Here is a 72089-nt window from a genome sequence, read left to right as displayed (position 1 = left end):
AAAAAGGAGAAGTAACCACTGACATTGCAGAAATACAGACGATCATGATAGATTACTACAAGCAACTCTATGCCAATAAAATGGACAACCTGGAAGAAATGGACAGATTCTTAGAAATGCACAACCTGCCGGGACTGAACCAGGAAGAAATCGAAAATATGAACAGACCAATCACAAGCACTGAAATTGAAACTGTGATTAAAAATCTTCCAACAAACAAAAGCCCAGGACCAGATGGCTTCACAGGCGAATTCTATCAAACATTTAGAGAAGAGCTAACACCTATCCTTCTCAAACTCTTCCAAAATATTGCAGAGGGAGGAACCCTCCCCAACTCATTCTACAAGGCCACCATCACCCTGATACCAAAACCAGACAAAGATGTCACAAAGAAAGAAAACTACAGGCCAATATCACTGATGAACATAGATGCAAAAATCCTCAACAAAATACTAGCAAACAGAATCCAACAGCACATTAAAAGGATTATACACCATGATCAAGTGGGGTTTATTCCAGGAATGCAAGAATTCTTCAATATACGCAAATCAATCAACGTGATACACCATATTAACAAATTGAAGGAGAAAAACCATATGATCATCTCAATAGATGCAGAGAAAGTTTTCGACAAAATTCAACACCCATTTATGATAAAAGCCCTGCAGAAAGTAGGCATAGAAGGAACTTTCCTCAACATAATAAAGGCCATATATGACAAACCCACAGCCAACATTGTCCTCAAAGGTGAAAAACTGGAACCATTTCCACTAAGATCAGGAATAAGACAAGGTTGCCCACCCTCACCACTATTATTCAACATAGTTTTGGAAGTGTTAGCCACAGCAATCAGAGAAGAAAAAGAAATAAAAGGAATCCAAATCAGAAAAGAAGAAGTAAAGCTGTCACTGTTTGCAGATGACATGATACTATACATAGAGAATCCTAAAGATGCTACCAGAAAACTACTAGAGCTAATCAATGAATTTGGTAAAGTAGCAGGATACAAAATTAATGCACAGAAATCTCTTGCATTCCTATATACTAATGATGAAAAATCTGAAAGTGAAATTAAGAAAACACTCCCGTTTACCATTGCAACAAAAAGAATAAAATATCTAGGAATAAACCTACCTAAGGAGACAAAAGACCTGTATGCAGAAAATTATAAGACACTGATGAAAGAAATTAAAGATGATACAAATAGATGGAGAGATATACCATGTTCTTGGATTGGAAGAATCAACATTGTGAAAATGACTCTACTACCCAAAGCAATCTACAGATTCAATGCAATCCCTATCAAACTACCACTGGCATTTTTCACAGAACTAGAACAAAAAATTTCACAATTTGTATGGAGACACAAAAGACCCCGAATAGCCAAAGCAATCTTGAGAATGAAAAATGGAGCTGGAGGAATCAGGCTCCCTGACTTCAGACTATATTACAAAGCTACAGTAATCAAGACAGTTTGGTACTGGCACAAAAACAGAAATATAGATCAATGGAATAGGATAGAAAGCCCAGAGATAAGCCCACGCACATATGTTCACCTTATCTTTGATAAAGGAGGCAAGCATATACAGTGGAGAAAAGACAGCCTCTTCAATAAGTGGTGCTGGGAAAATTGGACAGGTACATGTAAAAGTATGAAATTAGAACACTCCCTGACACCATACACAAAAATAAACTCAAAATGGATTAAAGACCTAAGTGTAAGGCCAGACACTATCAAACTCTTAGAGGAAAACATAGGCAGAACACTCTATGACATAAATCACAGCAAGATCCTTTTTGACCCAGCCCCTAGAGAAATGGAAATAAAAACACAAATAAACAAATGGGACCTAATGAAACTTAAAAGCTTTTGCACAGCAAAGGAAACCATAAACAAGACCAAAAGACAACCCTCAGAATGGGAGAAAATATTTGCAAATGAAGCAACTGACAAAGGATTAATCTCCAAGATTTATAAGCAGCTCATGCAGCTCAATAACAAAAAAACAAACAACCCAATCCAAAAATGGGCAGAAGACCTAAATAGACATTTCTCCAAAGAAGATATACAGATAGCCAACAGACACATGAAAGAATGCTCAACATCATTAATCATTAGAGAAATGCAAATCAAAACTACAATGAGGTATCACCTCACACCAGTCAGAATGGCCATCATCAAAAAATCTACAAACAATAAATGCTGGAGAGGGTGTGGAGAAAAGGTAACCCTCTTGCACTGTTGGTGGGAATGTCAATTGATACAGCCACTATGGAGAACAGTATGGAGGTTCCTTAAAAAACTAAAAATAGAACTACCATATGACCCAGCAATCCCACTACTGGGCATATACCCTGAGAAAACCATAATTCAAAAAGAGTCATGTACCAAAATGTTCATTGCAGCTCTATTTACAATAGCCAGGACATGGAAGCAACCTAAGTGTCCATCATCAGATGAATGGATAAAGAAGATGTGGCACATATATACAATGGAATATTACTCAGCCATAAAAAGAAATGAAATGGAGGTATTTGTAATGAGGTGGATGGAGTTAGAGTCTGTCATACAGAGTGAAGTAAGTCAGAAAGAGAAAAACAAATACAGTATGCTAACACATATATATGGAATCTAAGGAAAAAAAAAAAAAAGGTCATGAAGAACCTAGTGGCAAGACGGGAATAAAGACACAGACCTACTAGAGAATGGACTTGAGGATATAGGGAGGGGGAGGGGTGAGATGTGACAGGGTGAGAGAGTGTCATGGACATATATACACTACCAAATGTAAAATAGATAGCTAGTGGGAAGCAGCCGCATAGCACAGGGAGATCAGCTCGGTGCTTTGTGACCACCTAGAGGGGTGGGATAGGGAGGGTGGGAGGGAGGGAGACGCAAGAGGGAAGAGATATGGGAACATATGTATATGTATAACTGATTCACTTTGTTATAAAGCAGAAACTAACACACCATTGTAAAGCAATTATACTCTAATAAAGATGTTAAAAAAAATTAAAAAATAAAAAAAAATAAAAAAATTTTAAAAAAAGAAATGTAAAAAAAAATTCATGGCACCTTGACCTGATCACCCCACTCCTGGGACTGTATGTTAGATGTGGCAGACGCTGCAGAATCACTGACTCACCCCTAACCCTTTCCTGTGTGCCATCTTCTGGCCAGGTGTGGCCACATATCACAGGTGTAGTTAAGGAAAGTGAGAGCAAGTCTGCTGGGTGCACCTTTCTTTCTCCTTCCTCCTGCTTTAAACGGGAACGTGGTAGTTGAAGCTGTAGCAGCCATCTTCCGGACATAAAAGAAAGATCGTAGAGACACTGGCCCTGAAATCAGTGAGCCACCGAATCAATGCCAACAAGCACCACATAACCTCCAAATTTGCTGTGTAGGAGAAATAAACCTTGGTTTGTTTGAGCCACTTAATGATATACAAAGGAATAAATTCAATAAGAGAATTGCTTAACATGCTTCTGACTAATTCAAGATTTTTCTATATGAGTGAAAAAAGGAAAGCAACCAATTACTTCCTAATTGGGAGATGTTTAGGAATAGTGATGCAAACAAATCAGATGATCAATCTGAAGATCATGTGTTTGGTGGATTGATTGTATTAATGACCCCAATTTTTTATCCTTTCCCAGATTCACACATTTTCCCATGAGGCTTTGCAGTTACTCTCAAAAAAGAGACAAGATGACTCTCCTGCCCTTGATTCTGAGTTCAGCCAAGGCACTTGCCTTTGAACAATGCAATGTTAGCAACCATGGCAGAAGTTGTCTTGAAAAGTACTTCTGCAGTGTACTTGTCCTCACACTAGCACCTTGGCCATCTTCATGAAAATCATTCCAGGCGAGCCTGCTGAAGGCCAAGACATGTGAGTAGTGCCAGGTCTCCCCAGTTGTCTGAGCTGAGGCCATTCTAAGCCATCTGGCAGCCAGGCAACTCTCAGGCAAATAAGAGAGCCCAGCCAAGATCAGCAGAGCTGACCTAGATGGCCCATGGCTGCCACGTAAGGAAGCCCAGATGAGATCAACTGAGCCCACCCCAGACCAGCTGAACTCTATAGACTCATGGAATATTTACTGCTGCATGTCACAAGAGGTTTTGTGGTCGTTACACAGCATTTATATGGCAATAGGTAACTGATATAATGCAAAAAACAAATTTTATTTAATATCTGATGCTCATCTACAATATACCAGGACTTATGTTCAGCAAAAAGAAACAGGATTGTATTACTCTGTGAGGACAAAGTTGTAAACTATACGACATATATGGGAAAGGCTAGGAAGGATGCTAATGCCATACATTGTCTTTATTTTGTTTGTTTGTTTTGTCTTTCCTTTAAAATGGCTTTTACCTGCCAAGTTTGTAGGTCGGCGGCACGCAAAGGATGAAGGAGTAAATGTGAATTGAAAAAATTGGAGAGAATGAATGACAAGAATGGTGTAGAAGTGGGTAAGGAGACATTAGGATGACCAATAAGTCCTTTTGGGGATGGAGAATACAGAAACATGTTCGTAAGCTCAAATGAAAGCACTGGAAAAGATGGAGCATTAGAAGAGATGAAAGACAGGAAAATTGATGTGTAAAGTCAGTGAGGAGAGGCAGGAGGACACAGGTCGCCCAGCACAAGTGAGGGCTGAGATGGAAGGAAAAGAAGCCACCTCTGTCTCTAAAACAGTGGAAAAGGATGGGACAGTTTTATGTGCTTTTAACTGTAGAAGGTGATAAAGCTGCTACCTCAAGGGCTGTACTTTCTTAAGCCGCAATGCAGCAAAATTATCTACCATGAGTGGAGAGAATGAGGTGGGGAGGGAGCAAAAAGTGTTTGAAAGAAATAGTGAAGGTCTGTGAAAGGAGGCTGAGTGCGGGTAACCCCAAGGATTCCTGAATTGTGTTGCAGCTTATTATTTCCTGTCTCAAAGAAGAAGTTATGTTTCAGAAGAATTTTTAAAGCACTTTAAAGTGACAGCAGAGAAAAATCTATATAAAAATAATGCCTTCATTAATACCTTGATTATTGGTATTGCTGAAGTTTCATTTTTAAAACTCCTTGATAGTTTATTTAGGGGTCAGCATAGATTCAATAAGATATGGAAATTTAAGTATAAGGTATAGTGAATTAAAATATAGACCAAAAATGCCCAAGTGAGAAAAATTTTAAGTTATCTTCATGCACTCCACTTACAATTATAATTTTAATTAGAACATCTTAACTGCTCCATTACTTGATGAGGATTTTCTTTTCCTAATTCTATCTTTGCTGCCTTAATAGTTTCTGCCCTTAACTGCGTTAAAAGATTCTATGGTTGTAAATTCCTTAGTAGCAGTTTGGGAATAAAATAACCAAAAAAAAAAATGGATATTACCAAAAATACACATGTAAGAGATAATGGTGTTTAGTGTAAAAAGTATGATTTAATTTCCCTTCCCTACTGCCACCATGTTACTTTTTTTTTAAAGCAAGGGGAAAGAGGCTGAGATAAACGATTTTAAAACTAGTTTAACTTTGACAACCAGGGAATTAAAAGTCGTAAGTTTTGAGGAAAAGAATGGAGTAGGGTCCAAAGTTAGTGACATCCACAGCTTCCTTGACTTCACCCAGTTACAGCATAACTTGAGTAAGCAGTCCGGTTATTCCTGTACTCCTGTATGGATATATCGACCCCTCAAAAAAGTACTTTATGTGCACAAACACTGCAACATTTTTTTCCAGAACTTTCTAACCTGTTTGGGGCCATAAACCCTCTAAAAACACACATTTGCCCACATACATTGAAATTTTGCACATAATTCCGGGAGGTTTATAGATCCCACAAAGCCCACCTAAGGGTCCTCCTTGAATCTCTTCTAGATCCTGTTTTCCAAGGTTCTACTAGATTAATGAATCTATGAAACTATTTTTGTTCTGTTCAGTGCTGCATCACCCTTACTTAGAGGGACAGTTGAGTGTTACCAAATCAATGTTTCACCTGAGGCACTGAGATGCAATAAATCAAAATGCAGAATTTACAGAGAAAATTATGAAAACTGGTCCCCTGACTCTTGGACCAGTCAACCAGGTTAAAGATTTTTCTAAAGGGGGTCGAAGGAAGGATTTTTTTTTTTGGACCCAACATCAGTCTCAGCCTCCACTACCCCTCTCCTAACTGCACCCTCACCTAGATCCTAGTAAGCAGGGGCAGGGGCCTTCAATGGGACAGTTGGAGAGCCCATTACATGTGATGTATGTCTCCCTTACTCTGCGGCAGAGTGGACCGGGGGCTGACTCCTGACCTGGGAGATCCAGAGGGGCAGAGAAGTGACCAACTACTACAGAGGGGAATTACTGTGCACAACTAAGAACCAGTGTGGGGTCAGTAGGTGAGGAAAGACTCAGCAACAGAAAGCTCAGGTAAAAGTCAGAAATCCTAGGGCTTACAGATGGAGGCTCAAACATCCACTGACATCAATTTGCATCCCCCCTCCTCCTTCCAAGGCAGCTGCAGGTGAGAGGTTCCTAGAGATGGGGATCACGGAGGGAGCTTTGAAAGAACCTCAAAGAGAACGAACTTCAAGTCTCTGCCTGAGCCAGCTCACAACAGCACCATTTCAGGTAAGAACTTTATTATAGCTTTTACCCCCTTCACCTGTGAGTTGAGAGAAAAGGTGAAGAAGAAAGAAAAGAAGGAGCATGACACTCTCTCACAGAGCAAGGGACCAGCTGAGGGAAAAGAGAAGATGTTTGACAGATCAATTATGAAATTTTGATTATTGTGGAGGACTGAAGACTCTAATTTCTGAACTGAGAATGTTTATGCCTTAAATCCATTGTGGGCAGGTGTTTTACTTACCAAAAGTCCTTTGAACCTGCCTACAGTTTTCAGTGGAAAAGTCTCTTCCATTAAATGCAATTTTAGAGAAATCAGGGGAGACTGAAGCAAAACTGCATTTTGATTGTGTCTCTCAAATTATTTGTTCAATCTATAGCATGAAACTTTAACAGCATTTCAGAGGTTGCAAACTCTTGGCATGCATGCTTGATGAGTCTAGGAAATGAGTGTGTCTAGCTGCTGAAGTGATTTTTTAATTTAATGTGAATGCCTTCAGGTGCAATTGGCACCCCCCAGTTCAGCCTCTACATGACCCACGTCCCCTACCACCCACCGTTCACAGTCACTCATTTATGTCCCTGGCTAGTCAGTGAACGCACTTGAGTTTGAGGCGGGAAGGTCTCCACCTTCGAGTAACAGAGATGGATTTTATGTAGATTCAAGCAACTCTAAGTCAAAATCTTGGCTCCAGCATGTATTGGCTTACCCTGGAAAAGATATTTAATGTTTCTGAAAGGTCTTGTCTATAAAATATGTTCAATATCTATCTCATCAGTTACTTAGAAGCTAAATAAGATACTGTGTGCAGTGCAAGTCACCTATCACAGAGTGATGGCCCAATGAATATTAGCATCCTTCCTCCCCTTAATTTTTTATTGCTAAGTCCATTAGATGAGAAAATAGGGTTGTATAAATAACTGTTCATTGCATATACTGCTAGCTTTTCTTTTAGCTGTTTTGAAGGCTTTATAGCAAAATTACATTAAGAGAAAATTCCACCTAATTATAAATAATAACCAAAACTTGAGTTGGCCTCAATTAAAACAATTTCATCCAAGACTCTTCAAAACATTAAAGTTAAAATATGTTGCAACAATATAATTAAAAAGTCAAAAGTCTTGTAATTGCCTGTTTTTGCAGTGAGTAAAGGTAAATGCATGAAATGTTTTAATTCTCTCCAACGGACTGTTTACCTTTCACTTGGCCTCATCAATTTTTATTTGTTTTTTGTCATATTAAGGTCCTATTCAATTACTATTTCAATAACTATAGCTTCAGGGTGATTAAGCTTTGTCTTTGAATGAGTAGTTTTAAATGCTGGCTTTTCTGAGGAATTACACATTCTTGACTGGCATTGACAACTCACCAAGTGAAGAGTTACAATGGCCTGTTGATAGATCAAATTCTAAATGAAAGTCATATTTATGTTGACATGACTAGGAATTAAGCCATAATCAAAACAGCTCACATAAAAGCAGTTACCTAGTCTAACCATGCATTCTGTGTGTGAACCTCTCAATTATATTGCTGATAAATGATTGTCCCCCCTCGGCTTGGAAACCTCCAATAAAACAACTCACCATGACCATGAGCATCTGATTAAATTTTAAAACATGTGTAAGTTTTAGAGACTGTTTCCTTGTATCGAACTAAAGCAACTGGCTCATTAGCAGAGACCCCTCCAGTCACTGCCATCTGATACTTATGTACACAGCCATTACAATTTTATCTGCCCAGAGACCTCAGCTAAAATGTCAGCTAAGATGAATGCTGCCCAGATGGTGGCATGCTATAGTTAAGCCAGTTGATAATTGTTGCCAATGGCATCAAAATTGATCCCTTTTAAAGTTGCATGTGTGCTTTAAAACTTTAAAAGTGCATGTGGTGTGTGTGTGTGTGTGTGTGTGTGTGTGTGTGTGTGTGTTTGTGTTTAATTTCTTTATGAGTAAAACCTGGGATAAAGAACATTCTTGATCAGCATTGCTGAGAGATGGTATCTAAAGAAATGATGTCCTCAACTTATGAGAAAAAATAAAATCCCTTTTTCTGTGTCACCTGCACATTCTTCAAAATGAAGACACTGCTGGAAAAGAAGCTGGGGACCCATGTGACCAGCAGTGACTTTTGTGATGTCAGCTCTGCTTTGTAACAGACCCTGAGCTAAATACCTTATTCTCATTTAAACCTCCAGTCACCCACATGGTAGGTGCTATCATCATTGCTCTTGAGTGAAGAAACTGAGACAGAGAAAGATAAAGCAATTGTCCAAAGTCATACAACTAGTCAGTGAAGGAGACAAAATTTTTACACCATGAGTTGGGACTCAGAGCCCAATCTCTTCACCTCTGTGCAATTAGTGTCTTAACCAATCATTGTAATCCCATCCCTCTTGCCAGTGATTGGTTCAGCAACCTAGGTTTAAGCCAATTAAAACACTCCATAGGTTCCCTTGGAGACAATTTCTGGCCCAAGGATGAGCATGTAATCTAAAGTGATTCACAAAACCTGGAGAGCGAACTTTTTTCAGAAAACTTAAACCTAACTCACAAAAACTTGAAGTAAAACCGATAGTTTATTATTTTTTAATGTAAAATTCAAGCTGGTAAAGTAGCTGTCCTCCACAAAACTGTCAGATGTCCCAGCTACTTCTACCTTACAGCTCTGCCCTTTTCCATACCAGACCATCTCAAGGACTAAGCCCACCAACAAACCCTCATTCCATCATGTATGTGTGTGTGTGTGTATACACACACACACACACACACACACACACACACACAGAAGGAGAGAGAGAGATTGGAAGAGAAATGTTATTATAGGAATTGACTCACGTGATTATGGAAGCCACGAAATCCCACAAGCTGGAGAACAGGAAAGCCAATGGCTTAATTCAGTCCAAGTCCAAAGGCTTCAGAACCAGGGGAGTCAATGGTGTAAGTCCCATTAGGAGTCCCGAAGCCCAAGGTGGGGTGATGGCTCAACTTGTAAGTCCTGGTCCAAGTTTTAAAGTCCAAGAACCAGGAACACTGATGTCTGAGGGCGCTCAGCTCAACACAGAGAGCAAATTCACCCTCCCTCCTCCTTTTTGTTCTATTCAGGCCCTCAGCAGATGGAATGATGCCCACCTGCATGGGTGAGGATTATTTGCTTTGCTCAGTCTACTGATTTAAATGCTAATCTCTTCTAATGTGTGTTTCTAGAAGACACATTTTACCAGATATCTGGGCATCCCTTAGCCTTGTCAAGTTGACACATAAAATTAGCCATCACAAGGAAGAATAGATATTGGGTTATAACTAAGGTGTCTGACATATTCAAGATGAGATATTTTCTTCTGGACATGACCAAGGAAGCATGCTTCCTTGGATGTTGCTGGCAAGCATGTTAACACAATGGGAGAAGCCAGCCTGAGAATAAAGACAATGCAGAGAAGAGGGAAGCGCCAAGAGAACAACAGAGAGACAGAGCAAGCATCCCGATTTCCTCATGACTGAGGTCCATGCTACCTGTAAACCACCTGTTAGGTGAGATAATAAATTTCTTTATTGGTTGAATTAGGTTTCCCATTAATTGCAGCTGAAAGGGATCTAACTACTACAATGGCCAAAAGACAAACAAGAGGAGGGAAGGAGAGAAGCAGCTGGATCCCAGTGACCTCATAATAATTAATGAGGGCTTTAATTTCTCTTTAGATATAAGAACAAACTTCTCTACTGCTTTTTACTTTATCCTCTCAGTAAATTCTTAGTTTTCTACAGGAATGTTGTACATCATCTGTATTTGAAAACAGAACTAATTTGATGCCCCTGACAGGATGGGCTGCCTTGTGCTGAATTGCAGGTCTCTCTAAGTGTGGTACACAGTGATACATCTTAATTAGAGAGGGTCGTTGTAATCTCTAAGTCAATTAAAATTGCTCAGTGGCTTAGTTGTAAGTAGTGTTCAGTGAAGCTGCAGAATTGTGAATAGTAATCTAAAATCATCATCATTGCACATTAAGAACAACACCTAATATCAGCATAAAGCATAAAAGTACAAGAAGGAATGAAAATGCAATGTTTTCATTATGCTATGTAATGCCCTGCAATCACTTAAATATCCACACAGCATACACTGCAGTTAAGCTATTCTAAATTTTAATCCCTAATTCTATAACCAAGTTTAACTCGTAAGTTCATACCTCAGCCAGAGCCATATTTACAGTCCCATTACAAGGACTGACTTATGCTTTTGCCACACACCAGGAAAATGACTATTTCTGTCACTCGTTAAAACAGAAATCATACAATATACCGCCTGGTTTTGCAGGGGAAATCAGTTGTAAGGCAAATTCTTCAACCAAACAAAACATAAAGACTGTATCAGTAACATTGCAGTTATATGTAGCTTAATCTACACTGTAAAATATTCACCGTATCCCTCAGTCCATCCCAACCTCCCCCCTAAAAAATGTGTTCCTATGTTTAAAGACCTATGGGTCACTCTAATCCTGGCTGGATGATTAGTATTATTACATCAGTTCTAAATTAATGAATAACTGCTCAGAGATTTCTCACACATGGATACCTCCAAATTATTACAGTCTAAATTTTAATTTTTCCCCCATAGCAATCTTACCCCAAGTCAAGTATTTCAGATCATGACAATGCATATTCTTCTAATATCAACTCATCTAATATAGCATGAAAGAAAATCTTAGAACATTTCCTTTGCACTGTAGTATTTTCTAATAACTTCTGATCACAACACTTCTGAAAGCGATTTCAGTTTATCTGTAGAAGTTATTTTATTTTAAAAAGTACATAAATACATATATACTTACATCATGGTAGCTTGTATTTATCAGCAAACATTCACGCTACCTTCTCCCACCCTTGCTCTGTGGGAAGAGTATACTTCTCAGCCCAGTTATGGGTTCGGTCAGAAGACTTCCTTTGCAAATGGAATTTGAGTGAATATGACTTATGTCCAAGCAGAAACTTTTAGTACAAGTTTCTGTCATTCATTGAGCTCCAGCCCTCCACCATGAAGAAAACTTTCCCTACATAATGGCCACTCATTCCACTTAGGTCCCAGAATGAAAGAACATATGAAGCAGACTTGAACCCCGTCCACAGCCTGGAGCCCAGCCCAGAGCAGCCAAGCGGAGCTGAGCAAAACTACAACCAGCCTGTAAACACACGAGTGAGAAATAAATATTATAAACCATTGCAATTTGGCGGTTGTTTGTTACTGCAGAAAAAGCTCACTAATATATACCCAATGCTTCTGAAGGGCATTTAAGAGGATATATAATAAATGTAACTCTAAATTAACCCCTTTGAATCAGATGCTTAAAAGTTATTTGACCAGAACATAGTCAACTGGAAAACCAAAGGGCCATTTTCTTCTTCTCACTTTAATAGGCTTATTTTTTGTCTGCTCTGACACCTCTCAGTAGAGACAAGTAGCCCCAAACTGCTACACAAGTCTTTGAACACTTGAGGGTAAAGGATGGGAAATCCCTATGAAAGAGTTTAAAATTCTATCTTGATTAGGATAGAATGGAGCCAAGTCAAACCCTGAATCTAGCTCCTTCCATTTTCATCTACCTCTCAGCTACTCTCACCTTCATGTCACTGGGATATGACATTCCTACCTTCTATTATAAGAACTTTTAAGGATAAGATAGGGACCCTGTCGTATTCATTGCTGTATGAATTCCCCCAGTGTTTATTAGTGCCATCCATAGAGTAGGCCTTACATAGATAGGATGATAAACAGAGAGACAGCTAGATGCATCTAGCTATCCCAGCCTCTGGTAGATTTAACTGTAACATTACTAGAAGCATCTGCTTCACTGGATTCTCATCACATGCATTCCACGTGACGTCAGCCCACATCCCCTTATTTGCAGTTCTGCAAATTCACCAATCTCTTTCCAAACTGTAATTCTATCTACAGGAGTCCCTTACAGGAACGGCCTTCCTCCCTTTTCACCAAAAAAATACTTCAAGACATGGTTTAAAGTCATCTCCTCTGTCTTTCCCACTAAACTGCCAGCTCCATGAAAACAAAGACTCATCTTTCTTATTCAAAGCTGTATCTTCAGCATCTATCTTGATACCTGGTATGAGGTAGATGCTCAATGAATACTTCTTGAATGGAGAAATAAATTAACGCAAAAGCTCCCCTAATCCTCACAGACTGCTTTTAACCTCTCTTCTGTTCTCCTATTATAGTTAATAAATACTTTAATTAAGGAATTGACAAAGCTGTATGATAACTATCTATCACAGTACCCAACAGTTAATGACCAATAAATATTTGAGGAGTGAAATATTTATGGCAGAAACAGACTAAGATTCTCAAATCTGTGCCTGTGGGGTTTTTTTTTAGCACACATAACTGAGAACAGGTTTTATAGTGAGAGATTAAATAATACAGTTTGCTTAGGTTGGTCATCTCCAAACCCTGTTTTCTTTTCTGGCACAGTCTCAGCTTGAGGATGACCAGAGACTGCTTTGGGTCTGGCCAAGCACACACACACACCTCTATTTTAATTTTTTTCACTATTTTTGGCCCTCCTTGTCATCACTAAAATTGCCTTCAATGATATTTCTTATTTTTTTCCAAGTTTTGCTTTCACTTTCAAATTATCTTAAATCATTTTCTTGCCTATAAGGTGTTAGACTCCACTTCCCAATGTAACACCGCTCATTAACTTAATAAGCATGCTTTGTTATCTCCTAACAAGTCATTATTGCAACATGAAGCCTGGTTTCTAGGACAACAAGCCTCCCTGGAACATCACACCGTAAGGTTCCCAGGTTGGTGTTAACCACTGATGCCCAATCTTTGAAAATAGTCCTGAAACCAGTGATCCAGGTTTAGCCCTATATCCCTTAATCCTTTCTTTTTTTTTTAATGAAGCAATCATTTGTTGATGAATAAGTGTCTTTTTTCCTTTGTCCAACATTTAATTGGCCCACATTCAAAGAAAAGTTTAAGAAATGACAGCAATGTTGGATTTCAGAGATATAAAAAAGTACCTCTTGTTGGTCATTCTTGCCCCCCAATTTCCCTCAAAAAATTCTCCATCAGCTTCCCATTTTCTGAAATTCCACCATCAGTATTCTGTTGATTTGTTTCATTTCCTTTCAAAAGATAAATATCTAGGGGTTAAAGTAACAAAGAATTTTCAGTCACTTATATCTAAGCATTAATTCACTTTTGGGAGCAATTTTAGTCCCACAAAAATAGAGAACCACTAGGGGAGCTTACATTTGAGAGTCCTGGAAATCTAAGAGGAATGAATAAAAAGGAGAAGGGGGCTCAGGAAACAAACTGACCCACTTGTAGATAAAGAGAAGTAGATTAAAACTCAAGAGTCTTGCATGCAGACAGTCTAAAGAACTCCTATAAATCAAAATGAAAAAGACAACCCACTAAAATTTGGCCAAAAAATTGAACAGGCACTTCACAAAAGAGGATATTCAAGTGGTCAATCAGTATACGAAAAGATGTTCAACATTTTAAGTACTACTGATACACGCAACAGCATAGAAGATATTCCAGACAGATGTTGAGGAAAGAAGACAGATATGAAAAACTCTAAACTGCATGATTCCATTTATATGAAGTTCAATAACGTGCAAAATGAATCTATGGTAATAGACATTAGAGTCATGGTCATGTTTGTGGGATGGGGTGATTTGACTGGAAGTGGGCACAAGGAAGTCTTCCGAGTACTGGAAATTTTCCATATCATGACATGGTGGTGATTTCATGGGTATCACCCTCTGTTTAAAGCCACCATTTGTTTAAAGCTATACATTCAACACAGCTGCACTTTTCTGAAGGTATATAATATACCAATAATTTTTTTTCTTTTTCAAATCAGAAGCCTTTGGTTGCAATGTGAATGCTGCAATATCTGGGTCCTTGGGTCACACATCTTGAGTTACAGAATCCAGGCTTTGGACTCTCTTCCCTCATGAAGAGTTGGTAAGGTGACTATAGCGATCCTTTCCAGGCCTGAGTGAAAGCTTCTGCCTCCTTTGGTTCTGGACTTTGCCAGGTCAACTTCTGATTTCCCCACAGAGTCTTTAGTCCTCTCCTGCTTGTCAGTCCAGGATCTTAGAAACAAGACTTAGGGTCCCAGATGGTAATACCCAAATGTGAAAATGTCGTTCTTGGATTTTTGTTTAACATTTTTTTCCTACTGAGACTGAACTTTTTGAAATAAATTGCTTATCTAGTACTCCATGGGGTAGTTAAATAAGAACATCAATCAACCAACTTGCTGGATTAAGTGTTTTCTCCAGTTCTCTTATAATAGCTATGGCATTTAGGTTCTTGGTCATCCCTGAGACAAAAAGATGGAACAACTCTTGTCTTTACTTAGTCACCTCTTCCACGTGACTGTGACTTCTTTGAAGACAAGAAATTATCTCATTCTTCTTTGTATCCCTGGCATCAAGCCCAGTACCTGGTACATAGTAGGTGCTTATTAATTTTTCTTGAATTAAAATGAATGAGTAAGACCTTCACAAAACCTTTTGCCAGAGGCAATTTTAACTTGCATTCAACATCCAAGGAGAGTGGGCGTGCTGCTTTGGCTCTGACATTGAATAATCTGGATGTTCCAAATTTCTTCTTGCTCATTTATCCTCAGGAAAAAAGGGAAGCAGGGGAAGATCATGTTTGTGGGCCTGGCAGACACATCTCAGACTCATCACCCTGTGTGACAGATGAGATGAAGAAGCAGCAAGACCAAGGCCACCTGCCCTGCTGTCTTCTGACTGCTGATGTTGCCTTAATCACTGAGCCGATGCAATTTCCTGCTGCTAACCCTGGCTATGGTCCACTGGGAGGTCTCATTTGTCACTGTCATTACCTTTCAGATCAGCAAAACATCCATCTTTAGTTGGGCCTTCCTTCAGTGCCTTGTTCAGGTGTATAGGAAGCTCATGGTCAGCATGGCAATACAGGACAGTGGTCCTCGGTGCCTCAATATGAAGGTGGATTCATGCACTTTGATATACTAACTCTATCAATAGTAATTTTGAGGAAAGGGTGAACCTCAGGCTCATTTCAAAGGAGTAACACTTTATTTTTATATATCCTTTATAGAACATATTTTTTGTATTTTTTTAATAACTCACATATTCTATGGAAAGACCTTGATTAAATGTATAGCTTCAATTCCACCAACGTTGTCACCTCTGTTACTACCCTGAACCCAAATCAGTCCTCTTCCCCCTCCACTCAGCTGAAAAACTGAAACATACCTGACCCCAAAAAGGAATCTGAACCATATGCAAAATGCACCCTCTCACATTTGACTTGAATAGAACTGGCTTTCTTATCTGACAAACATCTGTCTAGCATTCACTATATGCCAGACACAGTTCTAAGAGTTTTGCAAATATAAACTCATTTATAACACCAGAATCTCATTTTATGGATGGGGAAACGGAGGCACAGATAGACTAAGCATCTTGCCCAAGGTCACATGGCTAGTAAATGAAACTCTAGCCCAGTGCATCCCATTCCTGAGTCCATGCACTTAATCAATCACTACAGTCAGACAATAAGGGGTCTTTGGACCTAAATGCCAGGCCCAAAGCTTCCAGTAGTGTTCTGACAACATTACTTAATTACCTAATCAATTCTTTCAGCCCTGGCTCAGAACAAAGGAGAGGGGTATGTGTAGGTGTGGGTGTGGGTACGTGGGGGAGTGTGCACATGTGTGAGTGCACAATGAACAAATGGTCCACAAAACTGTACCTCTACCACTGTCTCTCACATTTTCCATCTCATGGTCACCAGTTGGGTCTCCAGAAGCAAATGTTCAGAGAGAATCTGAGGCACAAGATGTTTATCAACCCCTGTGAAGGGAAAGGAAAGGAGGCAGAATTGAGCAGGGAAGAGCCCAACTGTAAGGAAGGCCCAGCAAAGCCTCAGTCAGGCAGCAGAGAGTCTGGAGCACATATGGGTCATCCAGGTAACCACCAAGGGCTGAGGCAGCTGGGCCTTTGTTCACCCACCTTGCTTGGTTATCAGTCTGGGGCTGCCCCACGAAGGGTAGCCTCAAAAGAGGCAGCTCTGCAGCCAAGGCAGACCTTGAAGGAGCACAGTTCCTCAGGAGGGCATCTAGACTTTCCTTGGAGGAGGTCTGGGTGGCGCAACTCCACATGTACCAAACTCAAAGTAAAGCCTAGGTCTTTAGCCTCAAAGTCCTACACAATCTGTGACCCCATTGCCTCTCTGACCTCACCCCCCGCTTCCTGCAGTCCCACTGGTCTTCTTGCCAAGCAAGCCCCCACCTGAGGGATTTTGTCCTTGTGTTTCCTCTGCTTGCTCTCATGTCCACATGATTCGCTCTTTTGGCTTCTTCATATCTTAGCTCAAATATTACATCTCAATGAAGCATTTTCTGAACACTATTTTAAATCTCTCTCACCACACCCCAACCCTACTCTGATACTCCCAATCCTTCTTCCTGCCGTATTTCCCTCCATACCATTTATCATCTTCTGACATAATATATAGTTGATGGCTTATATATTTTTAATTCTTTCTCTTCATAAGCGCTATGAAGACAGAGGATATTTTCCCCCGTTGTGTTCACTGATTTATCCTCAGTACCAAGAACAGTGCCTGGCACACAGTAAACCTAAGGCAATGAATGACTACACAGAGAGTAAAAGAAGGAAGCTTCTGTCTCCTCAGTGCCCTCCACAAGCTCAGGACAAGATGCCTTCCATGCATTTCCTACCTTAGAGGGAGGCAAGAAACCCTGAACATGCAAATCTCTCATGTCATCTCTATTAGACACAAGGTAATTCTTATACTTCAAGCAACAATAAATATGCTTTAATTCTAGTTCCTAGAACAATCAAGCACTCCTACTAAATTTTCCCACCAAACTCACATGGATTATTCACTAGGCTGATCAGAGGGCCCAACTACACACTCCATTATCAGTAAACCCCATCGGTTCCAACTGCAGTTTTGCATGAAACCCATTCTTGTATCCCCTGCCGAAATATCAGTGGATTCTTGTCCCCTTCTCATTCCCTTTCCCACTTGGGGTGACAGCCTTGAGAAACTGAGCTACTACCATTCTTTTTCCCATTATATCAATACCAGGTCTTACCAGCCAAGCTTTTTAGTAAACACTGCTTTGCTCCATTGGTTAAGAGGGCGGGTTCATGATATCTACAAAACAGAAACAGACACACAGACATAGAGAACAGATTTGTGGTTGCCAAGGGGGAGGGGGTGGGGGAGGGAGGGAGTGGGAGTTTGGCATTAGCAGATGCAAACTGTTATATATAGGGTGGATAAACAACAAGGTCCTACTGTATAGCACTGGGAACTATATTCAGTATACTGTGATAAACCCTAATGGAAAAGAATATGTATATGTGTAAGTGAATCACTTTGCTGTACAGCAGAAATTAACACAACATTGTAAATCAACTCTACTTCAATAAAATTTTTAAAAAAGAGTGTGGGTTCCTGGCTCCCCCACCTACCAGAAGGGTGTCCTTTGGCACATTGCCTAATAACCCCATGCCTCAGTCTCCTCACGTGATCTATCACTTAAGGCACTTTAGACACATAAAGCTCAGTGCCTGGCACATTATTGGGACCTAGGAAATAGCAGTTTCTATGACTCCATAATTCTCTCTCTCCTGCCTGTCCCACCCCCATCTTTGTCACTGGCAACTGCGTTGCTCTCAATTATTCCTTCTCCCTAAGTCCTTCTTCCAAGTTTTACAGCATCCTTAAATCTTAAAGTCTTACAGTCTTCTTGCCTCATTTTAAAATCTTTTTGTAAGTGGCTTCACAGATATAGAATATAGTAATTCCCAGAACTCAGGATGACCCATTTGGGGCTGGGTTAAGAGATAAAAATGGATTAGACGCCCACTCAAAAGGAGCATCTTCACCAGCAACAGGAGACACGTTCCCCTTCCATACTTGTAAGCTCCTCATTGCAACCCCATGGAACCGCCCAGTAGTCCCCTGTCCTCACAGGAAAAAAAAATCTGTAGCTCTTTGAAACACAATGAAACATAAAACATGGCACTTCATGAAGCCAGTTTCTTAATTATGAAATCGAAGTCACAGTTTTAGTTACTTTGCAACAGACTAGTACTTTGTCATTGTTGTTTTACATGAAGATGGAAACCAAAAGCAAGATAACCTGTGAGCATCACCTTGCGGAGAGATTTACAACCCCCACAGCAGTTTGGACCCCATCAATCTTCATTCACTGAACACATGGTTAATGTGCTGGTGCTGGGGAAAGGGCAATAAACAGATAAAAATCCTTGGAGCCCTGGAACTTACTTCCTAATGGGAAGACAGAAAATAAAGATCAGTAAGGGAAATATATATTAGACGTGGTGAGTGCTGTGGAGAAAAAAGCAAGGATGAGAGGCAGGGTATGGGAATGCAATTTAAAATCGAGTAGTCAAAGACCTTACTGAAAAGGTGATATTTGAATAAAGGCTCGAGAGAGAGGAAGGGGCCAGTCATGCAGTTACCTGGGATAAGAGCCATTTAGGTAGAATGGCACGTGCAAAGCCCTAGCCCTAAGTGGAAATATGTGAGTGAATTTGAGAAATAGCATTGAGGGCAATGCCCAGAGTGAGCGTGGAGGAGATGGCAGAGTCAGAGGGGAAGCAGGGGCCAGATCGCACGGGGGCCTTTCTGGTCATAGTAAGGATTCAGCTTCTACTCCCGATGAGACAGGAACTTCAAGAGGCTTTGAGCAGAGGAGTAAGATGATCTAACTTCCTTTTTAACAGGATTGCTTTGATTAAAGGAGTTGGAGACAGAAATAGGAGATACTGTCTTTAGACCCAAGCAAGAGGGGCCCCTGCCCTGGGCCCCATGTTGTACGGGGTCCTGCATAAAACAAACACACAACATGTACATTTATGATAGTACCCAGGGCATCCTTCTTAGCGATCAGGCTCAGTTCTGGCACAGCACAGCCTGCAGTCTTAAATATGTATTCCCATGACTACCACATTTTAGACCCTTCTAGACTCTTCTCCACACCTCTTGTCACGTGTGCATCAAACAAAAGGTGACTGCCTCCAAATGCCATCAAGGCTGCAAGCATGGGAGCTGGACACTGTTTAGGAATGTGGGGAGGATTTGAGAAATGGATGTGCCTAATTAAGAGAAGTACGACTTCACTTACTAACTTTCTCTTGGAGAGCCTACGTGCCATAGATAACAACATATTATGTCTCAGTTGTGCTGAAGGTCCATTTCCTTGCTTCTCTTTGTGTTCCAATTCAGCATTCTTGAGATATTCACGAATGGCCCAGGGTTTGCAATGGTTGCATACTTAATGGCTAGAAATATTAAACAATTCATATCTCTCTAAATTTGTATTTATGCAGGTCCAAACAAAATTCATGCTGGAGCTAAATTCTAGAATATTGTTTCAAGAGATGATGAAAATGGCAACATAAGTGATCATAGTTTATAGGATGAAATTTAAATATTTTGAAATATTGTTTACAATAGTGGTAATGTATCATCTGCAACCCCAATTACAATACCTGAACATGATATGTAGAAGTTGTGGTTCTTATTGCTAGTTCAGATGAGCAAAGTTTCTCCAAACTGAAATTGAAATTAATATTTTTAATTAATTTTTAAAATACAAGTACTCAACAAGAGTGGTCTAATTTGATAAAACTATCAATAGAACATCAATTACATGGAAATCTTGATTATGTGGCATATATTTTACTGAAATTAAGTTTTAAAGATAACATCTACAGGATAGACATATAGTAATTCATAAGTTAAACTCTCTCTATACTCATCCAAATATCACCTACCCATTAAGAGAACACACCCAGACACACACAATAGTAATTCAGTCATCTGTGATGTTTTGCTTACTGTTGGTCATATAAAAATCATTAATTGTTTCTTACTTTTTCAACATAAGAGTATACATTAAAGTAGGAGGATAGAACATATTTTAAATAACTTTGTTAGATTGACTCATAAAGTTCAAATATTTAGATATTTACTATGTTGGGTCCCATTTGTATTTTGGCCCCTTGTATCTTAGGGAAATCCAATTTGGAGGTTACTGCAATAAAAAAATCCTGGCAATAAATGACGGTGGTCTCATCAGGGTGATGGCAATGGAGATGTGAGAAGTCATCAAATTCTGAATACTTTCTGAAAGAAGAACCAGAAGGATTCCTGACAGACTGGATTTAAGTGTGAGAGGGAAAAATCAAATGACACAAGGTTTTCAGCCTGAGCAACTCCATAAAAAGTTGCCATTATGTGAGCTAGGGCAGGATGTAGGAGGAGCAGCTTGGGGAGACTTTCAGAAGCTTATTTTGTCATGTTAAGCCTGAGATGTATTTTAACTCTCAGAAGTTTTTTTTTTTAAATAAATAAATTTATTTATTTATTTATTTACTTGTGGCTGCATTGGGTCTTTGCTGTTGCGCACAGGCTTTCTCTAGTTGCAGCAAGCGGGGACTACTCTTCGTTGCGGTGCGTGGACTTCTCTTGCAGTAGCTTCTCTTGTTGCAGAACACTGGCTCTAGGTGTGTGGGCTTCAGTAGTTGTGGCACGCAGGCTCAGTAGTTGTGGCTCACAGGCTCTACAGGGCAGGCTCAGTAGTTGTGGCGCACGAGTTTAGTTGCTCCATGGCATGTGGGATCTTCCCGGACCAGGGATCAAACCCGTGTCCCCTGTTTTGGCAGGCGGATTCTTAACCACAGCACCACCAGGGAAGTCCTCTCAGCAGTTTAATACTCTGGGCAGGCATTCAGGGAAGAGGTCAGGATATGCGACAGTCATTAGGGTAGGAGCAGGATATGGGTTGCATTCAAATCCTTGGGTTGCAAGAGATCCACTCTTTGTTTTGGGGCTTTCAACGAGATGGAAGATATGGTATAGTTGAAAGAAGGGACATTGTTGTGCCACTTCACCCTTGTAGCAGAGAGTGGCATACAGAACCCAGAAGTCACCTCCCAAAGCCATCCCAAAGGCTGAGAACTTCCTTAGTTGGGATGCCCTGGGAAAAGTTCATAACTAACCACCAACCCTGGATCCCAACCCTAAACTCTTAACTTCAGACTTCCTATAAAATGTTTACCACAAACACACATGTAAGACACTGCTGGATATCATAAATCCTCCATGTGAATTGTTCCTCTCTTACTGGCCCTCTGCCCAGCTGTCTTTTACATCACATCCTTTGATGTGGTTTCTCTTCCATCTTCCTAGGTTAGTTGGTCTCAGCCTTCCAAATCCCTCCGACCCAAAGATGGAGAAGGTATAAAGAAAGAAATATATCTATAAGAAAATACAGAGAGACAAAACTTTAAGTTCCTGGAATCTCTTCACTATCCCGTCCTCAAACTGGAAAAGAAAAGTCTAAGTGCAAATATCACTATCTTAATCATTTGTGAATTCTTACTCTCCCTGTGACAAATACAAGCAAAGCCACAATTAAAGCAATATTGCAATCTAAATAGAGAAGAATTGTTGAAGCAAGGGCGAAATGTCAAGAGTAAATTTTATCCCAGCCTGCTGGGTAATCTTTGGATGAGAAACTAATGCAACATTTCCAAAATTGGCATCTTACAGAACGCTGTTCCATGGGATGCTGCTTGATGAGTTCTATACTCAAAATAAATATAGTATCACTGGATAAGACAAAATTAAACAAATTTCTTTTCTGTGGGAATATCAGGGACTACACTAACATGCTCTATGAATCTTTAAAAGGGAGATAGAATATAGCATTTCCAACATTTGTTTGACACAGAACCCACTCTTTGCAGTAGCTCATAATAACAACTTCCAGTAATGGCTTTCCTCTGAACACAGTTTGAGAAGCACTATTCTAATATATATATACATATATATGAAGATCAAAAATAAATTATGTTTTTCAGAGTTTGTTTATCTGGCAGAGCAAGGCCAGAAAGTTTCCCATCACCCACTCCCTGATTGGACTCACCAAGATTTGCAAATCTGCATAACTATATGCCTTCATTAAACCAAATTCAATTTAGAGTCAACAAATTCACTTCTTAAAAAATGAGGCTGTTGAGTTATTATATATTCACAGCTTTAAATATGCACATTGCAAGTGAATTCCCAAATACGCACCTGTTCCAGCAATGTTATCACTGAATAACTAGAATTAATTATTTTAGAGATGATGATAATGAAGCCAAAGAATTTATCCAAATTAAGTGTTCTTCCATGAAGAAAGAGCTGAAATTATAGATCAATAAGGATTTAATTTTACTCTGAAATCTTTGGGGGACATTCAGTTCTTCTAAGCACAATAATTAGATGAATCGCTGGATCTTTGCTATGATGAAGCAATATCTATATCAACTTTCTTTTTACCTTTTACCCAACACACAAGTCCATATAATACAGGTTTTTTATGAGCAAACCCTTACACACTGATTAATCTTAAAAATACTTTAGCTAGTCTTTACTATTCTTTCTGTGTATTCTCCCTGAATTAAACTAACATGGGAATAGTTCTATTTTGTTGGAAGGCAATCCTCCCAACAGAATTACAAACTTTTGAGAAATACCTACCCATCATATGTCAGCTGTTAGCCTCACATTCACACTGAAAAGAGTTACACACATTTTTATGAGACATAGAAAATATTTAGTAAGAATTATTTATTTATTACAAATTTCATTCATATTTTTGTATACAAATATTATTTAAAGGGCTTGAGAAATGCCATTATAATGCTAAATGAAAAAAGCTAGCTACAAAATTAATAGACAAATGCTCTCAAATACATATATTTTTTAAAGGTGATGTTTTAAAATAGGAATTATTGACTCTAGGTGATATAATTTTTTCTTAATTTTTCTGTATTATTTTTATAATCATGAAAAAAAATGAAGGTTATTTTTTTCAATAGCACTACCCAATGTTACCTGACTTATTCCACTAAACCCAAACTACAGTGTTGAAGATACAAGTTTATGGTGAAATGCCAGGGTTTTCCTCTGGGTACAAAAGGAACCCAGTAAAAATGCTATCATCCTCAGCGCTGACATACACCCCATTCCAATCTTTTGAAACTTCCAGCCAGACTTGGTCCCCTGCTTTTAATTTCAAGATGATGAGGAGAGAAGCCTGGTCTATTTCATGACCATAGAGCGTTTCTCTGGACTTGAACTGCTTCCTATTCCAGGACACCAGGCTGATCTGAGCAGGTCGGCCCCTCACGGTGACGTGGTAGGAAAAAACATATGCCCCAGGAATACTACAATTAAATTTCCCAGTGACAGGGCTGTAGTTCCCTTGGTCATTATAGAGAACCTTGTCAAACTTGATAGGGGCATTTGGAGGAGGGAAAGGCTTGGATAAAGCAGCACTGAAAGCTGACCGTGGGACTCTGGCCACCTCCCCCTTGGAGCCCTTGAGGCCCCGAGAGCCCTTCTTCCCAATAGACCCTCGGACCCCTTTGCTTCCAAGTTCACCCTTTGGCCCTGCAGGTCCCACAAGACCAGGAGGACCCAACTCTCCCTTTTCTCCTTTAACTCCTGGATCACCTTGGGCCCCAGGCAGCCCGTCTGAACCACTTTTCCCTTCCGTTCCAATATCTCCTTTGCTACCTTTTTCTCCTTTCATGCCCTCCTCACCTTTTTCTCCTTTTCCCCCCCTCTCCCCAGAATCTCCACAGTAGCCCTTATCCCCCATCTCCCCCTTGTCTCCCTTGGCCCCAGACTCTCCATTCAAGCCTGGTGCACCCACAGCCCCTCGGTCTCCTTTATCTCCTTTCTCTCCTTTGGTACCATTGGCACACGTGTCCCCCTTCGAGCCTTTTTGTCCTTTCACTCCTGCCAGGCCAATGTTTCCTCTATCCCCCTTAGGACCAAGTCCACCTGAAATGGAAAAATTAAAACAATGGTTAAGGCTCACATACGGTATGACCTGTATGCTATTATCAGAGAGCTCACAAAATGAAACAAAACCTGTTAAGTGGAGCTGGAAACCTGCTTCTTGCCTGAGCAATGGCCATGCAGAGGAGACTCTTACACTGAGCCATTCAAATCAAGCTACTCCCTCATAAAGGAAAGACTTAATGCTACTGAGAAGCAACAGCTTATATTTAGATCTTATATATCTAGTTTGTCTGTTTGTTTGTTTGTTTGACTTTTAAGATGATGAAGAGTATTAGAACTATAGTTGCCCATTGTGTTTCATTACACTTTGCATTTTGGCCCAACCCAGCTATTCTCCTAAATCTCCATATTGTCCATCCAAACCCAAAATCTTACAGGCAAAAAAACTGCAACCCAGAAAGACTTAGAGACCTTTTCCCCAAGGACAGCAAGAAAGAGGAGCAGAGTTCAGATACTTTTACCACTTCCAGACTCCTAGACTAGTGCTGATAACACTCCATCCAGTCAGTACACTAAATTATTAGAAGATTATTAGTAATTGATATTTCCATCTTACCTCCCTGATAACTTTAAATACAAACAGGAAGAAAATTAAGGGCCATACTGCACACGTGACTACACACAGTAGATATACTTTATACACTACCTGGTTCTCCAGGTTTTCCTGGGTATCCTGGAACTCCATTTGTTCCTTGTTCCCCACGTTCTCCCTTAAGTCCTAAAATGATACCAAGATTAACTTTTGTCTAACTATATTAGCTATGATATAACAAACACCCATTTCACAAGTGTGTCACATTCTAATGCTTCCTTTACCAAAATGTGTAAAGGTAAAACAATATAGAAAAAGAATTTATTGAGCAACATTAGGAATATTTTATTCCAATTGATGGTAAACCATTTAAAGTATATTTGGAGGTAGTGCCAAATCTCTTCAAACAGATTTCAGCTTTTCCCTCAGCATTCTTGTAGCTCTTCAAATCTCTTACAAAACCTATGACATTCTGCCTTACATTATGTATGTCTGTGTTTGTGCTCTTCTTATTACGAATTCTGAATGACAGTTAAAAGGTCCTCTTTTTTTATATCCCTCACAATGCCTGAGAAATCATACCGTGCACCATATAAGCTAAAACACAGAGCACAACACTCTGCAGTCAGCTAAAACTATTCATGATAAAAACCCACACAGGATCAAAAATATTGTCCTTGATATACATAAAGCACCAAGGAAAAGCTAATTTTCATTTTGTTTGGAATTTTTTTCGTACACTCTTTGGGCAAATTATAAAGCTGTGAAAATTCATGCTTGAAAAAATAAAAATATCTGTGCTTTTAGATATTTGCCATATTACCACAAAATGGACTTTTATACTGGGCCTGGCCAAAGGCCCATCCTGTTACAGTGCAGCCACTCTACATTTATTTTAATTGTAGCTAATAATAGCAAAAATAACAGTAACAATAATAGCTAACTCTCATTGAGCACTTACTTTGCACCAGGTAATGTTCCAAGCTCTTAACATGAATTTTCAAATTTCAACCTTTTAGTTTAATATTAATTTTTATTTGATAGTAAAACAGCCTCTCATATAACAGGGAGGCTCACATAACAGAGCACATTTCATCAGTTGGAACATTTTTCATTTACAAAAGTTTGTAGCATCTCCCATCAGAAGGGTAGAGCACATATTTTTGTCACCACTTTCATTACAAAGGAAACTGAGCTATGAAAAAGTTTAGCAATCTGTACAGAGTCAAACATAACTGTATATAATATTGGTTGGCATCAACTTACCAGCCATATTATTTATGATATAACCAACATATTTTATTTCATTTTTGCCAGGGCAAAAGAAACCCTAAGTCAAATTAAAAGTCATGAGAAGAGGGGGCTTTTCAAGATGGTAGAGGAGTAGGAGGACATGGAGTTCATCTCTCTCCACAAATGCATCAAGAATACATCTACAGATGCAACAATTCTCACAGAACACCAGCGGAATGCTAGCAGAAGACCTTGGACACCAGAAAGGACAATAAAGATGCCTGCATAACCAGGTAGGATGAAAGAAAGGGAGAAAGAAGAGGAGAGGAAATGGGATGGAACCTGCTCCCCAGTTGGGGAGCTGAAGCAGCAGAGAGGTTCCCACATCTGGGGAAGCCCCCTCACTGACGGGGAAATCAGTTGGGACAGAAGGGAAGCATCTGAGGCTGTCAGAGGAGGGTGAAACGGCCAGTCTGTGGCAGAGAGCACTGAGTGAGACCTACACAGACAGTCCATGCAACAGCACTGCATGCCCCACACTGGGACGTGTGTCCACTGGTGCGTACGGGGGCTGGGAGCTGGAGCGTGGGGGTTGGAGTACAAACCCAGGAGGAGTACTATTGTTGGCTGCAAGGAGACAGCCTATGGGGATGGGAGGGAGGAAATCTGCAACTGGGAATGCCTGTAGAGGAAACCTGGACTGCCATGGAAGCAAGGCACCACTGTTGAGTGACATGCAGGGGATGGAGCGACCACTGCAGCTTCTCTCCCCATGCACCAGCCGCTGCCCACCCCCCCAGGTGCTAGGAAAGGGCCCTGCCAGGGCTGGCCCTCACGCACCTACCACTGGGCACTAGAAAATGCTCCCACTAGGGTCAGATCTCTTGTGCCTGTGGCTGCCGCTTCCCTGCGCACCTGTCGCCACTGGGGCTCCTGCGACCCAGGTAGCCATGCCACCTCTACGCCCTGTCCTCACTGGGGCAGGCCCAAGTGCTCCAGGGCAGCCTCGGGAGCAGACTCCTGTGGGTGGCCCACATGCAGAAGTGGGGCTAAAATCACAGCTGAGCCCCAGGGGCAGGGCGACTAAGGAAAAGGAACAAAAATCTTTCCATCAGTTGCACAAGCTACATATTAAGGCTCTGTGATCAGCTTCGTAGACCCTGCATCTATGGATCTGAATGGACAATGAGTGTTCCCACAAATGAAACTGGTCTAGCTCTGGCAGCTGTGGACTTTGGGGGCAAGCACACGCATGAGTTGGGCCAGATCAGAGTCTGACCTGTCCTCAGAGTGCCCACAGCCGGTCGAGAGACCAACCTAGAGGTACTGGAGGGCCTACTGGGGAGGTGGAGGTGGGCTGTGGCTCACAGCAGGGGCTAGGACAATGACAGCTGAGACCCCAGGAAAATAGTATTATTACTATTATTATTATTATGTTTTGATTTGTTCTGTTGCTGGCTTTGTTTTTTGTAATTATTATTCTTTATTTTTATTTTTATTTAGTATTTCTGGGGTTTTTAGGTTTGTTTGGTATTTCTCTGTTTTTTTTTCTTTCTTTTTTAAATTTTGTTAATATATTTTTTATTTTTACTTTGCTTTTTCATTGTTCTGTTTTTTTCCTTTTCTTTGTTCTATTTTGTTTTTATCTTTTTTCCTCTTTTTTCTGTTTTTTGCTTTTATTCTTTTTTTTAATGGTTTTTGTGTGTCTGTTTTGTTTGCTTTATTCAGTTTGCATTCGGTTTTAGTTTTGTTTTTTGTTTTCTGTTTTTGTTAGTTTTTAATTGTTTGAATTCATTTTGGGGTTCTTTTGTTTGTCTGGTTGTTCTCTTGGTTTTTGTTTTCTTTGGTTTTGTTTTTGCTTCTTTTTGTGTGTGCATGAGTTTGTTTTCATTTTTGTTTGGTTTGTTTTGCTTTTACCACTTGTCTGGAGTTTTGTTTGCTTTTTGGTTTTATTGCTGTTGTTGTTATTTGTTTCTGTATTTGCTATTTCTCTTGGGTTTTGTTTCTCTTTTTGTTTTCCTTTGTTTTCTCCCCCCCACCTTTTTTTCCCTTTATTGCCGTGATGTGTGGCTTGTGGGGTCTTGGTTCCCCAGCCGGGGGTCAGGCCTGAGCCTCAGGGAAGGGAGCACTGAGTCCAGGATGCTAGACTGCCAGAGACTTCCTGACCCCAAGGAATGTTAATTGATGAGACCTCTCCCAGAGGTCTCCATCTTGAATACAAGACATGGCTCCACCCCACGGCCTGCAGGCTCTAGTGCTGGATGCCTCACAGCAAACAACAAGCAAGACAGGAACACAAACCCACCTATCAGCAGACAGGCTGCCTAAAGTTGTGCTAACCTCACAGACACCCCAAAACACACCACCTGACATGGCCCTGCTCATCAGAGGGACAAGGTCCAGCTCCACCCACCAGAACACAGGCACCAGTCCCTCCCACCAGGAAGCCTACACAAGCCACTGGACCAACCTCACCCACCAAGGGCAGACACCAGAAGCAAGAGGAACTATGACACTGCAGCCTGTGGAAAGAAGACCTCAAACACAGTAAGTTAGACAAAATGAGAAGACTGAGAAATATGTTGCAGAAGAAGGAGCAAGGTAAAAACCCACAAGACCAAATAAATGAAGAGGAAATAGGCAATCTACCTGAAAAAGAATTCAGAGTAATAATAGTAAAGATGATCCAATTCTGTTAAACAGAAATGTTTAACAAGGACCTAGAAGAACTAAAGAACAAACAAACAGTGATGAACAACTCAATAACTGAAATTAAAAATAAACTCGAAGGAATCAGTAGCAGAATTACTGAGGAAGAAGAACAGATAAGTGACCTGGAAGATAGGATGGTGGAAATAACTGCCATGAAGCAAAATAAAGAAAAAAGAATGAAAAGAAATGAGGACAGTCTCAGAGACCTCTGGGACAACATTAAATGCACCAACGTTCAAATTGTAGGGATCCCAGAAGAAGTAGAGAAAGAGAAAGCGTCTGAGAAAATATTTGAAGAGATTATAGTCAAAAACTTCTCTAACATGGGAAAGGAAATAGTCAGTCAAGTCCAGGAAGCGCAGACAGTCCCATACAGGATAAACCCAAGGAGAAACAGGCTGAGACACATATTAATCAAACTAACAAAAATTAAACACAAAGAAAAATTACTAAAAGCAGCAAGGGAAAAGCAACAAATAACAAACAAGGGAATTCCCATAAGGTTATCAGCTGATTTTTCAGCAGAAACTCTGCCTGCCAGAAGGGAGTGGCAGGATATATTTAAAGTGATGAAAGGGAAAAGTCTACAACCAAGATTATTCTACCTGAAGGATCTCATTCAGATTTGATGGAGAAATCAAAAGCTTTACAGAAAAGCAAAGCTAAGAGAATTCATCACCACGAAACCAGCTTTACAACAAATGCTAAAGGAGCTTCTATAGGCAGGAAACACAAGAGAAGAAAAAGACCTACAAAAACAAACCCCCCAAAATTAAGAAAATGGTAATAGGAACATACATGTTGATAATTACCTTAAATGTAAATGGATTAAATGCTCCAACCAAAAGACACAGATTGGCTGAATGCATACAAAAATAAGACCCATTTATATGCTGTCTACAAGAGACCCACTTCAGACCTAGGGACACATACAGACTGAAAGTGAGGGGATGGAAAAAGATATTCCATGCAAATGGAAATCAAAAGAAAGCTGGAGTAGCAATTCTCGTATCAAACACAAAATAGACTTTATCAAAGACAATTATCAAAGACAAAATAGACTTTAAAACAAAGACTATTACAAGAGACAAAGAAGGACACTACACAATGATCAAGGGATCAATCCAAGAAGAAGATATAACAAGAGTAAATATTTATGCACCCAACATAGGAGCACCTCTATACATAAGACAAATGCTAACAGCCATAAAAGAGGAAATTGACAGTAACACAATAATAGTGGGGACTTTAACACTCCATTTATATCAATGGATAGATATCCAGACAGAAAATTAATAAGGAAACACAAGCTTTAAATGACACATTAGACCAGGTAGACTTAGTTGATATTTATAGGATATTCCATCCAAAAGCAGCAGAATACACTTTATTCTCAAGTGTACGTGGAACATTCTGCAGGATAGATTACATCTTGGGTCAGAAATCAAGCCTCAGTGAATTTAAGAAAATTGAAATCATATCAAGCATCTTTTCCGACCACAAGGCTATGAGATTAGAAATCAATTACAGGGAAAAAACCAGTAAAAAACACAAACACTTGGAGGGTAAACAATATGCTACTAAACAACCAAGAGATCACTGAAGAAATCAAAGAGGAAATCAAAAAACACCGAGAGGGGGCTCCTGGTGGCACAGTGGTTAAGAATCCACCTGCCAATGCAGGGGACACGGGTTCAAGCCCTGGTCTGGGAAGATCTCACATGCCACAGAGCCACTAAGCCTGTAAACCACAACTACTGAGCCTGCACTCTACAGCCCACGAGCCACAACTACTGAGCCTGTGTGCCACAACTACTGAAGCCCATGGGCCTAGAGCCACAACAAGAGAAGCCATCACAATGAGAAGCCCGCGCACTGCAATTAAGAGTAGCCCCTGCTCGCCACAACTAGAGAAACCCTGCATGCAGCAACGAAGACTCAACACAGACAAAAATAAATAACTAAAGTTTTAAAATACCTAGAAACAAATGACAATAAAAACACGATGAACCAAAACCTATGGGAGGCAGCAAAAGCAGTTCTAAGAGGGAAGTTTAAAGTAATACAATCCTACCTCAAGAAACAAGAAAAATCTCACATAAACAACCTAACCTTACACTTAAAGCAACTAGAGAAAGAAGGAAAAAAAAAAGTTAATAGAAGGAAAGAAATCATAAAGATCAAAACAGAAATAAATGAAATAAAAACAAAGGAAACAACAGCAAAGATCAATAAAATTAAAAGATGGTTCTTTGAGAAGATAAACTAAATTGATAAACCTTTAGGCAGACTCATCAAGAAAAAAAGGGAGAGGACTCAAATCAATAAAATTAGAAATTGAAAAGGACAAGTTACAACTGACATTGCAGAAATACAAAGGATCATAAGAGACTACTATAAGCAACTCTATGCCAATAAAATGGACAACCTGGAAGAAATGGACAAATTCTTAGAAAAGTATAACCTTCCAAGACTGAACCAGGAAGAAATAGAAAATATAAACAGACCAATCACAAGTAATGAAATTGACACTGTGATTAAAAATCTTCCAACAAACAAAAGTCCAAGACCAGATGACTTCATAGGCGAATACTACCAAATTTTAGAGAAGAGCTAACACCTATCCTTCTCAAACTCTTCCCAAAAATTGCAGAGGGAGGAACACTCCCAAACTCATTCTATGAGGCCACCATCACCATGATATCAAAACCAGACAAAGATATCACACAAAAAAAGAAAATTACAGGCCAATATCACTGATGAACATAAACGCAAAAATCCTCAACAAAATACTAGCAAACCAAATCCAACAACACATTAAAAGGACCACACGCCATGATCAAGTGGGGTATATCCCAGGGATGCAAGGACTCTTAAATACATGCAAATCAATCAATGTGATACACCATATTAACAAATTGAAGGATAAAAACCATATGATCATCTCAAGAGATGCAGAAAAAGCTTTTGACAAAATTCAACACCGATTTAAGATAAAAAAAACTCTCCAGAAAGTGGGCATAGAGGGAACTTACCTCAACACAATAAAGCCATATATGAAAAACCCAAATCAAGCGTTATTCTCAATGGTGAAAAACTGAAAGCATTTCCTCTAAGATCAGGAACAAGACAAGGGTGCCCACTCTCACCACTATTATACAACATAGTTTTGGAAGTCCTAGCCACAGCAATCAGAGAAGAAAAAGAAATAAAAGGAATACAAACTGGAAAAGAATAAGTAAAACTGTAACTGTTTGCAGATTACCTGATAATATACATAGAGAATCCTAAAGATGCCACTAGAAAACTACTAGAGCTAATCAATGAATTTAGTAAAGTTGCATGATACAAAATTAATACACAGAAATCTCTTGCATTCCTAGACACTAACAATGAAAGATCAGAAAGAGAAATTAAGGAAACAATTTCATTCACCATTGCAAAAAACAGAATAAAATATCTAGGAATAAACCTACCTAAAGAGGCAAAAGACCTGTACTCAGAAAACTATAAGATACTGATGAAAGAAATCAAAAAAGACACAAACAGATGGAGAGATATACCATGTTCTTGAATTGGAAGAATCAATATTGTGAAAATGACTAAAATACCCAAAGCAATCTACAGATTCAGTGCAATCCTTATCAAATTACCAATGGCATTTTTCACAGAACTACAGCAAAAAATTTTTAGAATCTGTATGGAAACACAAAAGACCCCAAATAGCCAAAGCAATCTTCAGAAAAAAAAGGAGTTGGAGGAATCAGGCTCCTGACTTCAGACTATACTACAAAGCTACAGTAATCAAGACAGTTTGGTACTGGCACAAAAACAGAAATATAGATCAATGGAACAGGATAGAAAGCTCAGAGATAAACCCACGTACCTATGGTCACCTTATTTTTGATAAAGGAGGCTAGCATATACAGTGGAGAAAAGACAGTCTCTTCAATAAGTGGTGCTGGGAAAACTGGACAGCTACATGTAAAAGAATGAAATTAGAACACTCCCTAACACCATACACAAAAATAAACTCAAAATGGATCAAGGATCTAAATGTAAGGCCAGACATTATAAAACTCTTAGATGAAAACATAGGCATAACACTCTATGACATAAATCACAGCAAGATCCTTTTTGACCCACCTCTTAGAGAAATGGAGGTAAAAACAAAAATAAACAAATGGGAGGGACCTAATGAAACGTAAAAGCTTTTGCACAGCAAAGGAAACCATAAACAAGACCAAAAGACAACCCTCAGAATGGGAGAAAATATTTGCAAATGAAGCAACTGACAAAGGATTAACCTCCAAAATATACAAGCAGCTCATGCAGCTCAATATCAAAAAAACAAACAACCCAATCCAAAAATGGGCAGAAGACCTAAATAGACATTTCTCCAAAGAAGACATACAGATTGCCAACAAACACATGAAAGGATGCTCAACACCACTAATTATTAGAGAAATGCAAATCAAAACTACAATGAGGTATCACCTCACACCAGTCAGAATGGCCATCATCAAAAAATCTAGAAACAATAAATGCTGGAGAGGGTGTGGAGAAAAGGGAACCCTCTTGCACTGTTGGTGGGAATGTAAATTGATAAAACCACTATGTAGAACAGTATGGAGGTTCCTTAAAAAACTAAAAATAGAACTGCCATATGACCCAGCAATCCCACTACTTGGTATATACCCAGAAAAACCATAATGCAAAAAGACACATGCACCCCCAATGTTCATTGCAGCACTATTTACAATAGGCTGGACATGGAAGCAACCTAAATGTCCATCAACAGAGGAATGGATAAAGAAGATGTGGTACATATATATAATGGAATATTACTCAGCCATAAAAAAGAATGAAACTGGGTCATTTGTAGAGACGTGGATGGACCTAGAGACTGTCGTACAGAGTGAAGTAAGGCAGAAAGAGAAAAACAAATATCGTATATTATCCCATATATATGGATTCTTAAAAAGTGGTATAGATTATCTTATTTGCAAAGCAGAAATAGAGACACAGACGTAGAGAACAAACATATGGATACCAAAGGGGAAAAGGGTGTGGGTGGGATGAATTGTGAGATAGGGATTGACATATATACACTATTGATACTATATATAAAATAGATAACTAATGAGAACCTACTGTAAAGCACAGGGAACTCTACTCAATGCTCTGCGGTGACCTAAATGGGAAGGAAATCCAAAAATGAGGGCATATATGTATATGCATAGCTGATTCACTTTACGGCAACTATACCCCAATAAAAATTTTTCAAAGAAGAAACCAAAATAATTTTTTTTAGTTTCTTAATCTCTTTTATTTTATTTTTTAATTGAAGTATAGTTGACTTACAATGTTGTGTAAGAAACCAGAATATTATCAGTGTCCAAGAAGACTCTATTGTGCCCCCTTTTTGTCACAGCCTAACCTTTGAGATTAACTACAGTTAACTTTTAACATCATAGACTTTTGGGGGTTTGTACTCACAATTATATAATTGAAATTGTATAGTATGTAATCTTTTGTGTCTGAATTCTTTTGCTCAACATTATATTTGTAAAATTGATTTATACTGTTGCATATAGTTGTTTGTTGGTTCTCATTACCATTGTATAAATATGCCAATATTTAATAATCTACTATAAAGAATTTATTAATTTTACAATAAAAGCACAATGGCTGTAAATAAATAAATAAATACATAAAAGTCATGAAAAGAGATTCAGCCAAATTTCATAAGACTAGCTAGAGAAATCCCACCATAAGCTGCTCAACAGAGTTTTCTAAGTAGCTTGCTCCTCTTTATCATTCCATTTAAAATTTAAAATTTGGAAATTAACCCATAGGCCATCAGGAAAACATCTGTATACCTTTGAAGAGAACATAACTATGAATGGAAGTGAAGGAATAATTCTATTCCCAGTCCTTGTCAATATTCATATCCTGACCTTCACTGCACAGTTATTCTGGTTCTCGAGTTCATTTAAAGAGTTTAACTGCTTATAATGAATTTACTCAATCAGATAATGATTGAGTAAAAAATACAGTCATTCTACTCATTTATTTTTTTAACTTTAAGTCTTAACCAAGAGTCCAAGTGAAGTGGAAGTAAAAGGAAAATACAGTTGTCACTTTATAGAGACTGGCTAAATGAATTTCTACTTTTGATCCTTCATCAAAGCATATTCTTAAGAACCTCATTTTATAATACTTCCCTGTTTTTTTCTTCTACTTCCAGAAGTCTAACTTCCAAAATGTATGAATCACTGGGGAGGTTCATCACTCATCTTTATTTCACAGGGCTTTCTGCTAACATAATTCATCCACAAAAGGATTAAATGCTTCCAAGAATGAAAATCACATAACTGACAAGTGTGAAGTGACTCTCTCTTACCTTAGCATCTTTTTTGAGTAATTACTTCACTGAATGTTCTACCAGAAATGAGTTAGGCAGCTCCTGAGCCATGCAGAGGGTGATGTATAGATGATATTATGTCTTTTGACATGTGACACTAAGGCTAAAACATTTAACTTGATGGATATATAGTATTTCTACAGGCTGGTAGTATTCCCTGAGGAATTTCTAAATGTCCCAGTGAATCTATAACCTTCCCTCAATAGCTTGAAGCACTTATAGAACCAGGGATTTCCCAGAGCAGAGCACCCTCTTTGCTGATACATCTATGGAATTACAGAATTTCTGAGCTGGAAAAGATCTAGGAAAGCCCACATAATGACAAATCTTCTTTAAACAGAGTATAAATAAATATCTAGTCTAGTCCTCTCAATTTCCAGATGAGGTAAAGTGACGGGTCCAAGGTCACTGCAAATAGCTTGACTTCTTCCATTTTAATTCAGTTCTCTTCCCACCGTTGACACTGCCCCTGATTTGAGAGTAAGCCAAAGGATATGTCATACTCTCCTTAGTAGGTAGGCTATCCATCTATATGGAATATTCTAGAGGATTGCCTGCTCTGATTAGTTTTATGTAGTATGAAATTAATTTGCATCATAAAGAAGAACTCAAACAGGAGTATATAGGAAAGGACCCTTCCCCAGAGCCTACGCCCTGTGGCTCCCAGTCACTGAGTCAGCCAGGTGGACTCCAAGAAACAGAAAATGTATGTGTGGAGGGGGAGGGGGGAGTATATTGCCAGGGAAGTTTAAAATTTCTCAATTGGCTATTTATAAAGTTAACATTTTTATATCAAATATAACTCACAATATGCTTTACCAAGTTTTTACATTTTAAAAAATAGATCCACCTGCAAGAATCTAGTATTTACTTAGCAAGCTGCTCTTCTTAAAAATGATGCAGAACATCTCTTGGGTTTTGACATGAAATGGATATAATTACCTACCCTTCTCTCCTTTCTGGCCTTTTGGACCTTGGGGTCCAGTGACTCCTGGTGGCCCTAGGATCCCCATATCACCAGCTTCTCCCTTAAAACCTGGAAATGAGATTTAAAAACCATCAGGGTAGAAAAATTCTCTTTTGAAATTCATTACTTCAAAAAAAATCAGTCATTTTATTGAGGCCAATGACTGTCAGTGTCCTAATGATAAAATCTGGGTGAGAATAAACTATCACAGAGTTCTAAGGACAATATTTTTGTCTGATTTGCAATTTTGCACTACTTGAATAGATAAATTGAGCCCATTAGTACTTGTCACTGAATTCATAGCAGTGATCAAATGATTCAGAGAAGCAGTACTATATCAAACAACAAGAAAAGATGATTATCTCTTAACCTCATGTGGACCACACTTTCAAATTGGAAGTAAAACCACAATACCTAGCACTTTTGGTTTTCCCACTCCTTCACTTATGTACTCATTCAGGAACCATTGCTGAGCCCTCCTACACACCAAGCATCCTGCTAGGTGTCAGGAATCAGCCGTCAACATTCCAGCAGTCCCTTCCCTCATGGAGCTGAGAGTCCATGAAAGATAAACATGAACAAATAACCACACAAATAAATAGAAATGGCCACACTGTTGTTAGTTATGTAAAGAAAATAGAAAGTTCCTATTGTAGACGGTGGTTTAAAAAAAAAAAAAAACTGATTTATGGGATCAGAGGATACCTCCTGGAAAAAAATGTCATTAAGCTAAGACCCAATGAACAATTAGAAATTTCTGAGACAAAGAAAAAAAAAAAAAAAACCACAGATGAGTATTTCAGGAAAAACAAGAGTAGAAAAGACCATGGTGTTTTTAACAAACTGAAAGAAGAGCACCATGGGTGGAGCTAGCGATCAGGGTAAAAGAGGCTGAGGGGCAGGCGAGGGGCAGATGGTGCAGGACTCAGAACTCCCTGGTGTCCTCACTCATCCCAGCAGTCCAGGTCCCTTCCACTTACCTGGGCCACACAGACACCCAAGCCTAGGACAGTTATCGTTCCTGCAACCCCAGCCCTGCTCAAGCTTAGGGATTGTTTCGTAATCCCTGATTGGAATAATTTATGGCCAGGTTCTTTGAAAGTTAACCACATAAATAAGTACACTCAATTAAATTGTAATCTTTCATCTTAATTATTATAATTAAGTTGATGGGACGGAGAAAATTATTTTCAATCTGTTGAATTTCCTCTTTGAAAGAACACTGTACTTGTTTAGATGAAAAGTTTTAATAAATTGCATGCCATGGAGGTTAAGGCTGAAGGCAAGCTTAAGAAGCCAAAGTGGTGGTTAAGCTCTTCTGTCTAAAACAGAAGGAAGAACAGAGAGGAAAGGAATGGAGAACAAAGAGAAGGGGAGGCAGAAGCAAGCAAAATGGGCAATTACAATTCACTGTGCAGTGACCCCCCTCCCTCACGACCCCCAAATGCCCAATGTGGTTATGAGGGAAACGCACAGGGAGCACACAGCAACTGCCTGCAAGGGCACAAGCTGGCAGGCAGGCTGCCCCTTCCATCTAGGCAAGGTGTACATCTTGGTTAGTTTAGTGTAAATATCGGAAGGCTGGACCTCATGGAAGAGCTGGAGCTGGAGGGTGCACAAACGGAGTTTGACATCAGGTTCTATATTCTCAGGTGCTATAACCTCTAGACTTACCTGAAACTCTCTGAAGCACAATTAAATTATCCACTGAAATGTAATAATATTTTAAACATTTTCTACAAAGATGAGAAACAACATAAAGTGCTTAACAGTTCTTGGCACATAGTAGGTAGCTATTATATAACTGAATTAATGAGAGAAGCTGGAGATAAAATTTCAAATGGAATTTTACCTTTACGAGCTATTAGATATAGCTGAGCTGTATACTTCAAAACACTTTCATTCAGAAACTCTGTAAAATTAGGCTCATAACTTTTAAAGTCTACATTTATTATTCACATTACAGTAGATAATACAAATGTGATGTATGTAATATGTGTGTTAATTAATGTATGTAATAAGCTGAGCTCTAAGAACAGCGCAGCTAAATCCACCACTGGGTAAGACAAAAGCCCTGATGCTACGACTTATAAGACAGTTTAGCAACCAGCTGTGTTTACATGACCCCCTCCCGCTCCCCTCTAGCAGCTTGCCAGACATGATACTAAGAGAAATCCTGGTAAATATAATTTTCTCAGTCTAATTAGATCTCCAGTAATGTTCTGGCAACCCTGAAATCTTGGTTCCCCAGACCCCTGCCCAGCTTCTTTCCCATTCAATACCACCTCCACATAAACACTGATCACATTTCCCAAAAGCTTCCTGCAATGGGATGAAATGAATGAAAAGCTTAATGAGGATGCAGAATTCCTGATTTTATAACTTTAAATTCTTCAGGCAAGACACAACAAATATTTATATGTAATTCTTTCAGGGAATAGTGAATTTGAAATTGACATTCTGATCTCACTTTTTCCTTGAATTCTCTGCTGTAGGACATGTGAAAGCTGAACTGTATTACCATAAAAGTGAGAGTACATTCATACTGTATACATGAAAGACATCTAAAATTTTGAAATATTTAACCATGACGTTCAATGGAGAAAATTGCTGGGCAAGGAGACTGTGTTGCCTCAGAATTTCAATGAGAAGCGAACTGAATCCTGCCTTTATTCTCCACCTCACAGGCATTCCATTTCTAATCCTAACTACAAGTAGCACTCCAAAAACCCATCAGTCAGTACACATTCTTACCAGACCGCAGAATTTTCACTTACCCTATTTACATCAGCCATTAATGAAAAGATTGTGTAACTGGAAGAACTACACACCAGTGCTACGGTTGGTAGGCCAGTCTCTGCTCTAAATAGCACCATCCAGTAGAACTTTCTGCAATTATGGAAATGCTCTGTATCTGTGCTGCCCATTGGCCACATGTGGCTACTGAGCACTTAGAATGGGACCCATGTGACTGAGGAATTGAATTTTTAATCTCATTTAACTTTAATTATTAATAGCCATACATGGGGCTCTGGCTACCCCACTGGGCAACAGAACCCATTGCATTTGTCACAATGTTACACCTAGGCTTGTTCCATGCGCATGACAATGTAGACACCCTTGGGGCAATTCCACCACCAATCCACCACCTCTCAACTCTAAGGATGTACAAGTGAGAAATATAGGGCCTCGTATATTTTCAAATACCTGGTTTTCCAGTCTCTCCAGGTTCTCCTTTTTGCCCTGGTCCAGATGAACAACAATCACAGCAATTCAAGAAGAAATCAGCTGTGTCAAGAGTGAGGTTTTCAGAGGGGAAGAGGGTGGCAGCACCAAAGACAGAATTGAAAGCTGAGGGGTCAGGGGTTGGTTCTGCCATTTCAGCCGCTTCTGTGAAGGGAGTTTCTTCTTCTTCTGGAGGTTGGCCACTGGATGGCTTTGGACCCTTTGGCATCTCTTTTCCCTCCAACTTCTTCGTAAATTTGGTATATGGTGTGGTCTTTACTATTGTGTCCACACCAGCAATAGCCAAAATAATTAAAATGGCACAAAACCAAGAGAATACCCACATATTTGAGGCTGGAAGAAAGATATAATGGGAATACATACATATATTACAAACAAAAAGACAAAGTGATAAAGATATATTCTTATATGAGAGGAATATATATACATATATGAACCATAAGAATGAACAGTATGCATAATACTAAATGATTTTTATATATTTCATATGTAAATGTATGCTTGATTCACAACAGAATATTTTATTTACTTAAAGTATTTATTGTAAGGAACATTTTGCTTCAATTCTCCTTTCTGGTTGTTTTCCCAGTGTTACATGTACAAAAATATTGTTCTCAATCATTAAAATTATCTTGCCAAAAAGCAAACATGATCTATAATAAATGCAACATGACTTAATAGCTCATACACCCTGTGGAAAACAAATATGAATAAAATCATGACTGACTTCACCCAGATTTATAGGAATCAAATACATCTGTATTAGAGGGAGATGAAAAATATTGAGCTGAATTGTTTATTTCAGCAAACTCAATTATTTCAAGAAAAAATACTAGTAAAAAGTCCTTAAATCTATTCAGGATAATGGTCTTGTTATGAGAACAATCTTTTAGAATCTGTTGTAATAAATGGAGAGAGAGAGAGAGAAAGAATAAAAAATCATAAATTTAAATATGTGTTATGTCTTCAGATTCTTCACATGTCATTTAACTCTCCAATTCTTTGCTTTATAATTTAAGGATTTTTTCTGCAAACTCACATTTATCTTTGTATTATTTTAATGGGCCAGGTAGTGGTTATTCTTATTAAGGCTTTTATCACTGTTCAAAGGGATATAAGGTTCCTGATGAAATGAAATTTTGAGAGTTCATAATATTCCATTCCCCAGAAACTCCCAGCAGTCCAGTGGCTGCTAACAGATAGCCAGGGTTAGAAATGCATGATTTCTGATTGGAAGAGGAAGGAGTGTTTAAGATAAATAGTAAGAGAGAAAAGAGAATGGAAATAAGGATAGTAACAACACCTACTATTTATAGAATCCCTACAAAGAGTAGGTGCCTTATATTCATCAATCCAATCTGTTCTCAAAACAGCTCTGCCAGGTAGACAACACTCTCACTCACCTTCACAGATGAGGAAACAGGCATCAGGTGGTTACATACCTTGTTCAAGATCACACAACCCACAAGTTATTAATTCAAAACTTAAATCCACATCTGTTTAATATCAAAGCCTCAACCTTAGGACCTTCAAGAGAGCAGAGAAGTAAGATGTGGAGATCAACTTCCTCCCCACAAATACATCAAAAATACATCTACATGTGGAACAACTCCTACAGAACACCTACTGAATGCTGGCAGAAGCCCTCAGACTTCCCAAAAGGCAAGAAACTCCCCACGTATCTGGCCGTGTGGCTGACAGGGTCTTGGTGCATTGGCCGGGTGCCAGGCCTGTGTCTCTGAGGTGGGAGAGCCGAGTTCAGGACACTGGTCCACCAGAGACCTCCTGGTCCCACATAATATCAATTGGTAAGAGCTATCCCAGAGATCTCCATCTCAACACTAACACCCAGCTCCACTCAACGATCAGCAAGCTCCAGTGCTGGAAACCCCACGCCAAACAACTAGCAACACAGGAACACAACCCCACCCATTAGCACAGAGGCTGCCTAAAATCATACTAAGTTCACAGACACCCCAAAACACACAACTGGATGCAGTCCTGCCCACCAGAAAATTCCAGCCTCATCCACAAGAACACAGGCATTAGTCCCCTCCACCAGGAAGCCTACACAAACCACTGAACCAACCTTACCCACTGGGGCAGACACCAAAAACAATGGGAACTATGAACCTGCAGCCTGTGAAAAGGAGGCCCCAAATGCAGTAAGTTAAGCAAAATGAGAAGACAGAGAAATATGCAGAAGATAAAGGAGCAAGGGAAAAACCCACTAGACCAAAAAAAATGAAGAGGAAATAGGCAGTCTACCTGAAAAAGAATTCAGAGTAATGATAGTAAAGATGATCCAAAATCTTAGAAATAGAATGGAGAAAATACAGGAAACGTTTAACAAGGACTTAGAAGAACTAAAGAGCAAACAAACAATGATAAGCAACAAAATAAATGAAATTAAAACTTCTCCAGAAGAACTCAATAGCAGAATAACTGAGGCAGAAGAACAGATAAGTGAACCTGGAAGATAACATAGTGGAAATAACTACCACAGAGCAGAAAAAAGAATGAAAAGAATTGAGGACAGTCTCAGAGACCTCTTGGGCAATATTAAACTCACCAACATTCGAATTATAGGGGTCCCAAAAAAGAAAAGAAAAAGAAAGGGACTGAGAAAATATTTGAAGAAATTATAGTTGAAAACTTCCCTAATATGGGAAAGGAAATAGTCAATCAACTCCAGGAAGTGCAGAGAGTCCCATACAGGATAAATCCAAGGAGAAACACACCAAGGCACATATTAATCAAACTATCAAAAATTAAATACAAAGAAAAAATATTAAAAGCAGCAAGGGAAAAGCAACAAATAACATACAAAGGAATCCCCATAAAGTTAACAGCTGATCTTTCAGCAGAAACTCTGCAAGCCAGAAGTGAGTGGCAGGACATATTTAAAGTGATGAAAGGGAAAAACCTACAAACAAGATTACTCTACACAACAAGGATCTCATTCCGATTCGACAGAGAAATTAAAACCTTTACAAACAAGCAAAAGTTAAGAAAATTCATCACCACGAAACCAGCTTTACAACAAATGCTAAAGGAACTTCTGTAGGCAGGAAACACAAGAGAAGGAAAAGACCTACAATAACAAACACAAAAAAATTAAGAAAATGGTAATAGGAACATACATATCGATAATTACCTTAAATGTAAATGGATTAAATGCTCCGACCAAAAAACAGAGACTGGCTGAATGGATACAAAAACAACACCCATATAAATGGTGTCTACAAGAGACCCACTTCAGACCCACTTCATACACATACAGACTGAAAGTGAGGGGATGGAAAAAGATATTCCATGAAAATGGAAATCAAAAGAAAGCTGGAGTAGCAATACTCATATCAGACAAAATAGACTTTAAAATAAAGACTATTACAAGAGACAAAGAAGGGCACTACACAATGATCAAGGGATCAATCCAAGAAGATATAACAATTGTAAATATTTACGCACCCAACATAGGAGCACCTCAATACATAAGGCAAATGTTAACAGCCATAAAAGGGGAAATCGACAGTAACACAATAATAGTAAGGGACTTGAACCCCTACTTTCACCAATGTACAGATAAACCAAAATGCAAATAAATAAGGAAGCACAAGCTTTAAATGATACATTAAACAAAATGGACTTAATTGATATTTATAAGACATTCCATCCAAAAACAACAGAATACACTTTCTTCTCAAGTGCTCATGGAACATTCTCCAGGATAGACCATATCTTGGGTCACAAATCAAGCCCTGGTAAATTTAAGAAAATTGAAATCATATCAAGTATCTTTTCTGACCACAACACTATGAGACTAGTTATCAATTACAGGAAAAAAACTGTAAAAAATACAAACACATGGAGGCTAAAAAACACACTACTAAAAAACCAAGAGATCACTGAAGAAATCAAAGAGGAAATCAAAAAATACCTAGAAACAAATGACAGTGAAAACAAAACGACCCAAAACCTATGGGATGCAGCAAAAGCAGTTCTAAGAGGGAAGTTTACAGCAATACAATCCTACCTCAAGAAACAAGAAACATCTCAAATAAACAACCTAACCTTACACCTAACAATTAGAGAAGGAAGAACAAAAAAACCCCAAAGTTAGCAGAAGGAAAGAAATCATAAAGATCAGATCAGAAATAAATGAAAAAGAAATGAAGGAAACGATAGCCAAGATCAATAAAACTAAAAGCTGGTTCTTTGAGAAGATAAACAAAATTGATAAACCATTAGCCAGACTCATTAAGAAAAAAAGGGAGAAGACTCAAATCAACAGGATTAGAAATGAAAAAGGAGAAGTAACAACTGACACTGCAGAAATACAAAGGATCATGAGAGATTACTACAAGCAACTCTATGCCAATAAAATGGACAACCTGGAAGAAACGGACAAATTGTTAAAAAACACAACCTTCCGAGACTGAACCAGGAAGAAATAGAAAATATAAACAGACTAATCACAAGCACTAAAATTTCAACTGTGATTACAAATCTTCCAACAAACAAAAGCCCAGGACCACATGGCTTCACAGGTGAATTCTATCAAACATTTAGACAAGAGCTAACACCTATCCTTCTTAAACTCTTCCAAAATATAGCAGAGGGTGGAACACTCCCAAACTCATTCTATGAGGCCACCATCACCCTGATACCAAAACCAGAGAAAGATGTCACAAAAAAAGAAGACTACAGGCCAATATCATGGCTGAACATAGATTCAAAAATCCTCACCAACATACCAGAAAACAGAATCCAGCAGCACATGAGAAGGATCATACACCATGATCAAGTGGGGTTTACCCCAGGAACGAAAGGATTCTTCAGTATAGGCAAATCAATCAATGTGATACACCATATTAACAAACTGAAGGATAAAAACCATATGATCATCTCAATAGATGTAGAAAAAGCTTTTGACAAAATTCAACACCCATTTACGATAAAAACTCTCCAGAATGTAGGCATAGATGGAACTTACTTCAACATAATAAAGGCCATATATGACAAACTCACAGCCAACATCATTCTCAATGGCGAAAAACTGAAACAATTTCCACTAAGGTCAGGAACAAGACAAGGGTGCCCACTCTCACCACTATTATTCAACATAGTTTTGGAAGTTTTAGCCACAGCAATCAGAGAAGAAAAAGAAATAAAAGGAATCCAAATCGGAAAAGAAGAAGTAAAGCTGTCACTGTTTGCAGATGACATGATACTATACATAGAGAATCCTAAAGATGCTACCTGAAAACTACTAGAGCTAATCAATGAATTTGGTAAATTAGCAGGATACAAAATTAATGCACAGAAATCTCTTGCATTCCTATACACTAATGATGAAAAATCTGAAAGTGAAATTAAGAAAACACTCCCGTTTACCATTGCAACAAAAAGAATAAAATATCTAGGAATAAACCTACCTAAGGAGACAAAAGACCTGTACGCAGAAAACTATAAGACACTGCTGAAAGAAATTAAAGATGATACAAACAGATGGAGAGACATACCATGTTCTTGGATTGGAAGGATCAACATTGTGAAAATGACTCTACTACCCAAAGCAATCCACAGATTCAGTGCAATCCCTATGAAACTACCAATGGCATTTTTCACAGAACTAGAACAAAAAATTTCACAATTTGTATGGAAACACAAAAGACCCCAAATAGCCAAAGCAATCTTGAGAAAGAAAAACGGAGCTGGAGGAATCAGGCTCCCAGACTTCAGACTATACTACAAAGCTACAGTAATCAAGACAGTATGGTACGGGCACAAAAACAGAAATATAGATCAATGGAATACGATAGAAAGCCCAGAGATAAACCCATGCACATATGGTCACCTTATTTTTGATAAAGGAGGCAAGAATATACAATGGAGAAAAAACACCTTCTTCAATAAGTGGTGCTGGGAAAACTGGACATCTACATGTAAAAGAATGAAATTAGAACACTCCCTAACACCATACACTAAAATAAACTCAAAATGGATTAAAGACCTAAATGTAAGGCCAAACACTATAAAACTCTTAGAGGAAAACATAGGCAGAACACTCTATGACATAAATCACAGCAAGATCCTTTTTGACCCAACTCCTAGAGAAATGGAAATAAAAACAAAAATAAACAAATGGGATCTAATGAAACTTAAAAGCTTTTGCACAGCAAAGGAAACCATAAACAAGACAAAAAGACAACCCTCAGAATGGGAGAAAATATTTGCAAATGAAGCAACTGACAAAGGATTAATCTCCAAAATTTACAAGCAGCTCATGCAGCTCAATATCAAAACAACAAACAACCCAATCCAAAAATGGGCAGAAGACCTAAACAGACATTTCTCCAAAGAAGATATACAGATTGCCAACAAACACATGAAAGGATGCTCAACATCACTAATCATTAGAGAAATGCAGATCAAAACTACAATGAGGTATCACCTCACACCAGTTAGAATGGCCATCATCAAAAAATCTACAAACAACAAATGCTGGAGAGGGTGTGGAGAAAAGGGAACCCTCTTGCACTGTTGGTGGGAATGTAAATTGATACAGCCACTATGTAGAACAGTATGGAGGTTCCTTAAAAAACTAAAAATAGAAGTACCATACGACCCAGCAATCCCACTACTGGGCATATACCCTGAGAAAACCATAATTCAAAAAGAGTCATGTACCACAATGTTCATTGCAGCTCTACTTACAACTGCCAGGACATGGAAGCAACTGAAGTGTCCATCAACAGATGAATGAATAAAGAAGATGTGGCACATATATACAATGGAATATTACTCAGTCAAAAAAAGGAATGAAATTGAGTTTTTTGTAGTGAGTTGTAGAGTCTGTCATACAGAGTGAAGTAAGTCAGAAAGAGAAAAACAAATACCGTATGCTAACACATATATATGGAATCTAAAAAAAAAAAAAAAAAAGGTTCTGAAGAACCTAGGGGCAGGACAGGAATAAAGACACAGATGTAGAGAATGGACTTGAGGACATGGAGAGGGGGAAGGGTAAGCTGGGACGAAGTGAGAGAGTGGCATGTACATATATACACCACCAAATATAAAATAGATAGCTAGTGGAAAGCAGCTGCATAGCACAGGGAGATCAGCTCAGTGCTTTGTGACCACCTAGATGGGTGGGAGAGGGAGGGTGGGAGGGAGACGCAAGAAGGGGGGAGATATGGGGATATATGTATATGTATAGCTGATTCATTTTGTTATACAGCAGCAACTAACACAACAATGTAAAGCAATTATACTCCAATAAAGATGTTTAAAAAAATAAATAAATAATTAAAAAGGAAAAAAAATTATAAAATAAACAACCTCAACCCTTTCCCACAAATCATGTGACATTTATAAGGGTGAGATTAAAGAATAATAAATCCAAGTGTAGGATCAATGAAACAGCTATGGAGGAAACAGATAATATCAAAGCAGATGAGAAGGGACAAAGGATGTTGCATTTCCAAAACCCTATAAAGATCCAAAAGTGTTAACCTTCCTTCAAGCTGCCTTTGCTACCATATTCATCCATTCAACCAATATTAACTGAGTACTGACAGTATTACAAGCACTGAGAAATTATATGTGGTAACATACAGTAATACAGAATAAGCCATGGCCTCTGCCCTCTGGGAGTTGACAATCTAGTAGGAAAGATGAGAAACAACAAAAGCAAAGAGGAAAGTGTGAAGGGCAGATGATTATAATGCATCTCTCCAAATACAGATTCCACAGCCCCACTCCCCCCATCCCTGCAACACTGAGCACATATACAAGGTTACTGTGCATCAGTAAGCTAAATTCAGCCCCAGCCAAAACCAGACAACAAAAATATTCAGTTTAGATATAAAATAATTCAACTTTCATTAGTTCATACAATTGCATTCAATGAAACATTCATTTGTTCAAGAAACATTTACTTAAGCATGGAAGAAGTGTCAGGTCCTGTGCTGGGTCATACAATATAAAGACAAATAAATCGAGTCCCATCCCTAAGGATCTTGTCTACAGTAAACATTCAAATATGGCAAATATCCAAAGTGCAAAGTATGCAAAGTGAAATATTGGTAACTTTTAATTTTCTTACCACTTTGCTATAAAAATAATTTGAGCTTACAAAACGCTGAGTGTTAATGCTCTAAGGCATTGTTTATGTTCTCTTAAACAAAATGAGGTTATATGGGGAAAAAACAGGGTTTTTATTCCTTATTAAAACATATCTGTATTATTCTTCTAGGCACACAAAGTATTTTTGATCCTGAAAACATGGTGTGATAGCCCCTTGGTAAACCAGTCATGAGGTGGCAGATAAGAGATAGCTATTGGGATGGGGAAGGGAAAGGAACTAACACTGAGATCATGACAGGCATTTTCTAAGCACTTTGTAATTATTATTACAATTACCTCACACATGAACCATGCAAGGTAAGATTTACTATGCCCACATAATGGATTATAAAACTGAGGCACGGAGAGGTTAAGTAGCCTGCCCCAGATCACAGTATTAGTAAGCAGTGGAGCTGGGATTAAAACCTAAATCCATTTGACTCCAAAGTCAGCCCATGCACTCCCCACTGTGCTGTGCTGCCTGGGGATTAAAGAGTGATCAGAGATGCTCCAGAACACACTCAGTTAGGCCCTTCGAGGAGCTCAGCCTGAGGCCCTTCAGTGGAAGAAAGTGGGACAAGAAACGGGAACTTAATGGGAGACATGAGGAAGAGGAAAGACAAGAAGTTTGGCTCTGACCGTGGAACATATTAGTGTGGGGCAAAGTTACAGAGGGGAACACAGCCCATCTGACAAGAGGCTAAAGGACCACAGAAAGGAATGAGCAGAACCAACCAATATTATGAAGGTGCTCAGTGTCTCTATTGGAGGGTGTGACTTGTCCTCATAAATGTCTTCCTGGCATTGTAGCTTCCTGCTTCCCAATTTAAATACAGATATTAAAGGATAATGTAGTCAGTACCTTAAGACTATGATGAAGCTCCCCAAGAACTTGGAGATGAAGAAAACATGAAGCCCTTTGAAAAACAGTAGAGCAAAAGTTGAGAGCAACCTGATTGATGGTGCATATATATTCTTTCTTTTCATTTGGATTTGTTCATGTTTGTGTTAAAACACAAAAACTTAGCCAAACAAAACCTCCACAATGAGTCAAGCAAGTAAGGGCTTTTGACCAAATTTTAAGTCACTAAAACAATAAGACATGACTCAAATGCTAACTCTGAAGTTGAACACAGGTATAAATCTTAACAGAGGGGTTAGAAGTAAAGATCTAAAAGGAGATTGAGGTCCCCAATAAACCTAAATACAGTAAAAGCCCTTTTACTCCTCCTGAAGTTTGCCTGGACTGTAGGCATTTCAAGAGCAGAAAGTTAGGTCTCTTTTGTTTCTGTGTTCCCAGTGTCTAGCATAATATGTATCTCATAAATGTTTGCTAAAATGAAATGAAGTAAATGTAGTAGATTGCATTATTGTCTCCAATTTTCCACCCTTCCCTGTACTCACACTCTTTGATGTATGAGTTTTGCACTGTCTCCCACAAAAGAAATGATGTCTATACTCCAGCCCCTTGACTTTGAGTTCAGCCATGTGACTTTGGCCAGTAGAATGAGGTGGAAGTGACAGGATACCATTTCCAAGCGTAGGTCTCAAGAGCCCTTATGTGTTTCCACTTGCTCTTGCACTTTGGCCATTGCCATGAGATGGATATACGTGGCCGACCTTGCTTGTCACAGAAGGAGGATGAGACACATGGAGCAGAGCTTCCCCAGGTAAGCTGCCCCAGCCCAACTCAATCTAGATGAAAGTCCACAACTGATCCACTGATGTGAGTGAGCCCAGGTGAGAACAGTTGGGGCCAATCTAGATCAGACGACCCTCACTGATCCCACAGACATGTTCCAGTCATCTATTGCTGTGTAACAAAGTACCCCAAACTCACTGACTTAAAATAACCATTTTACCATAGCTCATAAGGTCATGGGTCAGGAATTTGGGTCTGGATTATTTAGGTTGATTCTTCTGCTCCAAGAGGCATCAACTAAGGTCACTCAGCAGTATTCAGCTGGTGCATGGGCTAGTCTGGAGAGACTTCACTACAAATCCAGTGCCTTGATAAAAATGGAAAAAAAAACCTGAGCTCATCAATCACAATCATCTCCCTAGCACGCTAGTCTCAGGATTGTCAAATTTCTTCAATCAGACCTCAGAGTTCCCAAAGAGAGTGTTCTAAGGATATGGAAGCTACCAGTCTACTTAGGTTGTACCTGAGAAGTGGCACAGCAACACTTTTATTGAATTCTATTAGTTACAGAAGTCACAGAGGCCAGCCAGACTCTAAGGGAAGGGCCATAGACCCCATCTCTTAATGGAAAAAGAGCCAAGTAATCTTTGGCCATCTTGAATCCACCACAGACACTCAAACTATAATTTGTAAGCAATGGAGTGAGTTTGGGAAAGTTTAGGCAGCAAAAGATATTACCAATAGTTCCAGCCTCTAGCCTAACACTATATTTGCTACCACTGAGACACTGACTAAGGAGGCTCCAGGCAGCACCATCTTACCTTTTTCCAGCAGCAGGCATCCTATGTACTCCTCCCCCTTGTCAATCAGCCCCCATAGTCTTGGACGCTGCCCCCATTGAAAGTTCTTAAGCAGAAGCTGGGCCATGTTTTGTTGAGATGCTACTATAAAGAATCTTGAAGATTCTTCAACCCTGAATGCCCTGTCTAATCTTGAGATTCTATGATGTGGTTTTATAATAGTAGACATTTGACCAATATATGAAAATGAGTTCATACCATAAAATTGCATTCTAAATACAGGAGACATTACATTTCTTCTAATGGTGTACTCTTTCTTCTCTCTCATTAAGTTAGTGCCCATGCTTGGGAGGATGTTCTTTAAAGATTCATTAGTTTTTTTCCCCAAAATAAGTGAGGTATTTACACGAACTTAATAATGTATATTTGTAAGATGACTGGAAAGTTTTATGTTGAGGCTAAGGCCATGGATTATAAATAAATTTAATAACTGACTAGCAAGTAATATAGTAAAAGGACTAAAAGCCATTGGCTTTGTAGACAGTGAGTCCTGAGTACAAGATTCAGATCTTCTTGGTCTTCCCTGGTGGTGCAGTGGTTGAGACTCTGCCTGCCAATGCAGGGGACACGGGCTCGAGCCCTGGTCTGGGAGGGTCCCACATGCCGCGGAGCAACTAGGCCCGTGAGCCACAACTACTGAGCCTGCGCGTCTGGAGCCTGTGCTCTGCAACAAGAGAGGCTGCGACAGTGAGAGGCCCGCGCACCGCGATGAAGAGTGGCCCCTGCTCGCCGCAACTAGAGAAAGCCCTCGCACAGAAACGAAGACCCAACACAGCCAAAAATAAATAAATAAATTAATTAATTAATTTTTTTAAAAAAAGATTCAGATGTGTTTGACTGGGAGCAAGTTATTGTACCTCTCAAAGCCTTAGTTCCTTATTTTTTAAATGGAGATAATAATAGTAGAGACATCTTTTACGGTTGTGAAACTTAATGATGTAATGCATGAAAAGCTCTTAACACAGTGCCCCTGGTTGTTACTGTTGGCTATTATTTTTAGTGAGGATTAGAGCTAATGAAATTAGCCAGAAATAGTATTTTAAAGCAGTGACAAGTATTTCCTATTCTCATATTGTACCAGATTGGCATTTGGCCCCACTTCCATCCCTTTATATGCTCTCTCCTTTATCTCAGGAACTCAAAGCCTGAGAACTACTTGTCCCAGAATCTCTTGCCATCAGGGCTCCAGTTTAGTTTCTGCCAGTGAGAAACAGTTGCATGGGATGCGGAAGACAGAAAGGAAGCAGAAGCCATTATACTTCTGCCGGCAGCAGCTAGTGACTGCATGGACTTTGGCAGAATCGAAGTTTTGCAGTGTTCTCTGGTACAACAACATGATTTCCTGCCCTGGTTGTGTAGGTGGCTGTGACCATCGCTAGCAAAGTCTTAATTCTCTGAAGGCGGGTGACAAACCTGAGAGCTAGTGGCAGCCCTTCCTGCCCTGTGCTCCTTCCCCTTCAATGACTGCATGAACACCTAATTACCTGTATCAAATCCCTTTCTGCCTGACACAGCTCCAGGGGTCCCAGACTAAATCCTACTATAGTCTTCTTCTTCTCCCTTTACTTTTACTTCCACTTCTCTTATTATAAACTCCCAGCCTGCCTGCCTTAGCCTGTCTTATATCCAATCCTACATTCTCTTTTTTCTTAACCCAGTCACTCCTCATCCATCCACAACATCTTAATCTCTTAGAAATTAGCTGCATCCAATTATATCCCAAAAAATTTTGTCAAAAGATCCTCCCACAATGTTCTGAGCCTGCAAATACATCATCGACACCAGTGATGTATCCCAGTTGCATTCTTGAATGCTGATTCCAGTATAATTATAAAGACTTTTGAAATAATTTTAGGCACACAGATAGGTATGGATATGTTGTTGGGCTGTAACAGTGATGGCCTTTTTTGACCTTTTGTAGAGAATTCTTCCCCTCTGACACTTGTATCATTATATAAGATTATAAGATAGACTTTTATGTATACAGCATTCCTTTCCTATGTGAACAGTTACTTTTAATTTCTCACAACACTTCATTATGACCAATATTCCATGCTGTGTTCCTTCTCATACCCATGTTTCACATTCATTCTTTCTTTCAGTCAACAAATATTTATTAAACACCTATTTTGTGTAGACACATTATATGCAGGAGTCATAGAACAAAATATCTGTTTTCATAGAACTTACATTCCAATGGGAGTAATAAATATCTGATGGTAAAAAAAATCCAATATTTCAGACTGTAATAAGTGTTATGGAAGAAATAAATAGGGGTATTCGGTAAAGAGTGACAAGGAAAGATTGTTTCAGACAAGTGGCTAGAGAAAGAGTGTCTAAGGAAGTGGTACTTAAGTTAGGAAGGCCTGAGGAAGGAGCATTGATGAATCAGAGCAGCCAGTCTCAGGAAGAGCAAGGAGAAGAACTTTCCAAGCAGCAGGAACCAGGTGTGCCCTTGGTACTGGAGGCCTGACCGTATGGAGTGAAGAAGAGAGATTACTAGCATGGTCACCCGGGATGCACTTTGTAGGGTGCTGTAGACCATCATTGGGATTTGGGGTTTCTTCTACAAGTTCTAAGAAGTCACTGAAAATTAAAGCATGAGCGAGACCCTGGCTTCTGTGTAGAGGATGGCTGCAGGTGGATCAAAACAATAAGCAGTAAAAGCACATGGGAGCTGCTGCCGTCCAGGCAATAAGAGATGAGGGTGGCTTACAACAGTTTGTTGATGTTAATTCACAACTAAAAGGTCAACCCATTCTGGAAAACAAGTGTTACTTTAATTTTTATCTGAAAAGTGCATCTTTCCCCAATGTTCATCACAGTGCTGTTTACAATAGCCAAGACATGGAAGCAACCTAAATGTCCATCAACAGATGAATGGATAAAGAAGATGTGGTGTGTGTATATATATATATATATATATATATATATATATATATATATATATATACATACAGTGGAATATTACTCAGCCATGAAAAAGAATGAAATAATGCCATTTGCAGCAACATGAATGGACCTAGAGATGATCATACTAAGTGAAGTAAGTCAGATAGAGAAAAACAAATATCATATGATATCAGTTACATGTGGAATCCCCAAAAATGATGCAAATGAACTTATTTACAAAACAGAAACAGACTCACAGACATAGAAAACAAATTTATGGTTGCCAAAGGGGAAATGTGGGAGAAAGGGATAAATTAAGAGGTTGGGATTAAGGTATACACACTACTATATATAAAAAAGATAATCAACAAGAACCTACCATAGCACAAGGAACTATACTCAACACTCTGTAATAACCTATATGGGAAAAGAAGGTTATGAGGAAGATTTATTAGAGGCCCTCGCCCCAGTCAAGAAATGGGATGACTTCAGGGCTTGTTCCCAGGATGTCGGCAGCCCCCTGTGACCTTTCCGCCTAAACAAGTAACCAAAAGTGGAGTTGAGAGTCAAGAGCCGCAGACAAGTGAGATCATTAACATCCCACTAATTTCAGGCATGTTTACCCCAGGGAAGAAGGTCCCACAACAGAGCATATTATATAAGGATGTCAGGAAGAGGAAAACAGGGAGGGCCAGTTGCTGCCACTACTTCCTTCTCCTTCCTCGAGAGCCACATCCATCAAATAATCTCCTCTTTTCCTTTTTAAGGTGCCTGCTGTTGAGCTCTCAATGCTATGCAGCCATAAGGGTGAATTAGGGAGAATTTCTGAGAAGCTGTTTTCTCTTGCCCGGATGCTTCCAGCAAACTCAGGCAGGCCTCCTTGAGCTCAGAGTTTGAGTTCGCAAATAAGACACCATCAAAAGGAAGGAAGAGAAACTTTGCAACTACAGATTCCTATTTCCCACTTTATCTTTTAAGGGCAACTCCAGAGTGACTGTGATCAGCTCTAATAAGCCTTTCTCATCCCTTTGTGTCAAGAGATGAAGCAAGGGCTTCCCTGGTGGCGCAGTGGTTGAGAATCTGCCTGCTAATGCAGGGGACACAGGTTCGAGCCCTGGTCTGGGAGGATCCCACATGCCGTGGAGCAACTGGGCCCGTGAGCCACAACTACTGAGCCTGCGCGTCTGGAGCCTGTGCTCCGCAGCAGGAGAGGCCGCGATAGTGAGATGCCCGCGCACCGCGATGAAGAGTGGCCCCCACTTGCCGCAACTGGAGGAAGCCCTCTTACAGAAACGAAGACCCAACACAGCCAAAAATAAAAAATAAATAAATAAAATAAAGAATTATAAAAAAAAAAAAAGAGAGATGCAGCAAAAGCATCATAATTTCCGTTATCCAGTGGGAGACTATTTCTCCCAGGGTGTCAAAATAAGTGAATCCATTACAATTTTATTAAGCACATTGAATATAACATTACCTTCTACCCAGTTAAATGCTTCTTGTATTTAACAAGTATGCAGTAAAATAAAAACGTATTCTCATCATTTTTCAGTTAGATAAAAGGGATTAGCTTTGCTTCAGAGTCTAACACCATTTAAAAAAAAAAACAAAAGTCCAGCAGCAAATGTGGATGCTTTTTTCCTTCTGTGCATGCCACCACTTTTTCAGTTACTCCTCTTCTCCGCCCACTTTGTGTTAAATCCAGGTAGTATGACAGGAAGCAAAATGTTCTAAGTGGCAGGCGAGGCCCATGGCACAGAATTGGGTGCAGAGAAGGAATCGTATTCAGGAGAGCTGGGAGCAATCAAGCTAAGGCAGGAGGAAATAATCATTCAGGTAACTGGCTGGTGGAAAAGCCAACTCACCCACACGGATGAGCAGACAGGTTATAAATGTACTTTAATTTAGGCATGAAAATAAGCCCTGGCCCCAGATCTCCAAAAACCAAAAGAAACCTTTAAGAATGGAATTAGGCAAAGGCAAGAATGAAATTCTTACTACTCTGGTTCATCTTTTTTTATTTCCCTCACGGGAATTCTGAGTGTGTCTGCTGTAGTGGTTTTCCTATTTTATGGAGAGAGGGAAAGGAGGTGGGAATAGGGACAGTGTGACTGGGTGGGTAGACAGTGAGCCACTGATTGTAAAAGCCAGTGGATAACTGTATGTGAGGGGTGGGGGGATGGGTACATGGGACTCTCTGTACTTTCTGCTCAATTTTCTGTAAACCTGAAACTACTCTAAAAGATAAAGTCCATTGACTAAAAAAAAGAAAAAAGCAATGGGGTCCAAACATGATTGATTTGTTCCCTTACTTGTTTATTAGTTGGTCCTGGTGGCAGTTAATAATCTATCAAAGTTGCTGCTAAAAAACTGAATTTAAAATTTACCTATGCCCATAATACATTTTTGCTAAGTTTTGGCATGTTAACAAAAATCTATGGTGGAGCCAAACTGGCTTCCATGTTAGAAACTTTCTTCATGAAGCAGAGATTTCACTGAAATTTTTCTACTTCCTTGACATAAATTATTTAGACACCCATTTAAATAAGTATAACCAAACCTAAGCAAACCGCTTCACCTTTCTGCAGACCAAGCAGAAGGTCCGTCGTGGGGTGTTCCTCAGTAGGGAATTGTTATGGAAAGGAGTGAGAGCCAGCTCACTCTTGCTCCATCAGGTCCACCCAAAAATTAGCCAGAGGTACCCTGATGGGGAGGTCTGGACAAGCTTGAGGATACAGAATCTAGCAGACTGGAGGGTTTTAAAGAAAAGAAGTTGGTAATAACCTGTACTGGAAAAGGATCTTAAAAAGTATATATATGTATATGTAACTAAATCACTTTGCTGTATACCTGAAACATCGTAAATCAACTATACTTCAATTAAAAAATAAAAATAAAAAAGCAAGGACAAGGAGTTTGTCTTTGAAGCAAAATGTATTTTTTCAGATAACATGATAGATGAAAATTTTCATCACTAGCAGCTTACCTTCTGCTGGTAGCCTTGCTTCTCAGTGTTGAAAGATTGGTGTTGATCCTTTTATCAGCTTACTCACATGCTCATATGTAGGGAACTCAAATATGAAGTAAATCTACTAAAGATATGGCATGAAATAAATGCTTTATTATACAAAACTATTTCCAATTACCAAACTTCCATTTGTCTTCAATTTCTGCAGTGTTTAAGATCTCCCTTTTTCTAAAATCCAGAGTTCCAAACCTATTCCAGTGCTCTGAATGTCTTATAAACAAACATTAGGAAAGTAAAACGTTTGAGGATACCAACAGACATTACACGTATCCCAAAAGATATCGGTTCCTATCCTGACCACTGGAATCCGAACTAGTAACAGAGCTGTTTAGCATCTTAGATCAAGGCTAGAGCAGGCCCCATAGAAACATTTTAATCATAAGTTACTAAGAGAAATCAACCTAGGCCTATAGGTAATCGAGTTGGTCCTTACCCTGCCTCTAAAACATTTCCAAAAGTTTTTGAAAAACCCTTAATTACTTCCCATCACTCATAAGGTCATTGTCACTGACCCATACCATTGACCAAAAAAGGCAGGAAACAAGGATATTGGCCATACTGCATTTTTCTGGGTCGTACTGACATACTGATTCTAGCACTTTCCTGCTTTGCTCTAACTCCATAATTTGGCATTAATTTCCAAGACTTCAACATGGATATGGATTCTGTTAACTCCATAAAATGAAGCCAAGAACCTGGGTCACTAACAGCTGTAAGAGACCTGGGGCAAGTCAGTTTACCATTAAAAACAATGAGTTTGGACTAGATGAGCCAGTGATAAACTCTTTTCTAATTCTAAAGTATTAAGACTCTTTTCCCAACAAACCCTGGCTAATCATATCGCTCGAGAATTAAATATTGTTACATCTTCATTCTGTCACCAGGTCCAGGGCCTATTCCAGGACTTGAGAGGCACGTCATGGAAATCTCTGCCTGTGGCAGTGGCTCTGGAAGACCCTTTAGAGGTCAAGGGCTCTCCTGGAGAGAGCTGAGAATCCCAGAATAACAGGGATCTCTGAGGAGCATCAGGTTTGGTATCAGCCCAGAGAAGAACAGAAGGGAGTCTGTCCCTGAAAAAGCTACCAAGAGGTTAATGCTTCACATGCAAACCAGCAGTCCATTTCCTCTTCCAGAACAGCCTTGCTATTTAATACCCCAAAAGATCAAGGACAAAGAATAGGCACTGTAACTCAAGCAATTAGCCAGGTAATGGTCTATGGGGTTCATTATAGCAGAATGTCAATTAAAACACTTGGAAGGAGATTATACAAAGCCCTTAGATTTCAAATCTTATAAGCTACGCAGTAAGACTAAATTATAGTAAATGTCATATCACTACAGTAGGTATCACATAAATGAAAATAAGTTTCTTTTCTAGTATGGACTCTTGCTTAATATCTTATCAATTCCAGAAATTGAAAAAAGCAGCCAAGTGTCTAGTTTTCATTCAACAATAAAAGATAAGGGATAAAGGATGTGATGTTTCAATTGAATGTCTTCTTTCCTACCTTTGGCCTTATTAAGCAGTATTTTGTATATCTCTAGTTAATTGTTTTTTAAAGATTAAAAAGTAAAGCAATTAGTTTCATTTTAGATCTCTGCTAAAGAACTTAAGGAGGAAGAAAGGAAGAGGAAGGAATAAAATGCGAATTTCAGAAGGAAAATTATTTCTTAGAAAGATCTTTAGATAAGATTTCTTCTGTTTAATGGTCTGCCTGACTTCATTCTCACAGAAGCATAGCATTTCCTTTTTTTTTTTTAGTACAGATATGTTATTAGAAAAATTGGCTTCTTAAAAATAGAAAAATAAATGACAGAGTTCTTTATGAAATTTCAAAAATGCAAATAGTATTTAGGATCAAAAAGAGATGGCCGCAATGATTTGCCTTAAACACTGGTAGAAAGAACATAATATATAAAAATTAGTTTCTGTTCTGAAAACCCTCAAGTCAAGTTTAAGTCAGCAGTTAATTTTTTTTTTTTAACATCTTTATTGGAGTATAATTGCTTTACAGTGGTGTGGTAGTTTCTGCTTTATAACAAAGTGAATCAGCTATACATATACATATATCCCCATATCCAGCAGTTAATTTTTATTCATGAATTATAAATCCTTTACAGAGGGGGTGAAAATAAAATGACCATTAGATCTAGAAATATAATGTTCCACTAATTCTATCATAAGAAGCTAAATGCATATTAAATTTTTATTATTGTTCATAATTGTTCCCTAAAATACCACAGGCATAACATATTTTTGAAAGCAAACTATCTTTTCTCCTCACCAGATAATTATTATGATAAAAACCACATTTTTGATACAACTACTTACATCATCTTAACTGAAGATATACCACACTATTGTAATCTAAACAAAACCTGATTTTTAAGATCTTCATCTCTGAAAGGGAGTTAAATATTGCATGGAACCAAATATATGTAGCTTGACCCCAGTAATATCAATATATTATAATCTCCCTTTAGAATTTATGTATTCTACATGTCTCATGGATATTCACAAACTTAGTGACTTTAAAATTAAGAATGATTTTATACTCCATACCACAACCTTCCACATTTCAAAAATCAATACAAAAAATATATTTAATACAACAAAGGAAAGACTGCCTTCTACCAATTGCAGGCTTTTATCATGTCTATTCATATTCTTACTTCCTTGAGGCAAATTACATCAACACAACTTTTTTAAGCCTGGGATCTTATTGCAAAAGACCTGATAGAAGATAAAATAAATCCATGTTTGTAATCATCACTAACCTTATGGATGTTTCCTTACCAGTAATCTCTCTCCTGGACAGCACATTGGAAAATTCAATCTCATTCACCATCAGACAAGGGTCTGTTTTACTCCTTTCAAGATTTGCCCCTACCCAATGAGAGATGAGTACCCTATGATGAGGGGAGGGGTGACTTTTTTTGACTCTGAAGAAAGGCTCTGAAATCTGATGAAATGCAAATATCTTGGGAATATTAAAGCCTTAGCTCTTCACTGGCCTGAACTTGTCTGCCATTCCTCTTGGTTTACAGGATTATCTTTCATCCTAATACTTTAAGACCACGGCACCAAAGTGTCAAACAATTCTCCTGTTTAGTAAATGCCAGTTTTCTGGAGAATCTCCACTGGAATCTATTATTCAGGCAGCATTTGGGTATTTAGAGGCATCTGCTTCCGCTACTGAGTGAGCCCTCACTGCAGGAGAACAATCACTTGGGTGACGTTTCTGAACAAACACATTCCCCCCAACCTTCCCCTTTACTTCATGAGCCTGACACCCATTGAGGATTGACCAAGACTTGTAGATTCTTGGCCAAGTTCATTTCTAAGAAGATAACTTTGTCATATTATTTGGGATTACAATACGATGTTCCCAAGAACTTATACATTACAAAAGCACTATTGGTCTCTTGAAAGATCATTCATTCAGCAAACAAGTAAGCAAGCATTCATGAGAACCTATCAAGCGCCAGACTCTGTTCTAGATGCTGGGAATAGAGAAGGAGAAAGACTGACAAGGTTCTTACTTTTATGGAGCTTATATCCTAATGGAGGAGACAACCAAAAATTAAAACACAAAGATGTAAATAGTAAATATCATATACTAATAAGCCAATGAGCATTACACACAAACTAAAATAAAGTGAAGTGACGGAGAATGAGTGGCTTCTTTAGATTGACTGCTCAGGGAAGGTCCTTCTAACAAACTGACTTTAAGCTGCTTCAATTTGAATGTGGAGAAGGAGAAATCAGAGGATAATGCAAGAGCATCCCAAGTGCAGAGACTCTGAGATGGCAACAAGCATTAGACTGTGAAAGCAACACAAAATAGATCAGAGGAGAGATATACAAAGAAAACCAAATTAAATCCCAGATCAGCAAAATGGTGATATGATTAAATATATTAACATACCTAGGACTGGTGCTATAGAAGGGACTAATCAACCATCAGAACATAGAAAAAGGAATTTGTGAGGCACAAACAGGATTGGAACCCATCCAGACAGGCCCAAGGAGCCTAAGGCAATGGGACTTCAATATTCCAGTCCCATTGGTAACCTGATCCCCATTATGAGCTGGATGCAGCTGGTTAGCTTAACCAGAAGCCATGAAATATTTGATTAATGTAAATCCTCTCGTTTTGATTCCACACTCACCAAGTCCTTCCTCATTCTGCCCTCAGAGAGAATGTGCTGATCATAATGCTTAAAATAATTTGACATGGTGATTACTCATGGTAAGTTACAAAGTGGGTTTCTAATTATCATTTGGCTTCCCCTGTAGCCTGCTGGCTTGGAGAGTATGCTGTGGTCAGGCTAATACAAACACAGCAGCCCATATCATTATATTTCTCATTATAAATTAATAGGCATCCTGAAAGCTATCTGTCTCCTCTTCATTTTAGTGTTTCTGGGGTCTTGATCACTGCTGGACATTGACAAATGCAAGTTTAATCAAGCCACTACCTAGAGAATCCCAGCCCAGCCCCAGCTGGCCTTTCCTTCAAAACCACTGACTCCTGATCATGAGGATATATATGTCTATGTCTACCACATCTTCATCTAATATGCCTGATGAGTTCAACTGGGCATGATGAAGAAAGTTACTGCCCTGAAATAAACAATCAAGCACATTGAATTCTCCCTTTGAGTTTACCATGCTCTCTGAGAGCCTTGGCAAGCAAGTATCTGTTTCCTCTCTATAAAATGGAAGCGTTGGTCTCCTCCAGGTCTTTTTTCATAGATTTTTAATTACACAAGTAATATATCATACATTTGTCCTGCAAATGCATAAAACATTACAAGCAACAACACCCCAGTTGCTGTCTGCTATTCCCACTGTCCAAAGAGGAGTACTGTTATCACATCTGAATCCTTCCAGACCTTTTAAAGCATTTACATCCTATGTCCACATACATATATTTACTCATAAAAAAAAATAGTATTGTTTGCTTTATGTTTAATAAATAGTTCCACATGGTACATCTTGCTCTGTAACTTGATTTCACTAAGCAATATATCTTAGAATTGGACTCATCTTCATAGGCAGTGTGTGAATAACAGTGGAAGATGGTTTAAAGTTGAAGTAATGGCTCCACGACCTTCACCAAGTTCATTTCTAGGGTTACTTACATTTCTTTTTCTCTGTAAATACCTAAAACCATTATACTGCTTGGAGTTAAAAACATCTTTACTTAACAAAATTGTAATAGTTTTGTTCAGGTCTCCTGTATAGCAGTAGAAGTAGATATTTTCCTCACAAAGTATATGAAAGTAAATATAGATCTTTCCACATCAGAACATAGCTCTCCCTTAGTCTCCTTAATTGTTGCCTAACATTCCATCATATGAATACACTACACTTTTGTGTACTATTTATCAATTGGGAGCTATTTAGACTTATTTCAATGTTTAACCTCTACCAAATGTCACAATAAATATCCTTGTATATATTGTATATTCTTTACTGTGCACATAAAAGAGAGTTTCTCTAGAATAGCTCCAGGAAGGGGAACTACCAAATGACAGCATCTGAGTCTAGGCTCAAGCTATAGTCTGTAGACCACCTGGATCATAGAAGTGTTTACTAAAAATAAAGAAATGCATAATGTGAGATAAAAAGGGAGATTTCTTGGGAGATGGGGGTCCCATCTCACACCTTCTGAGCCAGAATCCATAGGTATGGGGCCAGGACCTATGTTTTATAGAAACACTTTCACAGTGAAGTTAGAGAACTATTAGAGTAGGTGGCTGTCAGGTGCTGTCTGTCTCTAAAAATGTCCATCTAGCAAACACTTGCATGTGCAAGGCTCTGCATTAGGAGCTTTGCACACGCTTCCTGTTGAATCATAACTCCCATAGTCCAGAGCTGGGTTGCAGTTAAATCTGGATTCCAATCCAGACATTGTCTACTAAAATATATGTGGGCCCATGGACAGAGTGCACCCCTTCCCTCCCACATCCCACCACTGTGACTGTCCTCCTCATCCACCTCTGTCTCAACACTCCTGTTTCCCAGAATGTGCTCTGATGAGCCTGAGTCCCTAATGCCTGCTGTCCCTGTCAGAGTGTGATTGGCCTGCTGCTCTGACTGTCTGGTTTTCTATCATTTTTCCGCTGTTATTACCAAATCTGCCTGAATAGCCTTTCTCCTTAGACAGCAGGAGAAGAGACGCTAAATGAGCAAAGACCCACCCATCTTCATTGTGGTTAGAAGGTTACAGAGAAAGCTGTAAATATTAACATATTAATAATTGTATTTAATTATTAATTTACTAGTAAATGAAACCGTGTGCAGGAAGTACTGTTATCCCCATTTTATAGATGAGAAAACTGAACACAGAGAAGTTAAGAAATTTGCTCAAGAGAACCAGCCAGGGAGAGGTAGATCCAGCATTCAAACCCAGCTCTGTCTGGTGCCAAAGCCCAGCTCATAAGCCTATTTTGTACTATTTTCCATTTCTAGTCCACACATATCTGTGAATTTTATCCTTCCTCTTTTCTGGGCATTTGTGTAGGACTTTATCATTGAGGTACAAGAAACAACCTTGAGCATGAAGTTTAAAGGAGCGTGGACCACAGAAATCTTCATCAGTTCATCTGAGAGTGTTCAGCAGGCATCACACACTAGGCTGAGTCACATTAGGAATCCATGCCAGCCTATAATTCTTCACCCTCTCTGGTGTGCTGGCACTGGATGGATTTATGTACCACTAAACATAGAGCTTAAAACACCTCATTGTCTAAGCCCTCAGTAGTGCTGATAAAATATATGTAGCTGCATTTATAAATCATTACATTTACTTACACTTAAAAAATTGAAAATAATGTTCTCCAAGAAGTTGTTGGACAGTTTCAACTCACTATGGACTGGCTGTGATTGCTTTTTATGCACCGTATCTTTATACTCTTATCACCTCTTATGTAGTTACTATGAACTGAATTATGCTCCTCCCCCCAAAAATTCATATATTGAAGCCCTACCCCTCAATGTGATGATATTTGGAGGTGGGACCTTTAGGAAATAATTAGGTTTAAATGAGATCATGAGGGTGGGGCCCTCGTGATGGGACCAGTGCTCATATAAGAAGAGATACCAGAGAACTTACTCTCTCTCTGCCACGTGAAGACACAGCAAGAGAGCAGCTGTCTGCAAACCAGGAAAAGAGTTCTCATCAGAACCTTGCCATACTCTGGCATAGAATTAGTATTTTTAACTCATACATTCTCTAAATATTAACTTTTCTTTAATGGCCATCACAATCACTTAAAGGAGTCTTTCCGTGTATTAAATTTTGAAAAAGAAAATGTGTCAGGGTGAAATTTAAATTATGAACAGTAGAAAAACAAATACATAAATATATTTGTGTATTATACATACATACATATCTTATATATGATATATATCATAATACATATGTATAACATGCATTTTATAATATATGCATTATATATAATTATAAATAAAATGAAATGACTTCATAAAATGTTTTATGTTCCTCTTCAGGGTACATTTGTACTCAAAATAATTTATTAGGAGGAAAACAATGAAGGCCCAGAATAAAGCTCCTTTATAAAACAGCTACACCACCAAGCAGATTCTATTCCTGACCCTGACCTGAAGGAGCTTGTCAGCTTTCTTTCTTTCCAAGTAAATCTTCCCTGTTGGGCTTCAGTCCAGAAAGCCTCTCTGCTTTAGCTCACTGCATCTCCCTCTGACCTTTACTTTTCAGATGTGTATCTCATGTAACAGGTCTGTACACCTGACCCTGACTCCTTTGAGCAAACATGAAAGAAAAAGCAGTTCAAGGAGAAAGCTTCCCTGAGTAAGAGGACTGCAGAAAGTCTTCATATTTCAGAGCGTTTTGATTTTAATAATATAATTTTCCCTTAAATGTACCTATTTAAAAATTAAAGTTTCATCAGTACCATGGAGCTTGGAAAGTCCCAAACAGTTTGAAATTAATTTTATACTTTATAAGATTTTAATTGTATGAAGTTTTGTTTCATCCTCTCTCTAATTGAAAATCTCATTGCAAAAATACTCATTTGCTTTCAACTCTGGTAAAATTATAAACCTTATAGTGGAAAATTTAAATGGCAGAGAGCTTCCTTCTATTTTGTAATTTAATGTGTAAATAAAGTCAAAGTTTTAACAGCTAGACATTTCACTATACTTGTTAATCATTCAGATTGACTACCAGAAAAAAAGAAAGATTATCTCTTTGGTTGCTTCAAACCTTTTTCTAAAACCATTTAGCTTCTTTCCCATTGATTCAAGCAATAAGAGACCTAATGTTCCTTGAACAACTTATATTTGAAAATGCTTTTTGCTTCCTGAAAATATTCAAGTTTTATAACACTGGGATTTTTTTCAATAAAGTAAGAGTTCAAGAATATAGGCAAATCTCTCACCAGGGACCTTTGAAATACTGCAATATACCAGCAATTCAATTTAAACACTAAAAATATTTTCTTTTATATCATACATTTTCTTAAGGTCTGACAGATTTATACTTTCCCTCCATAAAATCAATTAATTTTTGCTAATCTGCATCCCTCACTAATATACATTAATGTCTAAGTGTTTGTTTTAAATACATGGTAAGGTGCCAATTAAAATGAAAACCTTCTTCAGTTATTTGAATTCCATCAGAGCAGTGAGTCTGTGCATATGGAAACAATCCTAGTTACCCACAAAACAACCCCAACAATATACTGATGGATCAAAAATGAAATATGCGTATAACCTGATTTTTCTCCAGCTTCCAGGTTGCCTAAAAAGTAATTACTCGGGTTTCCCTGGTGGCGCAGTGTTTGAGAATCTGCCTGCTAATGCAGGGGACACGGGTTCGAGCCCTGGTCTGGGAAGATCCCACATGCTGCGGAGCAACTGGGCCCGTGAGCCACAACTACTGAGCCTGCGCATCTGGAGCCTGTGCTCCGCAACGAGAGGCCGCGACAGTGAGAGGCCCGCGCACCGCGATGAACAGTGGCCCCCGCTTGCCACAACTAGAGAAAGCCCTCACACAGAAATGAAGACCCAACACAGCCAAAAATAAATAATAAATAAATAATTTTTTTAAAGTAATTACTCATATTTTACTTTTTATCTATTTATCATATTTTACTTTCATATCTATGTCCTAAGTATCTCTAAGATACCCCCCCAAGTATCTCTAAGACATCTCATGGGTGTCTTGCCAGGTGGCACCACAGGCCCCGCATGGTCCACTGTGCCCCACCTTCCCCAAGTCTCTACTGCACCCCCACCCCCGCTCCCCATCCAGCAGTGGAGGTGACGGTGCACTGTGAAGCCGGGGAAATACCACTCCCCGCTGTGTACAGCCACTTGTATGTCTGTTTATTCTCTTGATGCCTTAGAGAGATTTAAGTGTAAAATATTTTCTGTTTCTCTCTCCCGCTCCACATAGAACTCAAACATGAGACGAAAGAGGGTTAGCCTGGGGGATAAATCTAATACATAGACAGGTTGCATTAGAATTCTCCTTCCTCAGTGGCAACTTTTCTTTAATTGATATCTAGTTAATTTACAATGTTGTGTTAGTTTCAAGTGTATAGCAAAGTGACTCGGCTATACACACACACACATATTGTTTTTCAGATTTTTTCCATTATGGGTTAGTAGAAGATATTGAATATAGTTCCCTGTGCTATGTAGTAGGTCCTTGTTGTTTACCTATTTTATATATAGTAGTGTATATATGTTAATCCCAAAATCCTAATTTACTCTCCTCCCCACCCCACTATCTCCTTTGGTAACCATAAGTTTGTTTTCTATGTCTGTGAGTCTTATTTCTGTTTTGTAAATGAGTTCATTTGTATCATTTTGTTAGATTCTATATATAAGTGATATATGATATTTGTCTTTCTCTGACTTACTTCACTTAGTATGATAATCTCCAGATCTGTCCATGTTGCTGCAAATGGCATTATTTCATTTTTTTATGGCTGAGTAGTATTCCATTGTATATATGTACCACATCTTCTTTATCCATTCATCTGTCAGTGGACATTTATGTTGCTTCCATGTCTTGGCTATTGTAAACAGCACTGCAATAAACATTGGGGTGCATGTATCCTTTCGAACCATGTTTTTCTCCAGATATATGCCCAGGAGTGGGATTGCTGGATCATATGGTAGCTCTATTTTTAGTTTCTTAAGGAACTTCCATACTGTTCTCTATAGTGGCTGCACCAATTTACACTCTCACCAAAAGTGTAGGGGGGTTCCCTTTTCTCCACACTCTCTCCTGCATTTATTGTTTGTAGACTTTGTGATGCTGGCCATTCTGACCAGTGTGAGGTGACACCTCACTGTAGTTTTGATTTGCTTTTATCTGATAATTAGCGATGTTGAGCATCTTTTCATGTGCCTATTGGCCATCTGTATGTCTTCTTTGGAGAAATGTCTCTTTTCAAATTAGAGTTTTTGCCTTTTCTGGATATATGCCTAGCGGTGGGATTGCTGGAACATATATGGTAGCCCTATTTTTAGTTTTTAAAGGAAGTTCCATACTGTTTTCCAGAACAATCATTTTAAATTCAATATCAGATATGTTCTGAGTAATATTCCATTGCATATATATATATACCATATCTTCTTTATCCATTCATCTGTTGGAAATTTAGTTTGCTTCCATGTCTTGGCTACTGTAAATAGTGCTGCTATGAACATTGGGGTGCATGTATCTTTTTGAATTAGTTTTCCCTGGATATATGGTCAGTGGCAACTTTTATCTCAAAAATGAATTCCTCCCCCAGGAGAGTTCTTAGTCCTTACGCTTACCAGCTTTTCATTCCTTAATGCTAACTCCATATTTTCCATACAACCCCAGAAGTATCTGGATCCCACTTTAAATTTAAGACCTCTGGTCCAGGTGATTATCCACATCTAAAGCAATGTGTAGATATCACAAAAACATTTTCAAAACTATTTCTATTTGCATATTAAAATAAGAATATCTAACTCTCATAACAACTATGGAGGTACATGCTGTAGTGGACACGTCAGTTTTCTGACAAGCGTCTCTTTTATTTTTATAATTTTTAAAAAAAAATATTTTTAAGTGTAAGAGTCCTGCATCTTCAAAGTGGAACCCAAAAAACTCACTCACGTGACCTAGACTCTACCAATAAATACTCAATGAGGCTTCAGTTTGGAAGTAAGCAACTTGAGGAAGGAGGCTCTGCACACAATCGAACATATTGGTGAGGTTTACAGCAGAGCTGCCCAGCTTCCTCAGAGACTTTATGCAGGGCTCTAAGGCAAAGTAGGACAGAAACAGTCTCTCCTTGCTCTTTGCCTTTGTTAGCAGGATTCCAAAGCACTCCTGGGATTGGCCTCAATATTTTATGAAACTTTCACTGAAACCGCTCTTCCTATGTTTCTCACAGCCTTTCTGAATTACATGGGACTCAAACATGAATCCAATGGCAACTACATTCAATGCAGAGTATGTCCTCCTAAGTTTGGTTCACTGAGTGTTTTCAGCAAAACTGACTCAGTCTTCCTCACATAAGACTCCTCAAGCCTCCTGCAAATAAGTATCTGGCAGGCCCAACCCTCAATTTCACTCTAGGTAAATCCCACTTAGACCCAAGCTGGAGTTCCTACTTTATCACTATTGTCAATGATTAAATTACTAAAGATTGAGCAGATAGCCAACAAGGACCTACTGTATAGCACAGGGAACTCTGATCAATATTCTGTAATAACATAAATGGGAAAAGAATTTGAAAAAGAGTATATATATGTATATGTATAACTGAATCACCTTGCTATATACCTGAAACTAACACAACATTGTAAATCAACTATAGTCCAATATAAAGTTAAAAACATAGTCTATTTTGTCTGAAAAAAATTTTTTTAAAAATATTGAGCATATTTAAACAAATTTAAACATGTTTAAGTCAGTAATCAAATCAAAATACTCCACTTCAACATTTCAGAGTAACAAAGAAGGTCTTTTCACTATTAGTATAATTCCAAGTCCTATTCTACAATTGCAAGAGGCCCCATCTTTACCCCAGGGGTCTGTTCCTGAGATATTCCTAAGGACCTCAGCATTATTTACTTAATCTAAAGAGTTCATTCTCAGTTATAACTATCTGAGCCTCCTCAAACAGCCCAGCAGCCCCTGCAATTTATACTAATGGCAGTGGAGCCACCCAGACAAATGCCCCATTTGCTGTTCCTATTACAGTTCTCCTGCTGGTACTGGGCCAGAGAAGTTCAAGCACGAGCCACACTTTGTGGTCAACAGCAGCCTCTCTCACAGTTGCTGCAAGCTTGGCTGGAATACACCCTCTTGAATTCCCAGAAGCACAACTAAAAAGCAAGCTCTATGCTCCTGAAGAGACCGTCTCAAATTCATAGTTATTCAATCCTTAATAAACCCAAATAGAGGGCACTAATAGTCCTGATTGAATATCTTTTAGGAAAACTATTTCTGTTCCCTCTTTTAGAAGTAAAATACGTACATCTAATTGACATTACCAAATAGAACACAATGCACGTATTCTCAGATTCAAGGTAACCTCATACCTCTACTCAATAGCAATAGGTGGCTATTTTTTTTCTTACAAACCTGGAATGAAAGAGCCTATTCTGAAGAATTTCCTTAACAAAAGTAGTGTTCCAAAGGTAAAGACTTTTTTATCTCCATGAAACCAAAAAAACTGTTTCCTCAGTAAATCTTTTAAAAGGTAAAGTACCTGCTGTGTTTTTTTGTTTTTTTAACCTAAAAACAATTCGTGCTTTCTTACCTAAAAAATCATTTAAAAGCTTTTCAAATTAAATTTTATACATGTATTTTTTGAATAAATACTACCTGAAGATGGTACAAAATTCAAAATATACAAACTAGATCTCTCTCCCACCATATTCACCCTTTCAGAAACAACCACTCAGTGATATTTTTTTTCTTTCCAGAGATTGCAGAAGAATTGATGCCTGCATAATGACATAACACTTCTTTGGGAGCTTCCTGAGTCAACTTCTCCTTAATTTTCAACTTTCCATGTGTTACGATTCTATTGTGTTCCAATTTCTGTATTTTCTTCTGGTCCCTATAATTGTTTTGACATTACCATCAATTAGCTCTTTCACTTATTCTTCCGCAATGCAAGACAATGGCTATTTTGCCTCTTAATAGTAGCTCTGTTCTGCGAAGTGGGGAAGTTGTATTTTTGGTTAGATTTTACTTACTTCTTTGTTTTCCTCATCCAATATAAGGCTACTTATCCTGTTTTTTTTTTAAAGCTTTCCTGAGATTATGCACTTTAGTGCAAAAAGCATGTATAGCATCAAGAACTGTGAAGGGCCTGAGATTTTAACCTACTTGCAAACTAAATCTTAGCCTCCCACAGTCTGATGGATATTGGTAGAAGACGTGAGACTTCTGGGCCAAAGACATAGGACAGGTTATTGTTCAGGGCGATAGCAACAACCTGAGTACCATCATTTGTGCCAGTTCCCAAGCCTCAATTCCCACAACGTGACATCCAGAAGATGAAATGATACCTACCTGTGAAATACAGTGCATTATAGGAGAGGAACCCTCAGCATAAGGATCCCAAATCTTTTATAATGGGAAGTAAACTCGTGTGACTTTAGCTCCAAAAAGGGGCATCTTTATTATACTGAACAGTAAGCAAACCTGCCCATTGTTCTGGAGGGAGATACTATCTCTATCTTTCAAGGCTGTTTACTACATAAATATCCTCAAAAAGATAGTTCATAACAAAGGTAGTCAGTTCCTCTGCCCACAAGATGTACAGATGTGAGAGATTATGCAGAATTATCTCCAAATATACAGCGCCTACAATCTGCTAGACACTGGTAGGAATTTCAATCTATTCATTTGTCAAGCTTTTATTGAACACTTGCTTTGTTCCAGGGACCACGACTAGTGTCCATTAAAGGAAATAATGCATGTAAAGGAATTTTTTAAACTGTAGTGAGACAAGCATTCGCTATTTTTCCTACTACCTTAGTTGATTTAGCTTTTTAGTATTTGCCAATAGTAGGTATTTTGTCCATTGCTGTTGCTGGTTATCTTCCAATGTCTGTATTGGTCTTTTACTTCCACAACTGGGATTTAGGGGAAGAGTCAGAGTACTAAAGTCCCAGAGCCTATTTCCCTCTGCACAAAACAAACTGGCTTCTCTCTGCTCATAGCCAGCTTTCCTGGGGCTTTCAATTTTCTCCTTTCATAAACGGATGAAGGGAGAAACTGATTAGGGTGGAACTCAAAAATGTAAAAATTCCCAGTTGTGAAATCAGACAATATTAAGCACATTTAAAAATGTTAAGCCAAAGATTGTTCCATTGGATTACTTTCTAATTTGAGTTAATCCATTTTACTTACCCAGAATTTGGCATGGTATATATTTAATTATGGTGTGTTATATAATGAATAAGAAAGTACTAGTAACTCTGAATATTTTTAATACATATTCATGTAACAAAATTTTCAAGATGAAGAAATCAACTGTTCTGTAAATTTATACATAATATATAAATTGTTTATGTAATTACAAACAAAAAAAACTTTAGGTAAGTGAATGTAAATTTCTGGGGTTGATGAGGTTCTCTTACTTTTGTTTACTATTTTCTTTTTTTAAAACAACTCATTGAAATATAATTAACATGCAGCAGACTGCACAAATTTAAAGTATATAATTTGAGGAGTTTTAACATATGGATATACCCATAAAATCATCACAACACTCAAGATAATAAACGTTCACTCCAAAAAGTTTCCTTGTGCCCCTTTGTAATTCCTCCCTCCAACAGGGTGAAAAGGCAACTTATGGAATGGGAGAAGATACTTGCAAACTATATATCTGATAATGGGTTAAAATCTAAAATATATTATAAGTCCTAAAACTCAGTAGCAAAACTAACTAAATAAATAGCCCAATTAAGAAATGGGCAAAGGACTTGAATAGACATTTCTCCAAAGAAGACATACAAATGGCCAACAAATATATTAAGATGCTCAGCTTCACTACTCATCAGGGAAATGCAAATCAAAACCACAATGGGATATCACCTCATATCTGTTAGGATGGCCATTATCAAAAAAAAATAAAATCAGAAAATAACAAGTAATGAAGAGGATGAGGAGAAACTGGAACCGTTGTGCACTGTTGGTGGGAATGTAAAATGGAGCAACCACTATGGAAAACAGTATGCAGATTCCAAAAAGAAAATTAAAAAATAGAATTGCCATATGATCCAGCAATTTCTCTTTTGAGTATTTATTTAAAAGAATTGAAATCAGGATCTTGAAGAGATATTTGCACACCTATGTTCATGACAGCACTATTCACAATAGCCAAGAGGTAGAAGCAACCTACGCATGCATCAATGAATGAATAAAGAAAATGTGGTACATGCTTCCAGTGGAATATTATTCAACCATAAAAAAGGAAGAAATCCTGTCATATGCTACTGTGATGAACCTTGAGGGCCTCACACTAAATGAAACAAGCCAGTCACAAAAGGACAAATGCTATATGATTCCACTTATAGGAGGTATCTAAAGTAGTCAAACTCACAGAACAGAAAGTAGAATGATGGTTGCCAGAGGCAGGGGGACAGGGGAAATGGGGAATTGCTGTTCAATGGGTATAGAGTGCAGGTCATGCAAGATGGAAAAATTCTAGAGATCTACTGTACAACATTGTGCTTAGAGTTAACAATACTGTGCTGTACACTTAAAATTTTGTGAAGAAGAGAGATTTCATGTTGTATGATTTTTACCACAATAAAAAAAAATCCAGTTGAGAGAGACAGATAATTGTCAAATAA

At 38.6% G+C, this 72089-nt stretch overlaps 1 protein-coding gene across 1 annotated transcript; it reads right to left on the bottom strand.

Moving 5' to 3' along the window:
- Positions 1-23528: 23528 nt before the first annotated feature.
- OTOL1 (otolin 1) lies at positions 23529-45933 on the bottom strand. The gene is made up of 6 exons (XM_036851729.1): positions 45928-45933; positions 44787-44788; positions 39637-40008; positions 36409-36498; positions 25205-25276; positions 23529-24537 (listed from the first exon to the last, which is right to left on the bottom strand). Exons 3-6 carry the CDS (start codon positions 39998-40000, stop codon positions 23630-23632), a joined length of 1434 nt encoding a protein of 477 aa, XP_036707624.1. The 5' UTR covers positions 40001-40008; positions 44787-44788; positions 45928-45933; the 3' UTR covers positions 23529-23629.
- Between the last annotated feature and the right edge of the window lie 26156 nt (positions 45934-72089).

The sequence above is a fragment of the Balaenoptera musculus genome, chromosome 4 (assembly GCF_009873245.2).
Source record: "Balaenoptera musculus isolate JJ_BM4_2016_0621 chromosome 4, mBalMus1.pri.v3, whole genome shotgun sequence".
NCBI lineage: Eukaryota > Metazoa > Chordata > Mammalia > Artiodactyla > Balaenopteridae > Balaenoptera > Balaenoptera musculus.
This window is presented reverse-complemented; position numbering and strand designations above follow the sequence as displayed.

Coding starts and splice junctions, on each gene's coding strand:
- OTOL1 (XM_036851729.1), bottom strand. CDS start 40,000: ATGTGGGTATTCTCTTGGTTTTGTGCCATTTTAATTATTTTGGCTATT. Junction 36,499..39,636: donor TGGAGAGACTGGAAAACCAG/GTATTTGAAAAT, acceptor TCTCATTTCCAG/GTTTTAAGGGAGAAGCTGGT. Junction 25,277..36,408: donor AGGCCAGAAAGGAGAGAAGG/GTAGGTAATTAT, acceptor GTATCATTTTAG/GACTTAAGGGAGAACGTGGG.